Raw genomic sequence first — 72,089 nt, forward strand, 5'->3', positions numbered from 1 at the left:
TATGAACTCGACCTCTTTTGTTTCTGTAAATATGATGAGTCCCTCGTTCTTGATTCAGCTTATTATGAATAAACATGTTTGCAATTACAATTAGAGATCGTAGTTGCTTGTGCCATGCTTGATTAGCTATGAGTTATAATGATTTACCTTATGTGCCAACATGCTATTGAGATGGTTATGATGTGGTATGATGGGGTGGTATCCTCCTTTGAATGATTTAAGTGACTTGACTTGGCACATGTTCACGCATGTAGTGGAAACAAATCAACATAGCCTTCACGATATTTATGTTGATGGTGGATTATATCCTACTCATGCTTGCATCCAATGTTTATTAATTTTAATGCATGTACATGGCTGTTGTCGCTCTCTAGTTGGTCACTTCCCAGTCTTTTGCTAGCCTTCACTTGTACAAAGCGGGAATACTGCTTGTGCATCCAATCCCTTAAACCCCAAAGTTATTCCAGATGAGTCCACTATACCTTCCTATATGCGGTATCTACCTGCCGTTCCAAGTAAATTTGTATGTGTCAAACTCTAAACCTTGAAATAAACATTCTGTTTTGTATGCTCGAATAGCTCATGTATCAACCAAGGCTGTCCTTATTTTCCGTGTTAGGCGGGTTATTCTCAAGAGGAGTGAACTCCGCTCCTCACTCACGAGAAATGGCTGGTCACCGGGATGCCCAGTCCCATGCTTTAGGCAAACTAAATCAAAATTAATTGCAAACAAAACTCCCCCTGGGACCTGATGTATGTTGGAGGCACTCGTTGTTTCGAGCAAACCATGGATTGATGTTTGTTGCTGGAGGGGGAGTATAAACTTTACCATTCTGTTTGGGAACCGCCTATAATGTGTTTAGCATGGAAGATATCGCCATCTCTTAGTTGTTACGTTGACAATGAAAGTATACCTCTCAAAATACAATTTATCTCTATTGCAAAACCGAGCTCTCGCACCTCTACAAATCCCTGCTTCCCTCTGCGAAGGGCCTATCCATTTACTTTTATGTTGAGTCATCACCCTCTTATTAAAAAGCACTAGCTGGAGAGCACAGCTGTCATTTGCATTCATCACTATTAATCTATGTTGGGTGTGACTATGATTGGATCTCTTTTACCATGAATTACAATGTCTAGTCAGTCCTTGATCTTTAAAGGTGCTCTGCATTTATGTTTTGCGGTCTCAGAAAGGGCTAGCGAGATACCATCTTGTTATATCATATTATGATTGTTTTGACAAAGTGTTGTCATCCGAGATTTATTATTATGACTTGCTAGTTGATTATGCTATTGATATGAGTAATTATGAGACCTAAGAATTATTGCAAATGTGGTTAGTTATGATCTATGCTGAAAACTTGAATGCTGGCTTGACATAGTTACAACAACAAGAGCAAACAGAGTTTGTAAAAGTTATTCTTTCTTTCAGTTTGTCAACTGAATAGCTTGAGGACAAGCAAGGGTTTAAGCTTGGGGGAGTTGATACATCTCGTCGTATCTACTTTTCCAAACACTTTTGCCCTTGTTTTGGACTCTAACTTGTATGATTTGAATGGAACTAACCCGGACTGACGCTGTTTTCAGCAGAATTACCATGGTGTTGTTTTATGTGCAGATTGCACTTTCAATCTCCCCCTTTTTGGTAGTTGATGACAACATACATGCACTTCTTAATAAAAATAAAAAAAACTTTGAATATCAAAAGGATTTGTTGTGGAGCTCCCCCAAAACATGTGCATACATGAAATAATCATGAGAAGAGCTCCCCCTCCATTTTATACCATCAGAAACAAATCTCATAAACAAGATAACAAGATAACATAAAACCAAAATAGGCTCCATATAGGTTCATCACTCATAGCATAGAACATAAGTCGATAACAGACATAACATGAGTTCGGTACAAGCTAATATCATAGCATCACATAAATAAGTGCCTTCCCCCCTTGGCATCAAATACCCAAAAGGTGTCATAACATCATAAAAGAGCATCATCATCATCATCATGAGCACCACTGCCACCAGCCTCGTCAAAGAAGTCAGCCCCCTCAGGAACCGAGGGAAAACCAAAGTCAGAAGGTGGTTCGTCAGGGAGACGTTCATCGTCACTCACATCATAAAGTCTGGAGTCTCTCAGACGAGCATTCAGAGCATTCTTGGAAGTGACCATGCGAGTGAAAACCTCGTGATTTTGGGAGCAATGAAAGGTAAACACCTTCATCATAGGAGAGTGAGCCTTCCCAAGAAAGCGAGCAATGCACCCAAAGGATGCAGAACCGGAAGGAATAGAACAAGCAGTAGGTGGAGGAACACTAGTTGACGTGCAACGAGTAGGAGCAGAAGAGTCCTTGGGGACCCAATCATCCGCCATGTGAGGTGGAATGACCCACCTCTCATGCAAGTGAGTGCAGGCAATGGGAAATGGAGCAACACTCTTAATAAAAGCCTGAAGAAAGGGGGCATGAGGAAAGGCCCTCTTGTGCTGAAAACAAGCGAGACGGATCTCATGCCACAGAAAATGAGGAACATTTATCTTCCCCTTCAGAGATGCATAGAGGAGATGCATGAGATCAATGCAGTAGCTATTGCAAGACCCCTTGTCACCCATCTTGGGATAAATGGTGTGAATGACACACTGATAGATGATGTAGAAAGGTGAGCGCCAAATGGAGACTTGGTTCAGACCCTTTTGTTTCTCCTCATTTGTCATGTCTTCTATCGGTTTGAGAAGGTCAGCACAGACATCAATACCCTTGGGCCTATGGTTGGGGTCATCCTTATGGATTTTGAAACCGGTGTCAGGAAACCCAAGGGCAGCAACAAACTAAGAATAAGACGTCGTGAGCACGGTGTCGAAGGTCATTGAAGTGACGATGTTATTTGGACCAAAGTAACATGTGGCATAGAATTGATGAATGGCAGCTTGGTTAAAATCATGTTGAAATGCAAATGGAGCAGCAAGATTAGATGACTCAATGAGCTCAATAGCCCCTGGATATTTCGCTGGATGAGCACGAATATGCTCCAAGTCAATGCAAACATGGAGAGATAGACCCTTAGGAATGATGGTGGTAAAAATGTCTGGCTGGACATTAGTGCGAAAGCGAGCATCTTGTGAGTCGCTCACAACAGAGAATTTATCAATGTCATGACGAAGCTTAAGATAGGAAGCTATGGGAGCCCCGTTGAACCGTTTAATTTTGCGGCCAAGAGGAAGTGGAGGTTCAAGAGAGATGCGATGGGCATCACCTTGAGGTTGTACCGGAGGAGGAGGAGGCTTGAAGGTAGGCCGACGTGTTCCCGGCTTGGGTGCGGAGTGATACGTCTCCAACGTATCTATAATTTTGGATTGTTCCATGCTATATTATCTACTATTTTGGACTATATTGGGCTCTATTTTCCACTTTTATATTATTTTTGGGACTAACCTATTAACCGGAGGCCCAGCCCAGAATTGGTGTTTTTTGCCTATTCCAGTGTTTCGAAGAAACGGAATAACAAACAGAGTCCAAACAGAATAAAACCTTCGGGAACATGATTTTCTCACCGAACGTGATCCAGGAGACTTGGACCCTGCTCCAAGGAACAAAAGAGGCGGTCACGAGGGTGCGGGGCGCCCCCCCTAGGGCGCGCTCCCTGCCTCGTGGGCCCCTCGAAGCTCCACCGACGTACTCCTTCCTCCTATATATACCTACGTACCACAAACGATCGGAACAGGAGCCAAAAACCTAATTCTACCGCCGCAACTTTCTGTATCCATGAGATCCCATCTTGGGGCCTGTTCCGGAGCTCCGCCGAAAGAGGGCCGTCATCACGGAGGGCTTCCACATCATCATAGCCTCTCCGATGAAGTGTGAGTAGTTTACCTCATACCTTCGAGTCCATAGTTAGTAGCTAGATGGCTTCTTCTCTCTCTTTGAATCTCAATACAAAGTTCTCCCCCTCTCTCGTGGAGATCTATTCGATGTAATCTTCTTTTTGCGGTGTGTTTGTTGAGATCGATGAATTGTGGGTTTATGTTCAAATCTATCTATGAATAATATTTGAATCTTCTCTGAATTCTTTTATGTATGATTGGTTATCTTTGCAAGTCTCTTCGAATTATCCATTTGGTTTGCCCGACTAGATTGGTTGTTCTTGCCATGGGAGAAGTGCTTAGCTTTGGGTTCGATCTTGCGGTGTCCTTTCCCAGTGATAGAAGGGGCAGCAAGGCACGTATTGCATCATTGCCATCGAGGATAACAAGATGGGGTTTATTTCATGTTGCATGAATTTATCTCTCTACATCATGTCATCTTGCTTAAGGCGTTACTCTGTTTTTAACTTAATACTCTAGATGCATGCTGGATAGCGGTCGATGAGTGGAGTAATAGTAGTAGCTGCAGAATCGTTTCGGTCTACTTGTCACGGACGTGATGCCTATATACATGATCATTCCTAGATATTCTCATAACTATGCTCAATTCTGCCAATTGCTCAACCGTAATTTGTTCACCCACCGTAGAATACTTATGCTCTTGAGAGAAGCCACTAGTGAAACCTATGGCCCCCGGGTCTATTTTCATCATATTAATCTCCATCACTTTAATCTTGCTTTGCTTTTTTACTTTACCTTTACTTTTTACTTTGCATCTTTATACCAAAAATAAAATTTCCATATGAAACTATCATGAGAGCCACTTATGGATTGCCTACCAAAGATGGCAATACCTAGATCTATCCTCGCTTTTATGCCTAGCTAGGGGCGTTAAACGATAGCGCTTGTTGGGAGGCAACCCAATTTTATTTTTATTCCTTGCTTTTCGCTCCAGTTTAGTAATAAATAAATTATCTATCCTATGTTTTGGTTGTGTTTTTTGTGTTTAATTAGTGTTTGTGCCAAGTAGAACCGTTGGGAAGACTTGGGGAAAGTCTTGTTGAACTTGCTGTAAAAAAACAGAAACTTTAGCGCTCACGAGAACTGCTGTCGTTTTTATTTGGAGAGTGCTATTTAGTTAATTCTTTTTGAAGATGATTAATAGATAAATTCTTCAAGTCCAGAAATTTATTTTAGAATTTTTGGGGTTCCAGATCTTGCGCTAGCTACATATTACTATAGACTGTTCTGTTTTTTACAGATTCTGTTTTTTCGTGTGTTGTTTGCTTATTTTGATGAATCTATGGCTAGTAATAGAGTTTATGAACCATAGAAAAGTTGGAACACAGTAGGTTAAACACCAATATAAATAAAGAATGGGTCCATTACATTACCTTCAAGTGGTGGTTTGTTTTCTTTTACTAACGGAGCTCACGAAGATTTTCTTTTACGTATTGTGTTGTGAAGTTTGTCTCCAACGTATCTATAATTTTTGATTGCTCCATGCTATATTATCTACTGTTTTGGACTATATTGGGCTTTATTTTCCACTTTTATATTATTTTTTGGGACTAACCTATTAACCGGAGGCCCAGCCCAGAATTGCTATTTTTTGCCTATTTCAGTGTTTCAAAGAAACGGAATATCAAACGGAGTCCAAACAGAATAAAACCTTTGGGAACGTGATTTTCTCACGGAACGTGATCCAGGAGACTTGGACCCTGCTCCAAGGAACAAAAGAGGCGGTCACGAGGGTGCGGGGCGCCCCCCCTAGGGCGCGCTCCCTGCCTCGTGGGCCCCTCGAAGCTCCACCGACGTACTCCTTCCTCCTATATATACCTACGTACCACAGACGATCAGAACAGGAGCCAAAAACCTAATTCTACCGCCGCAAATTTCTGTATCCATGAGATCCCATCTTGGGGCCTGTTCCGGAGCTCCGCCGAAAGAGGGCCGTCATCACGGAGGGCTTCCACATCATCATAGCCTCTCCGATGAAGTGTGAGTAGTTTACCTCAGACCTTCGAGTCCATAGTTAGTAGCTAGATGGCTTCTTCTCTCTCTTTGAATCTCAATACAAAGTTCTCCCCCTCTCTCGTGGAGATCTATTCGATGTAATATTCTTTTTGTGGTGTGTTTGTTGAGACCGATGAATTGTGGGTTTATGTTCAAATCTATCTATGAATAATATTTGAATCTTCTCTGAATTCTTTTATGTATGATTGGTTATCTTTGCAAGTCTCTTCGAATTATCCATTTGGTTTTTCCTACTAGATTGGTTTTTCTTGCCATGGGAGAAGTGCTTAGCTTTGGGTTCGATCTTGCGGTGTCCTTTCCCAGTGACAGAAGGGGCAGCAAGGCACGTATTGCATCGTTGCCATTGAGGATAACAAGATGGGGTTTATTTCATATTGCATGAATTTATCTCTCTACATCATGTCATCTTGCTAAAGGCGTTACTCTGTTTTTAACTTAATACTCTAGATGCATGCTGGATAGCGGTCGATGAGTGGAGTAATAGTAGTAGATGCAGAATCGTTTCGGTCTACTTGTCACGGACGTGATGCTGTATACATGATCATGCCTAGATATTCTCATAACTATGCTCAATTCTGCCAATTGCTCAACAATAATTTGTTCACCCACCGTAGAATACTTATGCTCTTGAGAGAAGCCACTAGTGAAACCTATGGCCCCCGGGTCTATTTTCATCATATTAATCTCCATCACTTTAATCTTTCTTTGCTTTTTTTACTTTACCTTTACTTTTTACTTTGCATCTTTATACCAAAAATACCAAAAATATTATATCTATCAGATCTCACTCTCGTAAGTGACCGTGAAGGGATTGACAACCCCTAATCGCGTTGGTTGCAAGTAGCTATCGTTTTGTGCAGGTACGAGGGAGTTGAGCGTAGCCTCCTACTGGATTGATACCTTGGTTCTCAAAAATTGAGGGAAATACTTACGCTACTCTGCTGCATCATCCTTTCCTCTTCGGGGAAATCCAATGCAAGCTCAAGAGGTAGCAAGAAGAATTTCTAGCGCCGTTACCGGGGAGTCTACGCAAAAAGTCAACATACCAAGTACCCATCACAATCCCTATCTCTCGCATTACATTGTTTGCCATTTGCCTCTCATTTTCCTCTCCCCCACTTCACCCTTGCCGTTTTATTCGCCCTCTCTCTCTCTCTATCCTCCCTCTCTATTTGCCTCTTTTGCCTGTTTGCCCTTGTTTGCTCGTGTGCTAGTTTGTTTGCTTGTTTGTCGCGATGGCTCAAGATACTACCAAATTGTGTGACTTCACCAATACCAATAATAATGATTTCCTTAGCACTTCGATTGCTCCTCTTGCCAATACTGAATCTTGTGAAATCAATGCTGCTTTGTTGAATCTTGTTATGAAAGATCAATTCGCCGGCCTTCCTAGTGAAGATGCCGCTACTCATCTAAATAGCTTCGTTGATTTATGTGATATGCAAAAGCAAAAAGATGTCGATAATGATGTCGTTAAATTGAAGCTATTTCCTTTTTCGCTTAGAGATCGTCCTAAAGCTTGGTTTTCGTCTTTACCTAAAAATAGTATTGATTCTTGGAACAAGTGCAAAGATGCTTTTATCTCTAAGTATTTCCCTCCCGCTAAGATCGTCTCTCTTAGAAATGATATTATGAACTTTAAACAACTTGATCATGAACATGTTGCACAAGCTTGGGAGAGAATGAAATTAATGATACGTAATTGCCCTACTCATGGTTTGAAATTGTGGATGATTATACAAAATTTTTATGCCGGATTGAATTTTGCTTCTAGAAATCTTTTAGATTCGGCCGCGGGAGGCACTTTTATGGAAATCACTTTAGGAGATTCCACTAAACTCCTAGATAATATTATGGTTAATTATTCTCAATGGCATACTGAAAGAACTTCTAATAAAAAAGTGCATGCGATAGAAGAAATCAATGTGTTGAGTGGAAAGATGGATGAACTTATGAAATTATTTGCTGCTAAGAGTGTTTCTTCTGATCCTAATGATATGCCTTTGTCTACTTTGATTGAGAATAACAATGAATCTATGGATGTGAATTTTGTTGGTAGGAATAATTTTGGTAACAACGCTTATAGAGGGAATTTTAATCCTAGGCCATATCCTAGTAATCCTTCTAATAATTATGGGAATTCCTACAACAACTCTTATGGAAATTATAATAAGTTGCCCTCTGAATTTGAGGATAGTGTTAAAGAGTTTATGAATTCACAAAAGAATTTTAATGCTTTGCTTGAAGAGAAATTGCTTAAAGTTGATGATTTGGCTAGGAACGTTGATAGAATCTCTCTTGAGGTTGATTCTTTAAAGCTTAGATCTATTCCTCCTAAGCATGATATCAATGAGTCTCTCAAAGCCATGAGAATTTCCATTGATGAGTGCAAGGAAAGAACCGCTAGGATGCGTGCTTCCAAAGATGCCTTTATTAAAGCGTGTTCTTCCAATTCCTATGAAAATCAAGATGAAGATCTAAAAGTTATTGATGTGTCTCCTATTAAATCTTTGTTTTGCAATATGAATCTTGATGAAACTGAATATGATCTTCCTTTACCTAGAAGGCGTTCTAAAAATTCGGAGTATTTTGATCTTTATGATGAAATTGATGAAAGTGGGATTGAAAGAAATAAAATCTAGACGTTGCTAAACCCACTATATTGGATTTCAAGGAATTTAATTATGAAAGTTTCTCTTTAATTGATTGTATTTCCTTGGTGCAATCCGTGCTAAATTCTCCACATGCTTATAATCAAAATGAAGCCTTCACCGAACATATTGTTGATGCCTTGATGCAATCTTATGAAGAAAAACTTGAGTTGAAAGTTTCTATCCCTAGAAAACTCTATGATGAGTGGGAACCAACTATTAAAATTAAAATTAAAGAACATGAGTTTTATGCTTTGTGTGATTTGGGTGCTAGTGTCTCCACTATCCCCAAAACTTTGTGTGATTTGCTAGATTTCCATAATTTTGATGATTGCTCTCTAAACTTGCATCTTGCGGATTCTACTATTAAGAAACCTATGGGAAGAATTAATGATGTTCTTATTTTTGCAAATATAAATTATGTGCCCGTAGATTTCATTGTTCTTGATATAGATTGCAATCCTTCTTGCCCTATTATTCTTGGTAGACCTTTCCTTAGAACGGTTGGTGCGATTATTGATATGAAGGAAGGGAATATTAGATTTCAATTTCCATTAAAAAAGGGCATGGAACACTTCCCAAGAAAGAAAATAAAATTTCCATATGAAACTATCCTGAGAGCCACTTATGGATTGCCTACCAAAGATGGCAATACCTAGATCTATCCTCGCTTTTATGCCTAGCTAGGGGCGTTAAACGATAGCGCTTGTTGGGAGGCAACCCAATTTTATTTTTATTCCTTGCTTTTCGCTCCTGTTTAGTAATAAATAAATTATCTAGCCTATGTTTTGGTTGTGTTTTTTGTGTTTAATTAGTGTTTGTGCCAAGTAGAACCGTTGGGAAGACTTGGGGAAAGTCTTGTTGAACTTGCTGTAAAAAAACAGAAACTTTAGCGCTCACGAGAACTGCTGTCATTTTTATTTGGAGAGTGCTATTTAGTTAATTATTTTTGAAGATGATTAATAGATAAATTCCTCAAGTCCAGAAATTTATTTTAGAATTTTTGGGGTTCCAGATCTTGCTCTAGCTACATATTACTACAAACTGTTCTGTTTTTTACAGGTTCTGTTTTTTCGTGTGTTGTTTGCTTATTTTGATGAATCTATGGCTAGTAATAGAGTTTATGAACCATAAAAAATTTGGAACACAGTAGGTTAAACACCAATATAAATAAAGAATGGGTCCATTACATTACCTTGAAGTGGTGGTTTGTTTTCTTTTACTAACGGAGCTCACGAAGATTTTCTTTTACGTATTGTGTTGTGAAGTTTGTCTCCAACGTATCTATAATTTTTGATTGCTCCATGCTATATTATCTACTGTTTTGGACTATATTGGGATTTATTTTCCACTTTTATATTATTTTTGGGACTAACCTATTAACCGGAGGCCCAGCCCAGAATTGCTATTTTTTGCCTATTTCAGTGTTTCAAAGAAACGGAATATCAAACGGAGTCCAAACGGAATAAAACCTTCGGGAACGTGATTTTCTCACCGAACGTGATCCAGGAGACTTGGACCCTGCTCCAAGGAACAAAAGAGGCGGTCACGAGGGTGCGGGGCGCCCCCCCTACGGCGCGCCCCCTGCCTCGTGGGCCCCTCGGAGCTCCACCGACGTACTCCTTCCTCCTATATATACCTACGTACCACAAACGATCAGAACAGGAGCCAAAAACCTAATTCCACCGCCGCAACTTTCTGTATCCATGACATCCCATCTTGGGGCTTGTCCCGGAGCTCCGTCGGAAGAGGGCCGTCATCACAGAGGGCTTCTACATCATCATAGCCTCTCTGATGAAGTGTGAGTAGTTTAGCTCAGACCTTCGGGTCCATAGTTAGTAGCTAGATGGCTTCTTCTCTCTCTTTGAATCTCAATACAAAGTTCTCCCCCTCTCTCGTGGAGATCTATTCGATGTAATCTTTTTGCGGTGTGTTTGTTGAGACCGATGAATTGTGGGTTTATGTTCAAGTCTATCTATGAATAATATTTGAATCTTCTCTGAATTCTTTTATGTATGATTGGTTATCTTTGCAAGTCTCTTCGAATTATCCGTTTGGTTTGGCCGACTAGATTGGTTGTTCTTGCCATGGGAGAAGTGCTTAGCTTTGGGTTCGATCTTGCGGTGTCCTTTCCCAGTGATAGAAGGGGCAGCAAGGCACGTATTGCATCATTGCCATCGAGGATAACAAGATGGGGTTTATTTCATGTTGCATGAATTTATCTCTCTACATCATGTCATCTTTCTTAAGGCGTTACTCTGTTTTTAACTTAATACTCTAGATGCATGCTGGATAGCGGTCGATGAGTGGAGTAATAGTAGTAGCTGCAGAATCGTTTCGGTCTACTTGTCACGAACGTGATGCCTATATACATGATCATTCCTAGATATTCTCATAACTATGCTCAATTCTGTGAATTGCTCAACAGTAATTTGTTCACCCACCGTAGAATACTTATGCTCTTGAGAGAAGCCACTAGTGAAACCTATGGCCCCCGGGTCTATTCTCATCATATTAATCTCCATCACTTTAATCTTTCTTTGCTTTTTTACTTAGCCTTTACTTTTTACTTTGCATCTTTATACCAAAAATACCAAAATTATTATATCTATCAGATATCACTCTCGTAAGTGACCGTGAAGGGATTGACAACCCCTAATCGTGTTGGTAGCTATCATTTTCTGCAGGTACGAGGGACTTGAGCGTAGCCTCCTACTAGATTGATACCTTGGTTCTCAAAAACTGAGGGAAATACTTACGCTACTCTGCTGCATCATCCTTTCCTCTTCGGGGAAATCCAACGCAAGCTCAAGAGGTAGCACGGAGGTGCGAACAACAACGAACTTGGGCTTCTCCAAATCTTCCAGCTCGTCCTCATAATCGGATTCCTCCGATGAGGAGTTGCTAGCCGAGCTGTCAGGGAGGGCGACACGGTTCCGAGGACGAGCCCACTCCTGTGAATCATTGGAGGCACCATGACAAGACAGGCGAGATGGCCCTCCGGTGACCTTCTTGCGCATGGAGTGCTTGGTCTTTGGCATCTCGACCTAGAGGAGAAGGAAGACCCAAATCACCTATCCACCTGCATAGATCGAAGAAGTTTGATGGATGAGGGAGAATAAGAGGAGGTGCTACCTTAGGATGATAAGCGGACGAGGAGGAGATGCGACAGGGACGAGCTGGGCCCTGACGGCAGCCGGGACGAGACGAGGACGAACGGAGCCCCGACGGCGGCCGGGACGATCCCACCCACACAAAGACGGTGAGGAGCATGGCCGGTGCGCACCCCCAGCGAGGAGAGTGAGCAGCGACGGTAGAGAAGGGATGAGGAACAGGAAGATTTAGGTTTACGAACTGCTCAATCACGCACTCCGCTATATATACGCAGGCCAGGAATTGACCGGATGACCGGTGTGGAACGGACATCCGGGACCTAAGAAAACCGACCAGAGCGCCAGATAGTAGACGACCAGAAACACCGGACATCCGACGGGACGTGATAGGGCAGAAATTAACGGAAATGCGGTCTTACCGGACGTCCGGTATGAGGGCAACAAAAAGGATTTTATGGACGTCCAGTACATAGCGGACGTCCGAAAGCATATAGGAATTTTTTAGAAGAGTAGGGTGCAATTATTGGTGCTAATAACAATGATGGGGAGATGATGATTAAATTACGTAGTAAGATGCAAAGACATAATATGTTAAGCAATGAGTATCCTATGCCAACAATAATAAGACACATACCGCTCAGATATTGTTCTAAATGACAAGAGCGGTGGCCAAAACCACCATGTATGAGTATACGTGACATGGCTCCGCAAAGTTTGGAACATTGGGTGCATAATCACTAATCCATCATTGAAAGCACCATAGTTAGAATAACATGGTAGCTTTGAGAGTGTTTGTTCTTTTTATGCATTTCATAGGGTGAGAGTACTCATGAGTTGAGTGTCTCCCCCTAAATATATGCCTACATCGAGACAAGACATTATGACAATGCATGCATGGGTACTAGTTTTCACATAATGTTGTCAAGTTCCAAGATACCAAGTTCACGCCTAAGTTGACAAAACCTTGCTTCATCCAATGGCTTCATAAAATATCAGCAAGTTGCATATCTGTGCCAACATGAGCAATGTCAATATCACCCTTCTCCACATGATCTCTCAAGAAGTGATACCTAATATCAATGTGCTTGGTGCGGGTATGATCTTTGGGGTTCTCAGCAATATTGATGGCACTTTCATTATCACATAGAAGAGGCACATGTCTATAGATGATACCATAATCCTTCAAAGTTTACCCCATCCATAGTAATTGAGTTGCACAACTGGCGGTTGCAATGTATTCAGCTTCTGCGGTGGAGAGGGCAACACAATTTTGTTTCTTCGAGGACCAACTAACCAAGGAGCATCCAAGAAATTGACATGCACCGGAGGTGGACTTACAATCCACTTTGCCTCCAGCCCAATCCGCATCCGTATACCCAATGAGATCAAACTTAACATCCTTGGGGTACCATAGACCCAACTTTGGGGTGTGCACAAGGTATCTAAGAATATGCTTAACCGCCTTATGATGACTTTGCCTAGGGACAACTTGAAATCTAGCACACATTGATACGTCTTCGTCGTATCTACTTTTCCAAACACTTTGGCCCTTGTTTTGGACTCTAACTTGTATGATTTGAATGGAACTAACCCGGACTGACGCTGTTTTCAGCAGAATTACCATGGTGTTGTTTTATGTGCAGAAACCAAATATTCTCGGAATGACCTAAAACTCCACGGAACAACTTAGAAAAAATAATAAAAAATCCTCGCCAAAGATGAAGACCAGGGGGGCCACACCCTTCTCACGAGGGTGCCCCACCCGAGGGCGCGCCCCCCTACCTCGTGGGCCCCCTGGAAACCCTCTGACGCCAACTCCAACTCTATATATTCGCTTTTGGAGAGAAAAAAATAAGAGAGAAGAAATCATCGCGTTTTACGATACGGAGCCGCTGCCAAGCCCTAAAACCTCTCGGGAGGGCTGATCTGGAGTCCGTTCGGGGCTCCGGAGAGGGGGATTCGTCGCCGTCGTCATCATCAACCATCCTCCGTCACCAATTTCATGATGCTCACCGCCGTGCGTGAGTAATTCCATCGTAGGCTTGCTGGACGGTGATGGGTTGGATGAGATTTATCATATAATCGAGTTAGTTTTGTTAAGGTTTGATCCCTAGTATCCATTATGTTCTGAGATTGATGTTGCTATGACTTTGCTATGCTTAATGCTTGTTACTAGGGCCCGAGTGCCATGATTTTAGATCTGAACCTATCATGTTTTCATGAATATATGTGAGTTCTTGATCCTATCTTGCAAGTCTATAGTCACCTACTATGTGTTATGATCCGGCAACCCCGAAGTGACAATAATCGGGACCACTCCCGGTGATGACCGTGGTTTGAGGAGTTCATGTATTCACTATGTGCTAATGCTTTGTTCCGGTTCTCTATTAAAAGGAGGCCTTAATATCCCTAAGTTTCCAATAGGACCCCGCTGCCATGGGAGGGTAGGACAAAAGATGTCATGCAAATTCTTTTCTATAAGCACGTATGACTTATACGGAATACATGCCTACATTACATTGATGAATTGGAGCTAGTTCTGTGTCACCCTATGTTATGACTGTTAAATGATGAACCGCATCCGGCATAATTATCCATCACTGATCCGGTGCCTACGAGTTTTCCATATACTGGTTTACGCTTATTTACTTTCCCGCTGCTACTGTTACAATCACTATAAAATACCAAAAACATTACTTTTGTTGTCTTTACTTTTGTTGCCGCTACCACCACTATCATATTACTTTGCTACTAAACACTTTGCTGCAGATACTAAGTTTCCAGGTGTGGTTGAATTGACAACTCAGCTGCTAATACTTGAGAATATTCTTTGGCTCCCCTTGTGTCGAATCAATAAATTTGGGTTGAATACTCTACCCTCGAAAGCTGTTGCGATCCCCTATACTTGTGGGTTACCACGCATGGGTACCAAGACAAGGCTCCACCTCCACGATGGGCTCTAGTGACCACGGCGGGTTGCCGCGCCTTCACCCCCGAGCCACGTAGCGTTGTCTGGCCTGGCAAGTTCAAGCCCGACCTACCTCCGTGCTACGACGGCGCCCCCGACCCTGCTGAATTCTTGCAGCTCTACGAGCTGAGCATCAAGACGGCCAATAGCAACCAGAAAGTTATGGCGAACTGGTTTCCCATGGCTCTCAAAGATGGTGCGCACTCGTGGCTCTTGAACCTGCCCGCGGGATCGGTCTCCTCCTGGGGAGAGATGCGCGAGCGCTTCGTCACCAACTTCCAAGGCAGTCGTGACCGCCCGCCTGCCGCTGGTGACCTGTGGTGCATCAAGCAGCAGCCGGGGGAGTGTAACGCCCACGATGCGGCTATATCTCCCACGTGTCGAAGCACGACTTAGAGGCATAACCACATTGTAAGCAATGTCGCAAGTGAGGTAATCTTCACAACAACCCATGTAATGAATAAGGGAAAAGAGATACATAGTTGGCTTACACTCGCCATGTCACACAATAGCATAAATGTCATTACATTCATCCAGTTACACTCAAGGTCCGACTACGGAACCAAAATAAAGAACAACCCCAAAAGCGACACAAGTCCCCGATCGCCCCAACTGGGCACCACTACTAATCGTCTGGAAAGGGAACGTAGTATCGTCCTGAGTCCTCATCGAACTCTCACTTGAGCTCAGTCGAATCACCTGGAGCGGTATCATCGGTCCCTGCATCTGGGTTTGGAAGTAATCTGTGAGTCACGGGGACTCAGCAATCTCACACCCTCGCGATCAAGACTATTTAAGCTTATAGGAAGGGTAAAAGGTATGAGGTGGAGCTATAGCAAGCAACTAGCATATATGGTGGCTAACATACGCAAAAGAGAGCGAGAAGAGAAGGCAAAGGCACGAACGAGAAACTATGATCAAGAAGTGATCCTAGCACAACCTACGTTCAAGCATAACACGAGACCGCGTTGTCTTCCCGGACTCCGCCGAAAAGAGACCATCATGGCCACACACTGTGTTGATTCATTTTAATTAAGTTAAGTTTCAGGTTATCTACAACCGGACATTAACAAATTCCCATCTGCCCATAACCGCGGGCACGGCTTTCGAAAGATCAAATCCCTGCAGGGGTGTCCCAACTTAGCTCATCACAAGCTCTCATGGTCAACGAAGGATATTCCTTCTCCCAAGACAATCCGATCAGACTCGGAATCCCGATTACAAGACATCTCGACAATGGTAAAACTAAACCAGCAAAGCCACCCGAATGTGCCGACAAATCCCGATAGGAGCTGCACATATCTCGTTCTCAGGGCACAACGGATGAGCAAGACGTCGGGTAGGCTAGGCCAAAGTTGCCCCTAGTAGCCCCGGACATCGCTCAGGTTGGACCAACACTTAGAGAAGCACTGGCCTGGGGGGGCTAAAATAAAGATGACCCTTGAGTCCGCGAAACCCAAGGGAAAAAGGCTAGGTGGCGAATGGTAAAACCAATGTTGGGCATTGCTGGAAGAGTTTTATGCAAGGCGAACTGTCAAGGGGTTCCCATTATAACCCAACCGTGTAAGGAATGCAAAATCAAGGAAGATAACACCGGTATGACGGAAACTAGGGCGGCAAGAGTGGAACAAAACACCAGGCATAAGGCCAAGCCTTCCACCCTTTACAAAGTATATAGGTGCATTAAAATAGAAGATATAATAATGATATCCCAACAATAAACATGTTCCAACAAGGAACAAACTCCAATCTTCACCTGCAACTAGCAACGCTATAAGAGGGGCTGAGCAAAGCGGTAACATAGCCAAACAACGGTTTGCTAGGACAAGGTGGGTTAGAGGTTTGACATGGCAATATGGGAGGCATGATAAGCAAGTGGTAGGTATCGTATCATAGGCATAGCAATAGAGAGAGCATCTAGCAAGCAAAGATAGAAGTGATTTCGAGGGTATGGTCATCTTGCCTGCAAAGTTCTCCGAATTGACGTTAGCTTGATCCTCGTAAACGTACTCAACGGGCTCCTCGATCACGTACTCGTCTCCCGGCTCTACCCAAGCAAGAACAAAAAGCAAAGGGAGACACAATCAACCACGTGCAATGCACAAACAACATGATGCTAAACATGGTGTGATATGCGGGATGTGATATGCGATGCATATGCATGTTTCGGAAAGGAAAGATTGAACCTGGCCTCAACTTGGAAAACAGTGCCACTGGAAAGAGGAGTCGATTTTGGTCGAAATCGATATAAAGATCACCGGGATCGTATGCATGGTTTGCAAATGGCAAGCAAAACAATTATGGCACCGATCTGCGATTAACAGCACGAGACCTCATAAATGCATCAAGAACAACATGCTACATCACTCTAACATGACAACCGAATACATGGCAGGGATCCACTCAAGATGCTTGAAAAAATATGAACACTGAGCTACGGCTAATTCACTCAATAGCAGGTTCAAACAAGCATGGCAAAAGTGCAAAAGATAATAGATTACAGACTTGGTGAAAATAACATCAAGTCAGGAATTTAACATCAGGAAGCAATGTTCAAAGCAAGATAACTACATGCTACAGGAACATATCATGGAAAAGTAAGGCATGGAATGAAGCTACTCAAAGCATACAACAAAAGTCCCTTACTGACCATAAGCCAAAAGGGATAAGAAAATACAATGGCAACCATGTGAACATAGCAATTATCGTTAACAGATTCAGACTTTGTAGAAAACTGGAACATGGCAAAACAGATATTGAGTAGGCATGTTTACGAACTCGATGCACTCACCACAAGGCATTGCATGATAAACTAAGCATACACCCAGCAAGTAGACATGGCATAGAAGCTAAACATGGCAAGAACAACAACATAGCATGCAAGGATCAACTACAACAACCTCGGCAAAAATGCTTAACATGTAAACATTCTGCTAGGAACATTTTATAGCAAAAGCAGAGCTCGATTGACTCAAGCTAGGGTGCTCCATAATTGCAAACAAATACATGGATGGATAGAGCACCACAATATCTACAAAACATCCTTACTGATCATGCTCAAAAGAGACATGGATCACTCTGTAGCAACAAGAACACATGGCATAAAAATATTGACAGGACAAAGATAGAATATTTCTAAGTCCCTGAAATCAACAACATTAAGAGGGCTACTTCGGATGCTTGTGCTAGTCACCACAGAGATCACAAAAATACATGGCATGCACCCCTATAAAGATGGCATGGAATACTTCAAAACTCATGTAGGGCTCAAGATCATAGGAGGCACACATCAATCATGGCAAAAATGACAAATGTCCAATTGCTGATATGAATCTGAAACTAACAGAAACTAGCACTCTTCCAACAGCATTTAGGGCATCAAGATGAGCTCAAATGAACATGATGCAATGATATGAAATGAAGTACTCGTTGAGACGAACATTTCGATATGCTACACGCACGAAACGGAGCTATGGATGCATAGTTATGACATGATGAAGTATGCAAATAATTACTGAAACTGGGCAAATTAGGTCAACCGTTAGGTCTCCAGATCCAGATCCAGATCGAGGTCACTGTAGTGGCGCGTAACCCGAGGTTCTTGCCAGAGTGTCTTGCCGGAACAGGGACGCGGTGGACGGCCGGGAGGACACGGAGGAGGAAGGAGAGACCGGCCGGGCTTCGGAGGAGGCGCGGCATCGGCGGCGCGGAAGCCGGGGCGTCCGGCAGGGCGCTTGCTGGCAAAGAGCAAGGCGGCGGGCTCACCGGCGTGGACCGAGGCGGCGGCGCACAGCGGAACGAGGCGGCGCGGGGCGGCGGTCGCCGGAGCGGCGAAGGACGAGGAAGGGCGCGGGCGGCGCGGTGGCAACGGGCCGCGGGGGCCTCCCGTGCGCCGAGCGGGCCGGGCGGCGGCGCGGCGAAGTGGGGCTCCCGCGGTGCCACGTGTAGAGCCGGGATAGGCTGAGGTGGCGGCCGGACGCGTCCGGTCCGCTCCAGACGTGTCCCGCGGCGCGGGGAGCGGATTTTTGCTAGGGTTAGGGGTGGAATGACCCGAAAATTTAGGTGGAGGTCTATATTTATAGGTGGGAGGAGCTAGGAGGCTCCAAATTGAGCATGGTTTTCGTCCACATGATCGTGATCGAACGGCCTAGATGATGGAAGGGGTTTTGGTGGGTTTTGGGCCAGTTTGGAGGGGTGTTGGGCTGTAACACACACGAGGCCTTCTCGGTCCCTCAGTTAACCGTTGGAGTATCAAACGAAGTCCAAATGGCACGAAACTTGACAGGCGGTCTACCGGTAGTAAACCAAGGCCACATGACAAGTCTCGGTACAATCCGAAAACTATTAACACCCGCACACGAAAAGAGGTAGAAAGGGACACCGGAGGACATAGGAGCGCCGGAATGCAAAATGGACAACGGGGAAAATGCTCGGATGCATGAGACGAACACGTATGCAAATGCGATGCACATGATGACATGATATGAGATGCATGCCAAATACAAAAGCACACGAAGGAAAAAAACCCGACAACGAGGAAATAACATAACTTAGTGCCGGAAACGGCAAGAGTTGTAATACAAATATGGCAAGTTACATACGGGGTGTTACAGGGAGACCCTGCAGAAGTACATCCAGCGTTTCAACAACGTTTTCCTCAAGATCCCCAAGGTGACGGATGAGGCCATCGTCTTAGCATTTTCCGATTTATGTCTGTGATGTCAAGATGAAGGAGGAGCTCGCCATACACGAGGACTTGTGCACAACTGTAAAGATGTTCAACATGGCGACCAAGTGTGCGAGAGCTGCGGACAGACGCATCTCCCTTCTCGAGCTTCCAGCCGCCGACCCAGAAGACAAGAAGGCCAAGACTAAGGACGTGAAGCGCAAGGGGGCTGCCGTGCTCGCGGCGGAGCCGGAGATGAAGCGCGGCTGCAACCATGCTAAGTCATCCAAGGCCAGCCACCCGTTCTGCGCCTTCCATGACGTGCACAGCCACAACACCAACAACTGTTAGGAGCTCAGAGACATCCACGACGGGCGCTTTGGTCTACGCCCTGAGTGCAACGACCGAGGCTACAGCCGTGGAGGAGGCCAAAGTGGAGGATGCTGGGACGACCGCGGCCCCTGCCAGGAGTGGCACGACCGGCCTCGCAAGGATCGCTGGTAGGACCAGCCTCGCGAGGGCACCTGGAGAGACCAGCCTCGTGAGGACCGTTCGTAGGGCAAGGCTGGGCTCCCTCTGCTACCACCACCACCGGGGAGGAACAACGACCATCACTAGGACGAGGGGGCTGGGCATTTCCAGGAACCGCGCGCCATCACTTGCATCTTGGGTGGCGCTCAGTCTATCTTCAAGTTGTTTGCTCGCGAGGTGAACGCGGTCCTCCTCAGGCTCGAGGCCACGTGCCCGCTCAGGTGGTCCAAGTACACCATTACCTTCAGCTCATCCGACCAGCTCATGTGCGTGGCAAGTGCCGACGCCCTCCCGATGCTCTGCTCGCCCATCATCAGCAACGTCCTCGTCACCAAGACCCTCATCGACGACGGCGTAAGGCTCAATGTCCTTTCTGTCGAAACATTAGACCGCCTCCAAGTGCCGTATGATCAGCTGCAGCCAACCAAGCCCTTATCAGGGGTGACCGACGGCTCCACCACCCCGATAGGGCAAGTCCGCCTCCCTCTCACCTTTGACAAGCGCGACAACTACCGCACCAAGCTCATCGACTTCGATGTCGCCCACATCCGCCTGCGATACAATGCCATCCTTGGGTATCCATCCCTGGCCAAATTTATGGCAGTGACTCATCACGGCTACAATGTCCTCAAGATGCCAGGAAGCTGCAATGTCATCACGATCGCCTGCGAGGAAAGGGACGCGGTGTGCTCTCTCGAGCGCGATTACCAGGCTGCAGTGGCCGAAGACCCAGATAACGAAGGCGCTGTCTACCCTCCTGAGGCTATCCCCAAGAAGAAGAAGAAGCTGCTCTGCCAAGGGCTTCGGGAGGGCGGAGTCTCTAGTGGCACCGCCTTAGGGCCCGTGCCCATGGATGGGGCGCCTCCCTCTCTCGCATTGGAAGGCGCGCCTGGCACCTTCCTCAGGCTGGGATCGGGGGCTCTTTTCTGGAGGGCCTCTGACCAGGCCAATGTCACGAGGAAGGCGCTCGGGCACCACGTGGAGGCATGCTTCGACGCGTGCTTCCCTCACAAGGGCACAAGGCGTGGAGTTCATCACTAAGGCGATCGAGAAGGTTCAAGAAGCGAGAATCATGCGCGGCGACCGCCGCCCACCACCTCGTCGAGCGTTTCGCGTCTGCGTTGACATCCCAGGACTCAAGAGGGCGGCATCAGGAGCATTTCTGGCCTTCGCACGTTGGTAGGTGCGAGGGTCCACCCCACAGCTATGTTCGCATGCCATTCGTCTTGCCGAACATGGCCGTCACCTCCCAGTGCCACCTACGGAGTGTTCTAGCGGCTCAGGAGGCCCGGCATCACACAGTTGTGGCAGAGATGGCGATGGTTCTTCATGAGCCGCCCAGGCCCCCGATGCCTCCCAAGGCTCAGGACCCAAGCGACTCGTTTCAGCATGCGTCTCTAGCCACTTCAACACATGTCCAGTAGCGATACCAGGTGACTCTTTTCGATTCATTCAGTTGGGGGCGCCCCTCGGGCAGCATTATCCCCAAGACGCATAGGCATGTCTTTACGACGCGTATCCCTTTTGCATCTCTAGCTTACTTTGTTGGGGGAGGCCCTTCGGCTGCATTATCCCCAGGCCGCATGGGTCCGTCCCTGCGACATGTATCATCCTTGCATTTATCTGAACTAGCTTGCCTCGTTGCATGCGTTACCTTATCATTATCACCTGCTTGCCTATTGCCCTTCGCGGCCACCCGCGTTGCTGACCGGCCTCCTGCTCATCCCGCAACGGGGGCAACACATGCTGGCACGACGCTTGTGCTCGGGTCCATCCCTGCAACACTGACAAACCTGAGTGGTCGAGCTCTGGCTCGTGGCACGCCCCACGCACGTCACCTCACCAGACTCTAAGTGCCTCCATTTTCTTGCGGAAAGACCAGCGGTAGGGCAGCAAGCGTGATTACAAGTTGTATTCTCACCGCAGGGATCTACGGGGCTCGGCTACGGGTGGCCTCGCCGGCCGCCCTCCTTTCGCGTGATTTGCTTGCGCGTTAAAGGGGGGGCTCCTGAGCATCGCGCATCAGGGGCTCCTACTGACTCTCCAGCCCTCACCCCCTGTCCTTGACCACGTCACCGTGACCTAGCATACCAGCAGCGGCTGAGCTTGCTCGGAGGTCAGGACCCGAGGACGTAGAGCATTTAGATGAGCAAGGAAGGGGGGAGTCGATGTGAGCCTTGCCCAGTAACACCGCCGCTGAAGCGCAAACCAGACGCCATACAAGGGACCACCTCGGACTCAAAAAGATAAGTCTCATACTCACGTAGCACAAGGCCGCAATTGGAATTTTTTTAGTTCGGGCAGCCTTGCTCTGGCAGTGGCGCCTTCCTTTTCTACCTTCGGGACGCTGCTTGCGCACCAATGGGGATCTCTCGAGCATCGCGCCTCGGGAGCTCTTGCCGAACCTCAGGCCGCTCACCTCCTAGCCTTGACCACGACATTGCGACCTGGCATACCAGCAATGGCTGAAGCCTGCTTGGGGACTGGGACCTGCCAGCGTAGAGCGCTAAGCTACCGCGAGAACGAAAAGGGGGACAGTGCCGAAGCAAGTCGTGCAACCACAAATCTCATAGTAGGGGCAATAAGCATTGGAGCAAAAGCATTACAAATTCCTTACACACACAGCACGGGGTTCGTTCCGATTCCTCGCAGGGAACAAAGGAAGAAAAAACTTCAAGGGGTCCTAACTACAAGTGTTGCCATCAATGCTATCATCAGCAGTGGGCCACAAGGGGCCGACACCGACCCCATCCAGATCATCGGCGCAGCAATCAGACGCCACTGCCGCGCACCGGGCACGACGAGAGCTTGATGGTACGTAGCTGTCATCGCTCGTCTCTGGAGATTCGTCAAGCTCGGGAGATTCGCTGGACTCCCACGAGCCGTCGCTGCTACTGGTGGAACTGCCAGCAAGCCCGGGGGCGGGCTCGATGCCCGGTGCCACGCCATCCTGGCGGCCCCCTCCAGGGCAGCACTCCAGGCGGCGGCCTCCCTCATCGAAGACTTTGAAGAACATCATGGAGGCACCGTCATACTCAAAGTGGATGGCGAGGGGCCCCTCCGTAGGCAAGAGTAGGTGACTTCCCCACGTCCACGAGTCATGAAGATCTTGCCCGAGGAGACGACCTCGACCTCCTCCCCCGTCGCCGGGTTGCTACACTCAGCATGCTGCAACCACAGCTAGAGCGGCCCTCTCGGTGGCATCTCTTCAGCGAAGAACTATGGGAATCAGATCCATGTGCGTGGTCGCATCGCCGCGGACACCATGAGCTCGCGTGAGGCGCCCCCAGCATGAGTTCGTGGGCCAGCGGCACGTGCCACCATAGCCTGGCCACCACGGCCGTGATGGGAGCAGCGCGGAGTGCTGCCTACTCCTCCGGAGCCTTGCACATGGGCATGCGAGGGTTGATGCATTTTAATTAAGTCAAGTGTCAAGTTCTCTACAACCGTACATTAACAAATTCCCATCTGCCCATAACCGCAGGCACGGCTTATGAAAGTTCAAAATCCTGCAGGGGTGTCCCAACCTAGCCCATCACGAGCTCTCACGGTCAAAGAAGTATATTCCTTCTCCTAGGAAGACCCAATCAGACTCGGAATCCTGGTTACAAGACATTTCGACAATGGTAAAACAAGACCAGCAAGATCTCCCGATGCGCCGACATCTCGATAGGAGCTGCACATATCTCGTTCTCAGGGAAACACTGGATGAGCACTACGTACAGCTAAAACCAACCCTCAAGTTTCCCCAAGGTGGCGCCGCAAGTGGCTCTTGTTCGGACCAACACTTAGAGAAGCACTGGCCCGGGGGGGTTAAAATAAGATGACCCTCGGGTCTGAAGAACAAGGGAAAGTGATAGGTTGTTAGGCAAATGTAAAACCAAGGTTGGGCCTTGCTGGAGGAGTTTTATTCAAAGCTAACTGTCAAGGGGTTCCCATAACACCCAACCGCGTAAGGGACACAAAATCAAGGAACATAACACCGGTATGACGGAAACTAGGGCGGCAACAGTGGAACAAAACACCAGGCATAAGCCGAGCCTTCCACCCTTTACCAAGTATATAGATGCATTAATTAACATAATAGATATAGTGATATCCCAACAATATCCATGTTCCAACATGGAACAAACTTTAGCCTCACCTGCAACTAACAATGCTATAAGAGGGGCTGAGCAAAAGCGGTAACTTAGCCAAACAACGGTATGCTAGGAAGGTGGGTTAGAGGCTTGACATGGCAATATGGGAGGCATGATATAACAAGTGGTAGGTAGCGCGACATAGTGGTAGAGCAAACAACTAGCAAGCAAAGATAGAAGTGATTTCGAGGGTATGGTCATCTTGCCTGAGATCCCGCAAGGAAGAAGAACGAGTCCATGAAGAAGACAAACGGACGTAGTCGAACGAATCCTCACAACTCCGGAACAAAACCGAAGCTAACGAGAGAAGCAACCCGAAAAGAAGCAAGCAACATAGTAAACACACAAGCATAAACATGGCATGATGCACAACCAAGGATGATGCATGTCCGGTTTAAATATGCATGGTATGGCAAAGTGCACAAACAAAACTACAAGTTAAGTGAACACCACATTCGGTTATTTAGTTCGATCTTGTTTAAGTATCCAACAATATTAAATGTTGATTAACATGGCAAGAGGAGAGGCATATGAAAACCACCTATCTAGGCAAGTTTAAATGAGGCTGGAACAACAAACAACAATTCCAGAAAATCCCCATGTGCATATTATGGATTTGGTGCTGTTCTACCCTAAACCATATTTTAGACTTGTTAAACATGCAAGAAGAATGCACCATGTTAAACTAGGCATTTTCTACCCCGTTTACGTATAAAGTTTGTTAAGTTTGGAGCTAAGGTTATTTTGTTATGAAATAAATCATTTTAACATGGCATTATGCAAAATAAACACAAACAACATTTTAAACATTTTAAGCATGGATGAAAGTTGCATATTGTGAAACTAGAAGAAAGTTGTTGGCAGGATGGGGCATGGATTCTTTTGAACTAGCCCCACGGCGGACAGGGTTTCCTTCTGCAACAGAGAAGACACTGACCTGCACCGGCGGGCAACGGTGAAACGGCAGGGTCCAGGAGGCAGCGGCGGGTGTGCGGGATAGGCTGGTGCAAGGCTCAGCCACGAGGGGGTGTAGAGGCGCGCGAGCTCGAGCGTTGCTCGGCTCGGGGCCATGGCATGGCGCGGCAAGACAGGGAGGTAACCACACATGAGGTGAGGCAAGGCAGGAAGCAAAGGCGAGGAACCGGGGGTGTGCACGTGAGAGATGCGGATACGGCGATGCGCCAACCGAGGTGGTGAAGGGGGTTGTGCTCGAGCGCGAGCGTGGCTCAGCTCGGGCGTGCGGCTGCGGCGATGCGTGCGAGGGCAGGAAAGATCATGTGTGGGCGGCTGCGGCATGCGGGTGCGGCGGAGGAAAACATCCTCTGTTGTGCACATGGTAGGAGGGAAGCAGGAGCGCCATGAGTTTGCGCTAGGCGCGGGCATGAGAGCATAGGGAACATAGCCCCGACATGATGCGAAGAATCAATGACGGGAACAAGCTGGGACACGAGATTGCTCACCATGGTCTCGAGGAGCAAGACGAAGGGACCGGAGGCACGATGCATAGGGCGAAGCGAGGCGCTGATCATGGTGGCGTGCGGCTCCGGCTCCGGCTTCGCAAAGAAGATGAAACAGGGGAGGTAGCGATGTAGAGGAGGACGACCGCATCGGCCTCGGACCATCTGGCTCCCGTACTTGCCAGAAAACAAAGGAGACGACGTGGGGACGCGTCGATCGGGGCGACGTCCAGATTCGCGAAGCAGAGGAAGTAGGGGTGGAAGACGAGGGTGCAGGTGACACCACCTTGACGTCCCGAGGTGCCGCAGTGGTCGGAGTCGACGAAGGCGACATCAGGGAAGAAGTTGGACATGACGGAGCAGACCGTGGTGTCCTCCAACCATGCAAACAATGACCAATCTCTTGGTGGTTCTCCCAGGTCTCTGTTCTTGAAGAAGGGAAAACAGAGGGGAGGAAGAGAGATGACGGCGCGAGGAGGGAATGAAGAGGATGGGGGAACCCTAGGGCGGAGGTTGCGGGGTGCATAAGGAAGGGTGCGAGCATCGTGGCTTGCCACCAAGGCCATGTGCCCCTACTCGCAGGTTTTACCATGAGGGGGATGTAGCGAGAGGAGGTAGAAAAAGGCAAGGGGAACGGTCGCTGCAGGTGGGGTCGCGCGGTGTCCAGCGTGGATTAACACGGGAGAGAGGAGAGGGGGCTGTGGCCCGCGGCGCTAGTGGGCTATAAGGGGTGATACAGGAAGCTGGCGCTAGTGGGCTACGGCCAGGTAAGGGCCCTTCTCCTTCTTTTAAAACCTCTGATTATACAAATAAACAGCTAGAAGAAGGGAAATACCAGGATGTTTGGAAAAGAATCTTAGAGATATAAGAATACCCCTAAGCTCGTGGGTTTATGTACAATTTGATAAAATTGGACTGGACATTTTTAGAGGTAGAAAAATAAACCAAGTTTGAATTAATTTCAAACTTGAGCCATTTTTGAAGCCAACCAAAAAAACTCCAAATGGGATGAAACCTAACAGATAGGGTGTATGCATCATTTTGGATTTATAGGGACAGGTTGAACATTTTCTGAACAGGAAAAATGTCACAAGAAAAATAAATGGAATAAAGAAGAAAGGAGAAGTTTGGATGGGATAGAAACTTGGGTGAATCCAAGTTGAAGTTGATCAATAAGTAAAAGAGAAAGTATCGAGGACAAGAAGAATGAGTTGCAATGCACATGAACAAGTAAAAGAAAACAGGCACAAAAATCATACGCAGCGAATGCATGATGCAAAATAATAATAAAAATAATAAAACAAGCATCACAAGCAAGCAAGCAATCATGAACATGATGGATGCAAATGCACATGGCAACCAACATGAAGATGGAATGCACAAAGTGAGAATAAAAGATAACACAAGCATGATGATGCAACAATTTATTATGACAATCATGGCAATCCATACATGGCAACAACAAAATAAATGGAAGGCAACTAGAGCATCGGTCTCGGGGCGTCACAGTTCCCCAACACTAATATGTTTCGATCCTCTTTTTAGGTCTTATAGTCTTGTTTTCCCTCAAAAGTGGCGATATCATAACGAAGTCTCATGCATTACCTGATTTGTCTAACTTTCGCACCTCATTCTAGTAAGTTCTTTTAATGTAATTTTTTTGTAGTGGTCCATCCATGCTTGTACCTATCTCAATCATTTTTGGTAAAATATCTTCTGTTGAGTGCCTGCACATATGGAGTGAGAAGTATAATAATTATTTCATGAATAGACATGAGTTATGATTCATTAATTGATAAATAATACGTAATAGATAATGTTCCACACCTGTGAATAACTTCTCGGGTTTAAGGTACATCTGGATCTGTATATATTCGTGTGGCACCGGTTGACTTTGGCACCACCCTATTTGATGTGAGAAATCTATGAGAGTTTTTTGTTGTTGTTGTGAACAACAAAATAGTTTGCGACATTATTGGACTTGTCGTTTAACTTTTGAATGACTATTGAGGTCACAATAATAACACTTTGGTTGTTGATTACATCCTCATTAAGAAAATAAGCACGCTTTCCCCATAATAGTAACTATGATTTTATGACCCCTAAAGGGCATAAGATGGTAATGATAAACGCGGTGTTAGAAGTCTGAATTTAGGAATGGGTTTGCATTAGAATTTCAATCTGGCTGAAATATGAAGGTTGCAAGTTCTTTCTTGTTTGATCTAATTCTTCCACATGGTAGCATGAATTGCTCAGCCCTATCAAACAATTAAAAATATACTTTGCCAGTCTTGTTTAAAATGGTAGGACGATCTGCAATTAAATATGTAATTCATAAACCTTTTCGTCCATCAAGATCATACCAAGGATCATAAGTGCATTATTTGTAAGATTGATTATCACATTCTCATTAATTTCACTTGAATGCTCCAGTTTTGTCCTCTTGTTATTAAGTATGTAAGCTTCCTGTAGGCCATAGTCTTCTTGCTATAGAAATGTTAGAAAATTGTTAGTCCATTATAATTTCCGTATGCAAATTTGTTTGTATTCTTGCAACACTACTTGACTTTAGGCACAACCCTATTTAAATAATGACCAATCTATTAGACTTATTTTTCTAAACAAAAGAAGAGCTTGTAAAATTACTGGACTTACCTTACCTTTGAACTTATGCACTATTGTTGAGGATACAATAAGGACAATTTTGTTACTGATCACACCCTTTTTAATTATATGTAAACTTCCCATAGCATAACTCTGATTTTATCATCCCTAAAGAGTACAGGCAGAAAAGGTTAATGCTAACCGCAATGGTGGATGTCTAATTAATTTTTTTACTGCTCGTTGTGTTATACTTCATCGATTCAACAACTTCTAAGTTCTTATATGAAAAAATAGATTTCTTATTTATCTTTGATCTATTTGTGTCTATCAAATTCTTCTAGATAGTAGCATGAATTGTTTGACCATGTAAAAAAACTTAGTAACTATTGTTTTAATAGAACAATCTACAATTAAATATGCAAAGAATTAACCTTCTCATATATGAAGATCATATCGAGGCTCATAAGCTCGTTGGCCATAGGATTTTGTCTTCCTGTTATTAAGTAGCTAAGATTTTTGTATGACATAGTGGTTTTGTTGCAAGAAGATCAGGAAATTGTTAACCAACTAATAATTACCTATGAAGATTCAGGTGAGAGGCAACTCAAAAGGGTCGTTCGCCGTCAAGCATGGAGATGTCCGACATGTTGTAGTTTTCACCGATTCTCCTGCGTCGTAGAATCGGTATACTTTGATTGGACGGGGAGAAGATTGGGCTGGCTTGGCAGAGTATGTGTGTGCTGGTTCTGTCCGGCTAGTCTTTTTCTCCGTGCTTGAGCTGGCCAAATACTTTTGGAGTATTTTTTTTGAGTCCATGTTCAACACGTCTGGACTTCTTTTGGTTGCGTTGGAGATTTGGAAGCGGGTGCATGTTGAGTCCATGCTCAATGCGGCTGGAGTTCTTTTGGTTGATCTGGGTGCACGTGACATTTTATATATGGTTAATTGTGTCTTGGTGTCTTAGGTCCTTGTGCTTCTCTCGAATGTCTCTGATGAAAAGAGATATCTGCAAGCGTAACATGTCTATTATTACTTGTACCTCAAAAAGGTTATACGTAACTTTTGTGTCTATTAAATCCCAGCCGTTGTTATCTAATATTAATGGTGATGATTAATTAGCCTATGTGGATCAACATGATGGCTTGTTTAACTTCTATCTTAATTATATAATAGATAGATTATGATCTCTATTCGTCTTTTGCACCACACAATCCTCTTATCTTTGACTAGCGCTAACTTTATCTTGTGCATGCACATGCCCACCTCCCTCTCACCCCCTCAACATTCACTTGCTCCATCACGCACATTCATCTTTTCACTTTAGGTCGTTCATCCACGGTGTGTGTAGCCCCCCAACTCCTTCTTTCCGGCACACACCGATTGATATGCATCTCTAGCCAGGTGTGCCTACCACAAACATAAGCCTTCCCACTTATCTTCTCACTATCTGTGCCTCACTCCCGCCCCTCTTTTCATCAATCTCGTACTCGCACACTCCTTCCCGCTTGATATAGTATGCCTCTCGCAGCACCTCCTAGCTGCATCCCTCTCTCTCTATCCTTCTCTTCGAGCCTTATTTACTTGTAACACATACATGCATGTATACCGATTGATCTCCCTACATATACCTAGGTCGACTATAACTCTTTTTCCCCATGCATCGATCGACGTACCTCACAAGTTATGTCTCTCCCTTCCTCCAACAAAGGATGATTGATCTTCCTGTGTAGTTACGTCAGCTTACCACAGCTATATCGCCCCCTCATCATTCGTGCATGCCTCCTGACCCGTCTCTCACACACATGCGCATAGGCAGGCAGACATCCCCTCTCTTATTGATATTGCCCTCCATTTGTATAGCAGGCCTCTCCCACCATTTGTGAGAATCAACTCCACCACCAACCCCTCCGACACTCTAGCTCTGTCTCTCTCCCAACCTTATTCCTCTCCTACACATATGCATGTGTCGTGGGAAACGGCGACCACCTAAGGGCCCCTTGCTGGTTCGGCAGGGGGACGTCGCGTTGCGCAAAGAGAATACGAGCGTGGGGCAGCATGGCAAAGATCAAACATGCAATTTTACCCAGGTTCGGGCCGTCGTGAGGCGTAAAACCCTACTCCTGCTTTGGTGGATTGATGGTGGAAGTGTGGCGGTGGAGCATAGTACACTTGCCCGGCAGGGGCGGCAGTGGCTACACGCGTATGGGTGTGTGATTATCCAACCTTCCAACCCTTTCTACGGTTGCTATGGGCCCCCTTTTATAGATTAAGGGGTTACTACAATGGCAAAGTAGTCATTATGCACTGATAAGATAGCGAACAGTGCTATCATACCTAACTCTGCAGGCTGATAGGGTGCATTAAATGCACTGCTTAACGTCACGTCATTGGGTGCCCGGCAAGCCTTGCCGGGCTATCTTGCCAGCTCCATGTCTGCTCACTTGACACGATACAGGACGGGTGTCACATGTAGACGTTTCTCATAGAAAGAAGCTGCCATGTGGTGAATGGCTGCCAATTAGTCACTTTGCAGCTTGACACCGCACTGATTGACGATGTGGGTCAAGGCGGAGTGGTTGAGTGAGGTGGTTTTGCCTTTGCAAGTCCCGGTAGGCCCTGCTGGGACGTCTTCTTTCGGGGGTGGCCTCGTCCTTGTCGAGCTCGCTTTCCCGGCAAGGGAGGCTTTTCTCCTGGTGGTGTCTTGCTCTTTTGGCTCGATCTTTGTCTTCTCGATCTGCATGTTGGTCCTTCAAAGCTCTTGGTGTCTGTACTCTGACTTAGGTTGGTGCCTCAATCCTCTTCCCATGCCCGTGCACAGTCTGGGCAACAGACCCAGGGTTTGTTGCACCGACAACATGGATGTCGATTGATCTCCCTCAATACATAAGGTAGGTCTCTCTCCTCCTCCACACATATACCAGCTATTCACTACAGGAATCAGGCATTTTGTTGTCTGCCATGGCGAACGGCAACGGCACGCCTGGCAGACGGCAAAGGCCTTTGCCGTCCACCAGCAGACGGCAACATGTCCGGCTAAATAAGCTATGGCAAAGGGCTCTTTGTCGTCTGCTGGCGGACAGCAAAGATGAAATGGTCTTTGTCGTCCGCCGGCGGACGGCAAAGAGCCTGGCCAGCACACGCGACAGGTCCGTTAGGGGGTTAATGGTGTCCTTTGCCATCTGCTGGCAGACGACAAAGACCTTTGCATCTTTGCCGTCCACTAGCAGATGAAAAAATGCACAAATATACCAGCCCAGACACCCCCAGGTAGCTACCACGTGGCAAGCTATACCATTTGCTGGCAGACGGCAAAGATGCCAAGGTCTTTGTCGTCCGCCAAAAGACGGCAAAGCTGCCAAATAGGCAAACCCCGTGCATCCTAGATTGCACAGGTAGCTGCCACATGGTAGCTTTCCCGTCTCCTGGCTGATGGCAAAGCTCTTTGTCGTCTGCTAGCAGACGACAAAGAGCATGTACATCCCCTGTTTTTTCTATTTTTTCTTAAATTGATTCAATTTCACAGAATTTCACAGATATATATACACATTTGAAAATACTTTCAACAAGCATAACAACACATATACATACCAAATCATATCCCAGCCATATGGATATGTTCATCCAACACATATACATACGAAATCAAAAGTCCATATGAAACATATATAGCTAGCCAACATATCCAACAACAATCATACAATGGTTTCATCCATACATACATATATAGGTAGCAAGTTTCACATTGTTCATCCTACAAAATCAAAACAAAAAGGAAGCACAAGGAGAAGAGTAGACTCCATCAACGCAAGCTTCCACATCAAAAGAAAATCTGCAAATTGGGAAAGGAGAAAGTTAAGAAGAAGAAGAAGACTAGAAGAAGAAGCCTAGATAGAAGAAGAAGAATTTTTCTTCTCTTTCTTTTTCTCCTCTCCTCTTCTTTATCTTCTTCATCTTCTAACTAAGGTATGTAAAAATGCAATTTTGTAGCTAAGCTAGGTAAATAGGTCATTTTGGAGCTTAGTAAGGTTATTATGTCATTTTCGTGGAAAATAAGCTAAGTCTATGTCATTTTGGAGGTAACAAAGATTATCATGCCATTTTTGACCTAAGTATGCTAAGTATGTCGTAAATGAACTAAAGAAGCTAAGTATAGGTCATTTTTGAGTTAACCTAGGTAGTTATGCCATTTTTGACCTAAGTAAGCTAATTATGTCATAAATGAACTAGGTAAGCTAAATATAGATCATTATTGATCTATCGTAGGTAGTTATGCCATTTTTAGCTAACTAAGCATATTAAGTCATTAAGGAGGAAAAATTGCTAAGTATAGGTCATTTTATAGCTATCCTAGGTAAAGTGTAGGTCAACTAAGCTTATTATGTCAATTTGGAGAAAAATAAGGTAAGTTAAGGTCATTTTTGTGGTAACCTAGGTGATGATGCCATTTTTGAGCTAACTTACATAAGTGTAGCTGATTTTTTATCTAACTTAGGTCATTATGCCATTTAGGAGGAAAATAAGCTAAGTATGCATTTGTTAAGCAAAACACTAGTGAAAACTTAGCCTCATCACAACAAATGCAATGAAGATCACTGTCGGTGTCAAAACCGGCAGATCTCGGGTAGGGGGTCCCGAACTGTGAGTCTAAGAATCAATGGTAATAGGAGACAAGGGACACGATGTTTACCCAGGTTCGGGCCCTCTTGATGGAGGTAATACCCTACGTCCTTCTTGATTGACTTTAATGAGTATAAGGGTTACAAGAGTTGATCTACCACGAGATTGTAATGGCTAAACCCTAGATGTCTAGCCTGTATGATTATGATTGTCGACGGACTAAGACCCTCCGGTTTATATAGACACAGAAGGGGACTAGGGTTTGTACAGAGTCGGTTTACAGAGGAAGGAATCTTCATATCCGCACGCTAAGCTTGCCTTCCACGCCAAGGAGAGTCCCATCCGGACATGGGGAAAGTCCTTAGTCTTGTATCTTCATGGCCCATCTGTCTGACCCACATCACAGAGCCCGGACGCTCGAGGACCCCATAATCTAGGACTCCCTAAGTGGCCCCAAAACCAGTCTTCAATGACGATGTGTCCGGAGCGCAAATTGTCTTTGGCATTGCAAAGCAGGTTTCTCCCCCAAATACTTCAAAGTAGTCCTCGAACACAGAAAACGTGTCCGGCTCTGCAAAACAGGCACCACACGCAGTCGCAAAGAGTATAATATTTCACAAGTCCCATCTACAGACAACTTTTGTAGCGTGACGTTACATCCCTACTCGGTCATTATTTTGAACCATTTTTAGCTTCACTCTCCATGTTTCGAGGTGTAGTTTTCATTGGCACGTCTTGTCGAAGCAGAGATCATGTCCCCTTATCGCGGGATTCTCATCAATACGAGTGTGGGTAATCCAACCGCGTTGTCCACACGACCCTTGGGGAATAGGCAAGTTTTAAGGCGAGTCGGGGCGCTTGATATTCACTGCCTTTATAAGAGGATAAAGATCCACTCTTTCACCCACGCCTTCTTCCTCTCTGCCCATCCGTTCTCGAGCTCCAGTGCCCAAGCTTCCATCCTTTCCGCCCCCAAAAAGCACTCCGACCATGTCCGGATCTGGAGCGCAGGTCAAGTGGATGGCTTCCTCCGCCATGGAGAAAAACATCAACGAACTCCGGGAAGCGGGGTATCTGGCCAAAGAGATCGCCCACCGGCTCCCGGCCAAAAAACAGGTCATCCCTGTCGGTGTCAAAACTGGTGGATCTCGGGTAGGGGATCGCGAAATGTGCGTCTAAGGTTGATGGTAACAGGAGACAGGGGACACGATGTTTACCCAGGTTCGGGCCCTCTCTATGGAGGTAATACCCTAGTTCCCGCTCGATTGATCTTGATGAATATGAGTATTACAAGAGTTGATCTACCATGAGATCGTAATGGCTAAACCCTAGTAGTCTAGCGTGTATGACTATGGTATTGAGTATATCCCTTCTGGACTACACCCTTCGGTTTATATAGACACCGGGGGAATCTAGGGTTACATAGAGTTGGTTACATAAGATGGAATCTTCATAGTTTTTCACCAAGCTTACCTTCCACGCCAAGGAGAGCCTTATCCGGACATGGGAACAGTCTTCGGTGTTCATATCTTCACAGCCCATCAGTCCGGCCCATAGATAACAGGCCGGACGCCCGAGGACCCCTTAGTCCAGGACTCCCTCAGTAGCCCCTGAACCTGGCTTCAATGACAAGGTATCCGGTGCGTAGTGCTGTCTTCGGCATTGCAAGGCGGGTTCCTCCTTCCGAACTCCCAAATAGTCTCCAGACAAATTGATCGTGTCCGGACCTATAACACACACCACACACAACCGCAGAGAGAATATAATAACACACGAGTCCAATATGCTGACAACTTTAATAGTGTGACGTCACGCCTATCCGGTCATAATTCTGAACTATTTTTCGCCCCACATTTCGAGACGCGGTTTTCATTGGCATGCCTTGTCAAAACAGAGATCGTGTCCCCTTATTACGTGATTTTCATATATACGAACGTGGGTAACCCAACCGTCCTGCGAGAAAGCTTCCTTAGGAATAGGTAGGTTCTTAGGCCTAGGAGGAGACGTTCAATACCGGAGGTGTATATAAAGGAACCAAGGGCCGTCTTTTTATGCCAAACCTCTCCTAAGCCTCCCCAACCCCGAGTTCCAGCACCCAAGGTTCGACTCCATTGCTTTGAGTCTTCCCATCATGTGCGGGTCCAGCTCCCAAGGCCGATGGGTGGCTTCCTCCATTACAGAGGAGGATATCACAAAGCTTTAGGCGGCCAGATATCTGACCGCAGAGATCCACCGCCGGCTTCCTGCTCAAGGACAAGTTATCCCGACCCCCAGATCATGCGAGAGGGTGGTATTCGTCTCCCACTTCCTCTGGGGGTTAGGGTTTTCTCTTCACCCCTTTGTCCAAGGGCTAATGTTTATACGGACTAGATTTTCACGATCTTGCCCCGGACTCTATCCTCCATGTCTCGGCGTTTATCATTACATGCGAGGCCTTCCTTCGAATCCCCCCACACTTCGTCTTATGGATCAAAACCTTTAGTGTGAAGCCGAAGGTAGTTGATGGGGAACAGGCGGAGTGCGGCGGTGCTACAATCAGCCAACTCGCCAACACTCCCTGGCCGAAAGGTTCTTTTTCCGAGGCTTCCAATTACTGGCAGCGGGAGTGGTTTTATATTACAAAGCCCCGCAGTGCTAAGTGGGTAGCTTCCCCCACCTTCCATCCCGGCCCAGCATTACGGCTTGCGTCATGGGTCAACAAAGGGCTAGACTGGGGATTAGTGGATGAAGTGCGGACCTTACAAAGCCGCATATGAACCCTCCTTGAGAGAGATATTGATCTCGTTAGTGTGATCCAAGTGATGTTAGTTCGCCGAATCCTGCCCTGCCATCGCTGGCCTCGCCGCATGTGGGAGTTTAATCCAGAAGGACCACAAACCCTCCAACACTTCTTCGGCGCCACACACGAAGGGATGTGGAAGTTATTTTTCGGGAAGCAGAAACATTAGCCGGATACCGCTGAGGACGCTGGCCTTAACTGTAATCGTCCGGATACCCCAGTAAGCACTTGGCTTTCGAATGCTTTGTGGTCATGCATACAGTAATATGGTACTGAGCAAGCTATCTTTTTCTAGGGTTGGATAAAGAAGGCGGAATTGATTATGTGTTCGGCCCCTCTGCCCAAGGGTCCAACAAATCCTGTCCTAACAAGGATGCTAGCCCCAGCACCATACCGGATGCCGTAGAAGGAGGACAAGGCGGAGGGCAAGAGGACCAAGGATGGCCTCTATTCCCAGGGAACCTCGGACTTTGTGTCCGGAGGAATAAATATATCCTCATCCGAAGACAAAAGTGAAGGGGGGGCCACTATCTCCTTCCCTCCCAGGAAGAAGAGGGTCGCCTCCAAAGATTGGGAGAAGCAGGCTCCTAAGCGAGGCAAGATGCCTCTGGGAGGCTGATGTCTACTACACAGCCTTCTTCTTGTAGACGTTGTTGGGCCTCCAAGTGTAGAGGTTTGTAGGACAGTAGCAAATTTCCCTCAAGTGGATGACCTGAGGTTTATCAATCCATGGGAGGTGTAGGATGAAGATGGTCTCTCTCAAGCAGCCTTGCAACCAAATAACAAAGAGTCTCTTGTGTCCCCAACACACCCAATGCAATGTTAAATTGTATTGGTGCACTAGTTCGGCGAAGAGATGGTGATACAAGTGCAATATGGATGGTAGATATAGGTTTTTGTAATCTGAAAAAAATAAAAATAGCAAGATAACTAATGATAAAAGTGAGCGAAAACAGTATTGCAATGCGTGGAAACAAGACCTAGGGTTCATACTTTCACTAGTGTGAGTCCTCTCAACAATAATAACATAATTGGATCATATAACTATCCCTCAACATGCAACAAAGAGTCACTCCAAGGTCACTAATAGTGGAGAACAAACGAAGAGATTATGGTAGGGTCAGAAACCACCTCAAAGTTATTCTTTCTAATCGATCTATTCAAGAGTCCATACTAGAATCACACCTTAAGACACAAATCAACCAAAACCCTAATGTCACCTAGATACTCCAATGTCACCTCAAGTATCCGTGGGTATGATTATACGATATGCATCACACAATCTCAGATTCATCTATTCAACCAACACGAAGAACTTCAAAGAGTGCCTGTCGGTGTCAAAACCGGCGGATCTCGGGTAGGGGGTCCCGAACTGTGTGTCTAAGGCGGATGGCAACAGGGGACATGATGTTTTACCCAGGTTCAGGCCCTCTTGATGGAGGTAAAACCCTACGTCCTGCTTGATTTATTCTTGATGATACGAGTATTACAAGAGTTGATCTACCACGAGATCGGAGAGGCTAAACCCTAGAAGCTAGCCAATGGTATGATTGTATGTTGTCCTACAGACTAAAACCCTCCGGTTTATATAGACACCGGAGGGGGCTAGGGTTACACAAGGTCGGTTACAAAGGAGGAGATATCCATATCCATATTGCCTAGCTTGCCTTCCACGCCAAGTAGAGACCCATCCGGACACGAGACGAAGTCTTCAATCTTGTATCTTCATAGTCCAACAGTCCGGCCAAAGGATATAGTCCGGCTGTCCGGAGACCCCCTAATCTAGGACTCCTTTAGTAGCCCCTGAACCAGGCTTCAATGACGATGAGTCTGGCGCGCAGTGTTGTCTTCAGCATTGCAAGGCGGGTTCCTCCTCCGAATACACCACGGAAGAATTTGAATACAAGGATAGTGTCCGACCCTGCAAAATAAGTTCCACATACCACCGTAGAGAGAATAATATTTCCAAAAATCTAATTTGCTGACATGTTTCCGCAACACAACGTCATGCCGTGGCCCGGTAATTATTCGAACCGTTTCTTTTAACTAGACCCGCACATAACGCGTGGCAGTTTCTTGGCACGTCTTGTCAAAGCAGAGATCGTGTCCCCCTTATTACAGGATTCTCATCAATACAGGCGTGGGTAACCCAACCACGCCATCAATTATGGCGCTTGGGGGATAAGCGAGTTTTACCAGGCTAGTGGGGGCGCATAGTTTCGATCGCCCTTATAAAGGGATAAGGTTTATCCTTTTTCTACCCACGCCTTCTTCCTCCTTGCTCATCCATTTTCGCACACTTGAGCTCCAAAGCCCAAGTACACATCCTTCTCCTCAACCTTCTCCAAACATGTCCGGAGTGGGAGGCAAGTGGATGGCTTCCTCCGTCACGGAGGGACACATCAAAAAGCTGTGCGGAGCTAGATACTTATCCGTGAATATCGTGCATCGGCTGCCCGCTGCGGGGCAGATCGTCCCCACCCCGTAACCTCACGAGAGGGTAGTCTTCCTCCACCATTTCCTCCGCGGACTGGGGTTTCCCCTCCATCCATTCGTCCATGGTCTCATGTTCTACTACAGGATGGACTTTCATGATCTAGCCCCGAACTTCATCCTCAACATTTCGGTGTTCATCGTCGTGTGTGAGGCTTTCCTCTGCATCTGGCCCCACTTCGGCCTGTGGCTGAAGACCTTCAATATCAAGCCGAAGGTGGTGGGAGGCCAACAAGCAGAATGCGGCGGAGCCATGGTGTGCAAGATGCCCAATGTTATATGGCTTGAAGGCTCCTTCGTGGAGACCATAAAGGGGTGGCAATCGGCGTGGTTCTACATCACCGAGCTGCGCGACACCAACTGGGTGGCGGCCCCCAAGTTTCGATCCAGAATCGCCACACGGCTCTCCTCCTGGAAAGAGAAGGGCCTATCCTGGGGTTCATCGGTGGAGCTGGACGGACTCCAGAAATGTATCCGGAATATGGCAAGCAAGAAGCTCAAGCTTGTCAACATAGTCCAGGTCATGCTCATCCGCCGGATCCTCCCATGTCAACAACGGGATTTCAACTTGTGGGAGTTCGTGAAGGAAATATGCCCTAGAGGCAATAATAAAGTTATTATTTATTTCCTTATACCATGATAAAGGTTTATTATTCATGCTAGAATTGTATTAACCGGAAACATAATACATGTGTGAATACATAGACAAACAAAGTGTCACTAGTATGCCTCTACTTGACTAGCTCATTAATCAAAGATGGTTATGTTTCCTAACCATGAACAAAGAGTTGTTATTTGATTAATGGGATCACATCATTAGGTGAATGATCTGATTGACATGACCCATTTCCATTAGCTTAGCACCCGATCGTTTAGTATGTTGCTATTGCTTTCTTCAGGACTTATACATGTTCCTATGACTATGAGATTATGCAACTCCCGTTTGCCGGAGGAACACTTTGTGTGCAACCAAACGTCACAACGTAAATGGGTGATTATAAAGGTGCTCTACAGGTGTCTCCAAAGGTAGATATTGGGTTGGCGTATTTCGAGATTAGGATTTGTCACTCCGATTGTCGGAGAGGTATCTCTGGGCCCTCTCGGTAATGCACATCACATAAGCCTTGCAAGCATTACAACTAATAAGTTAGCTATGAGATGATGTATTACGGAATGAGTAAAGAGACTTGCCGGTAACGAGATTGAACTAGGTATTGGATACCGACGATCGAATCTCGGGCAAGTAACATACCGATGACAAAGGGAACAACGTATGTTGTTATGCGGTCTGACCGATAAAGATCTTCGTAGAATATGTAGGAGCCAATATGGGCATCCAGGTCCCGCTATTGGTTATTGACCGGAGATTTGTCTCAGTCATGTCTACATTGTTCTCGAACCGTAGGGTCCGCACGCTTAACGTTACGATGACAATTATTATGAGTTTATGCATTTTGATGTACCAAAGTTAGTTCGGAGTCCCGGATGTGATCACGGACATGACGAGGAGTCTCGAAATGGTCGAGACATAAAGATTGATATATTGGACGACTATATTCGGACACCGGAAGGGTTCCGGGGAAGTTTCGGATAAAACCGGAGCACCGGGGGGTTACCGGAACCCCCCGGGGGGTTAATGGGCCTTATGGGCCTAATGTGGAGAAGAGGAAGGGGCTGCCAGGGCAGGCCGCGCGCCCCCTCTCCCCCTAGTCCTAATTGGACAAGGAGGGAGGGGCGGCGCCCCCCCCCTTTCCTTCTCTCCCTCCCCCTCTCCTAGTTGGACAAGGAACGGGAGGGGAGTCCTACTCCCGGTAGTAGTAGGACTCCTCCTGCGCGCCTCCTCTAGGCCGGCCGCACCCCCCCCCCTTGGATCCTTTATATACGGAGGCAGGGGGCACCCTAGAACACACAAGTTGATCTTCGTGATCATTCCTCAGCCGTGTGCGGTGCCCCCTTCCACCATATTCCACCTCGGTCATATCGTAGTAGTGCTTAGGCGAAGCCCTGCGTCGGTAGAGCATCATCATCGTCACCACGCCGTTGTGCTGACCAAACTCATCCCCGAAGCTTTGCTGGATCGGAGCCCGGGGAGCGTCATCGAGCTATACGTGTGCCAAGAACTTGGAGGTGCTGGAGTAACGGTGCTTGGATCGGTCGGATCGGAAGACGTACGACTACTTCCTCTACGTTGCGTCAACGCTTCCGTTGCGGTCTACAAGGGTATGTAGACAACACTCTCCCCTCTCGTTTCTATGCATCATCATGATCTTGCGTGTGCGTAGGAAATTTTTTGAAATTACTACGAATCCCAACAGTGGCATCCGAGCCTAGGTTTTATATGTTGATGTTATATGCACGAGTAGAACACAAGTGAGTTGTGGGCGATATAAGTCATACTGCTTACTAGCATGTCATACTTTGGTTCGGTGGTATTGTTGGACGAAGCGGCCCGGAACGACATTACGCGTACGCTTACGCGAGACCGGTTCTCCCGACGTGCTTTGCACATAGGTGGCTTGCGGGTGACAGTTTCTCCAACTTTAGTTGAATCGAGTGTGGCTACGCCCGCTCCTTGCGAAGGTTAAAACAGCACCAACTTGACAAACTATCGTTGTGGTTTTGATGCGTAGGTAAGATTGGTTCTTGCTTAAGCCCGTAGCAGCCACGTAAAAACTTGCAACAACAAAGTAGAGGACGTCTAACTTGTTTTTGCAGGGCATGTTGTGATGTGATATGGTCAAGACATGATGCTAAATTTTATTGTATGAGATGATCATGTTTTGTAACCGAGTTATCGGCAACTGGCAGGAGCCATATGGTTGTCGCTTTATTGTATGCAATGCAATCGCGCTGTAATGCTTTACTTTATCACTAAACGGTAGCGATAGTCGTGGAAGCACAAGCTCGGCAAGACGACAACGATGCTACGATGGAGATCAAGGTGTCGCGCCGGTGACGATGGTGATCACGACGGTGCTTCAGAGATGGAGATCACAAGCACAAGATGATGATGGCCATATCATATCACTTTTATTGATTGCATGTGATGTTTATCTTTTATGCATCTTATCTTGCTTTGATTAACGGTAGCATTATAAGATGATCTCTCACTAAATTATCAAGTAGTGTTCTCCCTGAGTATGCACCGTTGCGAAAGTTCTTCGTGCTGAGACACCACGTGATGATCGGGTGTGATAGGCTCTACGTTCAAATACAACGGGTGCAAAACAGTTGCACACGCGGAATACTCAGGTTAAACTTGACGAGCCAAGCATATACAGATATGGCCTCGGAACACGGAGACCGAAAGGTCGAGCGTGAATCATATAGTAGATATGATCAACATAAAGATGTTCACCAATGAAACTACTCCATCTCACGTGATGATCGGACATGGTTTAGTTGATTTGGATCACGTAATCACTTAGAGGATTAGAGGGATGTCTATCTAAGTGGGAGTTCTTTAAATAAATTAACTGAACTTAAATTTATCATGAAACTTAGTACCTGATTAGTATCTTGCTTGTTTATGTTTGATTGTAGATAGATGGCTCGTGCTGTTGTTCCGTTGAATTTTAATGCGTTCCTTGAGAAAGCAAAGTTGAAAGATGATGGTAGCAATTACACGGACTGGGTCCGTAACTTGAGGATTATCCTCATTGCTGCACAGAAGAATTACGTCCTGGAAGCACCGCTGGGTGCCAGGCCTTCTGCAGGAGCAACGCCGGATGTTATGAACGTCTGGTAGAGCAAAGCTGATGACTACTCAATAGTTCAGTGTGCCATGCTTTACGGCTTAGAATCGGGACTTCAACGACGTTTTAAACGTCATGGAGCATATGAGATGTTCCAGGAGTTGAAGTTAATATTTCAAGCAAATGCCCGGATTGAGAGATACGAAGTCTCCAATAAGTTCTATAGCTGCAAGATGGAGGAGAACAGTTCTGTCAGTGAGCATATACTCAAAATGTCTGGGTATAATAATCACTTGATTCAGTTGGGAGTTAATCTTCCAGATGACTGCGTCATTGACAGAATTCTCCAATCACTGCCACCAAGCTACAAGAGCTTCGTGATGAACTATAATATGCAAGGGATGAATAAGACTATTCCCGAGCTCTTCGCGATGCTGAAAGCTGCGGAGGTAGAAATCAAGAAGGAGCATCAAGTGTTGATGGTCAACAAGACCACTAGTTTCAAGAAAAAGGGCAAAGGGAAGAAGAAGGGGAACTTCAAAAAGAACGGCAAGCAAGTTGCTACTCAAGAGAAGAAACCCAAACCTGGACCTAAGCCTGAAACTGAGTGCTTCTATTGCAAGCAGACTGGTCACTGGAAGCGGAACTGCCCCAAGTATTTGGCGGATAAGAAGGATGGCAAGGTGAACAAAGGTATATGTGATATACATGTTATTGATGTGTACCTTACTAATGCTCGCAGTAGCACCTGGCTATTTGATACTGGTTCTGTTGCTAATATTTGCAACTCGAAATAGGGACTACGGATTAAGCGAAGATTGGCTAAGGACGAGGTGACGATGCGCGTGGGAAACGGTTCCAAAGTCGATGTGATTGCAGTCGGCACGCTACCTCTACATATACCTTCGGGATTAATATTAGACCTGAATAATTGTTATTTGGTGCCAGCGTTAAGCATGAACATTATATCTGGATCTTGTTTGATGCGAGACGGTTATTCATTTAAATCAGAGAATAATGGTTGTTCTATTTATATGAGTAATATCTTTTATGGTCATGCACCCTTGAAGAGTGGTCTATTCTTGTTAAATCTTGATAGTAGTAATACACATATTCATAATGTTGAAGCCAAAAGATGCAGAGTTGATAATGATAGTGCAACTTATTTGTGGCACTGCCGTTTAGGTCATATCGGTGTAAAGCGCATGAAGAAACTCCATATTGATGGACTTTTGGAACCACTTGATTATGAATCACTTGGTACTTGCGAACCGTGCCTCATGGGCAAGATGACTAAAACGCCGTTCTCCGGTACTATGGAGAGAGCAACAGATTTGTTGGAAATCATACATACAGATGTATGTGGTCCGATGAATATTGAGGCTCGTGGCGGATATCGTTATTTTCTCACCTTCACAGATGATTTAAGCAGATATGGGTATATCTACTTAATGAAACATAAGTCTGAAACCTTTGAAAAGTTCAAGGAATTTCAGAGTGAAGTTGAAAATCATCGTAACAAGAAAATAAAGTTTCTACGATCTGATCGTGGAGGAGAATATTTTAGTTATGAGTTTGGTGTACATTTGAAAAATTGTGGAATAGTTTCGCAACTCACGCCACCCGGAACACCACAGCGTAATAGTGTGTCGGAACGTCGTAATCGTACTTTACTAGATATGGTGCGATCTATGATGTCTCTTACTGATTTACCGCTATCGTTTTGGGGATACGCTCTAGAGACGACCGCATTCACGTTAAATAGGGCACCATCAAAATCCGTTGAGACGACGCCTCTTGAACTGTGGTTTGGCAAGAAACCAAAGTTGTCGTTTCTGAAAGTTTGGGGCTGCGATTCTTATGTGAAAAAGCTTCAACCTGATAAGCTCGAACCCAAATCGGAGAAATGTGTCTTCATAGGATATCCAAAGGAGACTATTGGATACACCTTCTATCACAGATCCGAAGGCAAGACTTTTGTTGCTAAATTCGGAAACTTTCTGGAGAAGGAGTTTCTCTCGAAAGAAGTGAGTGGGAGGAAAGTAGAACTTGACGAGGTAACTGTACCTGCTCCCTTATTGGAAAGTAGTGCATCACAGAAAACTGTTTCTGTGACACCTACACCAGTTAGTGAGGAAGCTAATGATGATGATCATGAAACTTCAGAACAAGATACTACTGAACCTCGTAGATCAACCAGAGTAAGATCTGCACCAGAGTGGTACGGTAATCCCGTTCTGGAAGTCATGCTACTAGATCATGATGAACCTACGAACTATGAAGAAGCGATGGTGAGCCCAGATTCCGCAAAGTGGCTTGAAGCCATGAAATCTGAGATGGGATCCATGTATGAGAACAAAGTATGGAATTTGGTTGAATTGCCCGATGATCGGCAAGCAATTGAGAATAAATGGATCTTCAAGAAGAAGACTGACGCTGACGGTAATATTACTGTCTACAAAGCTCGACTTGTCGCAAAAGGTTTTCGGCAAGTTCCAGGGATTGACTACGATGAGACCTTCTCACCCGTAGCGATGCTTAAGTCTGTCAGAATCATGTTAGCAATTGCCGCATTTTATGATTATGAAATTTGGCAGATGGATGTCAAAACTGCATTCCTGAATGGATTTCTGGAAGAAGAGTTGTATATGATGCAACCAGAAGGTTTTGTCGATCCAAAGGGAGCTAACAAAGTGTGCAAGCTCCAGCGATCCATTTATGGACTGGTGCAAGCCTCTCGGAGTTGGAATAAACGCTTTGATATTGTGATCAAAGCATTTGGTTTTATACAGACTTTTGGAGAAGCCTGTATTTACAAGAAAGTGAGTGGGAGCTCTGTAGCATTTCTAATATTATATGTAGATGACATATTACTAATTGGAAATGATATAGAATTTCTGGATAGCATAAAGGGATACTTGAATAAGAGTTTTTCAATGAAAGACCTCGGTGAAGCTGCTTACATATTAGGCATTAAGATCTATAGAGATAGATCAAAACGCTTAATTGGACTTTCACAAACCACATACCTTGACAAAGTTTTGAAGAAGTTCAAAATGGATCAAGCAAAGAAAGGGTTCTTGCCTGTGTTACAAGGTGTGAAGTTGAGTAAGACTCAATGCCCGACCACTGCAGAAGATAGAGAGAATATGAAAGATGTTCCCTATGCATTAGCCATAGGATCTATCATGTATGCAATGCTGTGTAACAGACCTGATGTGTGCCTTGCTATAAGTCTAGCAGGGAGGTACCAAAGTAATCCAGGAGTGGATCACTGGACAGCGGTCAAGAACATCCTGAAATACCTGAAAAGGACTAAGGATATGTTTCTCATATATGGAGGTGACAAAGAGCTCATCGTAAAAGGTTACGTTGATGCAAGCTTTGACACTGATCCGGACGATTCTAAATCGCAAACCGGATACGTGTTTACATTAAACGGTGGAGCTGTCAGTTGGTGCAGTTCTAAACAAAGCGTTGTAGCGGGATCTACATGTGAAGCGGAGTACATAGCTGCTTCGGAAGCAGCAAATGAAGGAGTCTGGATGAAGGGGTTCATATCCGATCTAGGTGTCATACCTAGTGCATCGGGTCCAATGAAAATCTTTTGTGATAATATTGGTGCAATTACCTTGGCAAAGGAATCCAGATTTCACAAGAGAACCAAGCACATCAAGAGACGCTTCAATTCCATCCGGGATCTAGTCCAGGTGGGAGATATAGAAATTTGCAATATACATACGGATCTGAATGTTGCAGACCCGTTGACTAAGCCTCTTCCACGAGCAAAACATGATCAGCACCAAGGCTCCATGGGTGTTAGAATCGTTACTGTGTAATCTAGATTATTGATTCTAGTGCAAGTGGGAGACTGAAGGAAATATGCCCTATAGGCAATAATAAAGTTATTATTTATTTCCTTATATCATGATAAATGTTTATTATTCATGCTAAAATTGTATTAACCGGAAACATAATACATGTGTGAATACATAGACAAACAAAGTGTCACTAGTATGCCTCTACTTGACTAGCTCATTAATCAAAGATGGTTATGTTTCCTAACCATGAACAAAGAGTTGTTATTTGATTAATGGGATCACATCATTAGGTGAATGATCTGATTGACATGACCCATTTCCATTACCTTAGCACCCGATCGTTTAGTATGTTGCTATTGCTTTCTTCATGACTTATACATGTTCCTATGACTATGAGATTATGCAACTCCCGTTTGCCGGAGGAACACTTTGTGTGCAACCAAACGTCACAACATAAATGGGTGATTATAAAGGTGCTCTACAGGTGTCTCCAAAGGTAGATGTTGGGTTGGCGTATTTCGAGATTAGGATTTGTCACTCTGATTGTCGGAGAGGTATCTCTGGGCCCTCTCGGTAATGCACATCACATAAGCCGTGCAAGCATTACAACTAATAAGTTAGCTGTGAGATGATGTATTATGGAACGAGTAAAGAGACTTGCCGGTAACGAGATTGAACTAGGTATTGGATACCGACGATCGAATCTCGGGCAAGTAACATACCGATGACAAAGGGAACAACGTATGTTGTTATGCGGTCTGACCGATAAAGATCTTCGTAGAATATGTAGGAGCCAATATGGGCATCCAGGTCCCGCTATTGGTTATTGACTAGAGATTTGTCTCAGTCATGTCTACATTGTTCTCGAACCGTAGGGTCCGCACGCTTAATGTTATGATGATAGTTATTATGAGTTTATGCATTTTGATGTACCGAAGTTAGTTCGGCGTCCCGGATGTGATCACATACATGACGAGGAGTCTCGAAATGGTCGAGACATAAAGATTGATATATTGGACGACTATATTCGGACACCGGAAGGGTTCCGGGGAAGTTCCGGATAAAACCGGAGCACCGGGGGGTTACCGGAACCCCCCGGGGGGTTAATGGGCCTTATGGGACTAATGTGGAGAAGAGGAAGGGGCTGCCAGGGCAGGCCGCGCGCCCCCTCTCCCCCTAGTCCGAATTGGACAAGGAGGGAGGGGCGGCGCCCCCCCTTTCCTTCTCTCCCTCCACCTCTCCTAGTTGGACTCCTCCTGCACGCCTCCTCTAGGCCGGCCGCACCCCCCCCTTGGTTCCTTTATATACGGAGGCAGGGGGCACCCTGGAACACACAAGTTGATCTTCGTGATCGTTCCTCAGCCGTGTGCGGTGCCCCCTTCCACCATATTCCACCTCGGTCATATCGTAGTAGTGCTTAGGCGAAGCCCTGCGTCGGTAGAGCATCATCATCGTCACCACGCCGTTGTGCTGACGAAAATCATCCCCGAAGCTTTGCTGGATCGGAGCCCGGGGAGCGTCATCGAGCTGTACGTGTGCCAAGAACTCGGAGGTGCCGGAGTAACGGTGCTTAGATCGGTCGGATCAGAAGACGTATGACTACTTCCTCTACGTTGCTTCAACGCTTCCGTTGCGGTCTACAAGGGTACGTAGACAACACTCTCCCCTCTCGTTGCTATGCATCATCATGATCTTGCGTGTGCGTAGGAAATTTTTTGAAATTACTACGAAACCCAACAGTTCGACCCGGCCCAGCCCCAGACTCTGAGCGAGCTCTTCGACACGACGCACAAGGACGTCTGGAGGGTGCTGTTCAAGGGCGCCGAGGTCCCTCCCTCTCTCACCGAGGACCGCGGGCTAAAAGCGAAGCGCCTAGCGCATTCGGTGAGTTCTATACATCTGGTAGGATATTTATTTCCCCTAGCTTAATCATGTGCGGGGTCTGAGCTCCATGCCTTTGACAGGACTGGGTGGAGACGTCGGGGCAGGTTAACTGTCCGGCCCCTCTGCCCGAAGACACTACGGACGCTCTCCTGATGGAGATGCTGACTCTGGCTCCTTACAAGGTGCCGGAGAAGACCAAGAAGGCCAAGGGAACCTGAAAGAGTTCCCGACGCCAGGTGGTATCGGACTCATCGTCTGATAACTCCGCGACGCACTCCTCCCCTGAAGACGAGGAGGAAGATGAAGATGCTCCCCCTTCAGTCAGGGGAGACAAGAAAAGGAAGGCCGCCCCGACCGGGGGGGCCGAAGGGTCCAAGAAGGAGAGGACCCTTCTTCCGGACTACTCCACCACCACCGCCGAAGGCGAAGACGAGTGTTTGCTCAGGGCCAAGCCCCTGGCGAAGTCATAAGTATTCGGATACCAGAATAACTCATAGCATAACTTTGTTGCACTGCTTCTCCTAACGCTGAATATGATTATGCAGACTGCCCCAAGCCCGTATCGACGTATCTTCGTCGGGCAGCTCCTTGGACTCGTCGGACATGGATAGTGATCCACTTCCGACCGCCACCTCCCCTTGCCCTACGGACAATGCCGAGGTATTGTCTCAAGAGGCACCGGGTCGAGGGGAGACAATCCCGGAGGCGCCTCAAGGCGACCTTCCGGACTCCAGGAGCAAAGGGAGTAAGGCTCCCGAGGGCTCCGAGTTCGGCCCTCAGCCGAACACCGCGCTGGAACCTCCAGTGGTTCCGGACTCGGGCAGGCGGCCTCCTTCCAAAAGGGATAAGATGCCTGTGCCGGTGACCTCTGCCCATCCAGGGGCACTGGACAATCTGCTGGGAGCGCTTCGCAGTGCTTCCATCGACGAAGAGCACCACACTATTATGAGTGCGGTGATCCAGAAGGTTCAGTCCGCCAAGAGCGGACTGACTGAAGCCTGTGCCAGCCTTCTAATAGGCTTTGAGGTAAGTATTTGAAATATAGGAAAAATATTACCGCATAGACAATATCCCCCGATGCTCTGTTCGGTGTTCAGAAAGAAAAGCCGAATAGAGGATCAAACAATATCGCAGAAGTCTAGTATAAGTATGTCTATATGCGTATGCAGGCTTCGCTGCTGGCCTCTGCCGCACTGATTGCGGAGGTTGCCGCACTGAAGCAGGACCTCGAAGGGTCCAAGAAAGAGCTCGGCCTTGCCAAGAGGCAGCTCGAGGAAAACAAAGGTAAGTAATACCTAGTACGTAGATATGTATATATATATATAAGGGATGCGATTGCAAAATGACAGGATTATCTGTGATTTGCCAGGGGCCATGACCAAAGTGGCAACCCTTAAGCAAGCGCTATCCGAGGCCGAAAACAAAGCGGCAAAGGAGCGCACCAAGCGGGAAAAACAAGAGGCACGGGTGGGCGAGGAGCAGCAAGATCTCCACGCTCTTGTGACGAAGCATGAGGCGTTGGAGCTTGACTTGAAGACACGAGAGTCCGAGCTTGCCGCGGCCCTTGAGAGTGCAAAGAGTGCCAAGGTCGAAGCCCAAAAGGCCCTCCAGGAGATTGATGCGATGAAGAAGATAGCGGTGGGTAAGGCATTCCATATGCAAAGCAAGCATGTGAAAGTAAATTACTTGTTACTTACCCGAATCCGGAGCTCTCCAGGAGCATTCGCAGATTTGCCCCACAGCGTGTCGGATGCCGCACAGTTTTACCAGGCCGAGGAGGGAAGCTCAACGGAGAAGCTGTTCTGGTCTCAGTATACTGGGACTGAACACCCGATGCCTCTGAGCGACCAGCTGAAGCAGCTGGTCGAGATGCACAAGGCGGCCGAACAGGCCATGAAGGGCTTTATAGTCCGGATGTGGCCTGGCGATGCCCTTCCCAACAGCTACTTTGGCTTGGTGAGGCGGCTTGTGGATGCCTGCCCACGGCTGGAAGTCATCAAGCGGTTCGTCTGCATCGAAGGTGCACGCCGGGCTTTCGCCTGTGCGAAGGTGCACTGGGCTAAGATGGACGTCGTGAAGCTAGTGATGGAGGGGCCGGCGTAGGGCAAGGAGCATCGCCACCCCGAGATGGACTATGAGGGTGTCCTGAAGGGTGCCCGGCTCGTAGTGGACGAGTGTACGAAAGATGTAATATTTGAGTAAACTTGCTTGTGTAATCCTGTAGTATGAAAACTTGTTCATATGCGCTATGAAACGCTTGTCTGAATTTAAAATATTACCTTCTGTTCGGCTGTTTATCAAATCTGAGAGATGGCTAGTCGTTGGCTTCTGCCCCCACGCCACGAGTGCTGGGGTGTTCGGGATAAACCTGAGCACTCTTGTTCCCATTTTTGGGTCCTTCGAGGGAGGTGCTCAGCACAACGAACAAGGCAATCGTACTATAATGCGTTATCACTCTCACTTAGCCATAGAATTTTATAATTTTAAATTTCGGCGAAGCCCCTAGTATTCGGAAGGCCAAATTCGGGGCGCTATACACGCCTTAACCCGAACAGGGCCGACTCCTCGCTCTAAGCGGCATAAGTCTTTAGGGACTCAAAACCTCTCGAACAGCGACCAGTCTCTATCCTTATCATGACAATCAGTTTTAGATTTCTCTACTGAGGTGCTTAGCCAGCAGAACTAGGGCACAATCACAGTAGTTCTCCCAGTGCTACCTTAGCCGATATAGCGGAACGTAAGGTACCAAAACATGGGAGCCGGGCAAACCCAACTATTGACCCAAGACATGATTCGGAGCTAATGCATATAATGCTATAAGTTCGGGGTGCCGCACTGTCGAAAGTGTTCGGACTTCTCAGGCCGCATTATGGGGTATGCTTAAGCCCCTGGCGTATTGGCCGTACCAGAGTGTACGGGTGCTAGATGTCATGAATGAACATATATATATATATATAAAGGAAGAATGCAATAATCTTAATGCTATGCATTGTTTATTCAAGAAGGTGCGTTAAAGCAAAATGATACAAGTAGTACGATAAGCAAAAAGTTGGACTGTTTGACATGTCCCTTCCAAGGGCAAGCTGAGGAATAGTATTAAAGCAAATATTTCACTCGTTATCGTAATCCACCTATGAGTTCCGTGGTGCGACGTAGCTTTCTGCCTCCTTGGTTGATGCATCATGTGTTCGGCAATCATGCTGCCGGACAGGGTTTCCAGAGATTAATGTCCTGAAAGAGAAAAATAACAAAGCGGGAAGCCCCTGGTGCGGTTTAAGCCACGTCTTGGGGCGTGCCGTAGTTGTGCCCCCCTCCCCACCTGTGCACATGGTATTTTCAATGCGTAATTATGTACGCATGGCACGGATTTCGCCATTTGGCTGGGATCGGGGTGGGGGGCATCTTGCTATGCGAGCTCGGAATGTGCCAGGCGGTCCAGGTGCCGATTACTCCGGGCGCGCTTGAAGGTGTCCGGGTCCTTAATCGCCGAACTAGTGGATTGCCTTGAGAGGCTGCTTTGCGCTTCTGCTCCGAGGGCTGCAATGTGCTCCTCCGTGCGGAGAGAGCGCTCTGTGTTTCCATTGATTGTTATGACCCCCCGAGGTCCTGGCATCTTGAGCTTGAGATATGCATAATGCGGTACCGCATTGAATCTCGCAAATGCGGTTCGCCCGAGCAGTGCATGGTAGCCACTGCGGAACGGGACTATGTCAAAGATTAACTCTTCGTTTCGGAAGTTATCCGGAGATCCGAAGACCACTTCCAGTGTTACTGAGCCTGTGCAATGGGCCTCTACACTTGGTATGACGCCTTTAAAGGTCGTTTTAGTGGGTTTGATCCTTGAGGTGTCTATACCCATTTTGCGCACTGTGTCCTGATAAAGCCGGTTCAGGCTGCTTCCGCCATCCATAAGGACTCGAGTGAGGTGAAATCTGTCAATGATTGGGTCTAGGACCAATGCGGCGAATCCGCCATGACGGATACTACTAGGGTGGTCCCTGCGGTCGAAAGTGATCGGGCAGGAAGACCATGGGTTGAACTTTGGGGCGACTCGCTCCAATGCATATACGTCCCTAAGCGCACGCTTCCACTCCCTCTTGGGGATGTGGGTTGCGTATATCATGTTCACCGTCCGCACTTGTGGGGGGAACCTCTTCTATCCTCCAGTGTTCGGCTGCCGGGGCTCCTCCTCGTCATCGCTATGTGACCTCTTATCTTTGTTTTCAGCATTTATCTTGCCGGCCTGCTTGAACACCCAACAATCCCTGTTGGTGTGGTTGGCTGGCTTGTCGGGGGTGCCGTGTATTTGGCACGAGCGATCAAATATACGGTCCAAACTGGACGGGCCCGGAGTGCTTCTTTTGAATGGCTTTTTCCGCTGACCGGGTTTAGAGCCTTTGAATCCGGCATTGACTGCCGTATCCTCGGTATTGTCGCTATTAATGCGGCGCTTATGTTTGTTGCGACGTGACCTGCCATTGCCATCCATGGTATCCGAAGTACCATGGTTCTTTGATATGTTATTTCTGCGAGCTAGCCAGCTGTCTTCTCCCGCACAAAAGCGGGTCATGAGTGTCGTGAGGGCTACCATAGATTTCGGCTTTTCCTGACCAAGGTGCCGGGCGAGCCACTCGTCGCGGATGTTGTGCTTAAATGCTACTAGGGCCTCTGCATCCAGACAGTCGATGATTTGATTTTTCTTTGTTAGGAACCGAGTCCAAAATTGCCTAGCCGATTCCTCTGGCATCTGAATTATGTGGCTCAAGTAATCGGCATCTGGTGGTCGCACGTAAGTGCCCTGGAAGTTGTCGAGGAATGCGGCTTACAGATCCTCCCAACAGCCAATGGACTCTGCTGGCAAGCTATTGAGCCAATGGCGAGCTGGTCCTTTGAGCTTGAGTGGGAGGTATTTAATGGTGTGTAGATCATCACCACGGGCTATGTGGATATGCAGGAGGAAATCCTCAATCCATACCGCATGATCTGTTGTGTCGTCGTATGATTCTATATTTACGGGTTTGAAACCCTCTGGGATTTGATGATCCATTACTTCGTCTGTGAAGCATAGGGGGTGTGCGGCGCCTCTGTACTAGGCTATGTCACGACGCAGCTCGAATGAGTCCTACCCGCTGTGTTCGGCCCGGCCGGACTTACTTTTACTGTATCCGGCGTGACGATTATCATCTCGCATAGTGGCGCGCCCTCGTGATCCGTATATCGATCTTGCATGTTTTGCTTTGTCCTCCAATATGTCTCGCAGCTCTGGCGTATTTCCCCATGCCTTTTTATTTGAATGGCGTCGGGGTGCGGGCTGAGTTTGTGGCTTGAGTGCCTCTCTGTCGCGACCATGAGGTGGCCGATTAGCCGTGTCATACGCCGGGGATGTAGGTTTCGGTGCTTCCTCCTCCAACCGCAGTAGAAACCTGCACTTTGGGTAACTCTTGGAGGGGCGTTCGAGTTTATATTCCTCGGCCGCCGGGACTTCAGTCCATCTATCAGCTAGCAAATCTTGATCAGCTTGATGCTGCTGCTGCTTTTTCTTAAGGCTATTTGCCGTGGCTATAAGCCGGCGCTTGAAGCACTCTTGTTCGATGGGATCCTCAGGCACGACGAATTCGTCATTGTCGAGGCTTGCCTCATCTTTGGAGGGAGGCATTTAATTATCATCCTCCGCCTCTCCATCTACCGCTCTCTCTGGAGGGCTGGCTTCTCCATCCTCCTGCCCTAAATCTTGCTGGAGGGGATTGTTGCCGTCTTCGGCACTGTCCGGAGTGTTATTATCTCCTGTGCCGGTATCACCACTTTTGCCTTGGCAGGACTTAGAGCGGCACCGCTGACGCCAGCGCTTGGGTTGCTTCTTGGAGGGGTCATCCTCCGTTGTCTAATCGTCATTGCCTTCTTTGGGTGTGTCCACCATGTATATATATTGTATGATGAGGTGGTTGTCCAGTGCCCTGTGGGCAGTGGTTCCTCTTCGTCTCCCGCATCGTCGTCCATACCGTCGATGTCTTCGGAGTCGAAGTCGAGCATGTCGGTTAAGTCATCGACAGTGGCTACTAAGTGGGTGGTGGGTGGGCGACAAATTTCTTTGTCATCCGCATCCCAATCCTGCCGGACATAGTTCGGCCAGGATCCTCTGACAAGGAGAGAGACCTTAATGAGTTCAGTATGTCGCCAAAGGGCGAGTGCTGAAAAATATCCGCGGAAGTAAACTCCATGATCGGCACCCAATCGGATTCGATAGGAACGGGCGCAGGCGGTTCGGAGTCCGTGGCCGGAGAAGGATCCGACAGTTTGGCAACACGGCTCTCGTGAAGGGTAAGGTCGATATTCGGCTCGATCACCGTTGAGGATACGGCCTCTGTGGCGGGGTCTATCCGCCCGTCCATGGATGGCGCAACTGGCTCTGAATTGAGGGTCGAGGCGGCTGCCGGTGCGATTTCTCGAACACTGTCCGATGGTAGAGCTAAATCGTACTCATGGTGACCGCGTGGCGCACAAGGCAAGGGCTCGAATCCGTTGAAGATCAAGTCTCCGCGGATATCGGCCGTGTAGTTTAAGCTTCCAAACCTGACCTGGTGGCCAGGGGCGTAACTTTCGATCTGCTCCGGATGGCCAAGCGAGTTGGCCCGCAGTGTGAAGCCGCCGAACACAAAGATCTGTCCGGGGAGAAAATTCTCAACCTGGACTGTATCGCTATTGATGATAGTAGGAGCCATCAAGCCTAACGGCGACGACACAGAGGAACTCCCAATGAAAGCACCAATGTTGGTGTCAAAACCGGCGGATCTCGGGTAGGGGGTCCCGAACTGTGCATCTAAGGCGGATGGCAACAGGAGGCAGGGGACACGATGTTTTACCCAGGTTCGGTCCCTCATGATGGAGGTAAAACCCTACGTCCTACTTGATTTATTCTTGATGATATGAGTATTACAAGAGTTGATCTACCACGAGATGGGAGAGGCTAAACCCTAGAAGCTAGCCTATGGTATGATTGTATGTTGTCCTACGGACTAAAACCCTCCGGTTTATATAGATACCGGAGGGGGCTAGGGTTACACAAGGTCGGTTACAAAGGAGGAGATCTCCATATCCGTATTGCCTAGCGTGCCTTCCATGCCAAGTAGAGTCCCATCCGGACACGAGACGAAGTCTTCAATCTTGTATCTTCATAGTCCAACAGTCCGGCCAAAGGGTATAGTCCGGCTGTCCGGAGACCCCCTAATCCAGGACTCCCTCAGTGCCCCAAAGTTTCTGAGTCAAGACAAAAACTTGTGCCAACCCTTATGCATAAGTTCATGAGGTCACGGAACTCGCAAGTTGATCACCAAAACATACATCAAGTGGATCAGGTGATATCCCATTGTCACCACAGATAAGCACATGCAAGACATACATCAAGTGTTCTCATATCCTTAAAGACTCAATCCGATAAGATAACTTCAAAGGGAAAACTCAATTCATCACAAAAGAGTAGAGGGGGAGAAACATCATAAGATCCAAATATAATAGTAAAGCTCGCGATACATCAAGATCATGCCACCTCAAGAACACGAGAGAGAGAGAGAGAGATCAACCACATAGCTACTGGTACATACCCTCAGCCCTGAGGGTGAACTACTCCCTCCTCGTCATGCAGAGCACCTAGATGATGAAGACGGCCACCAGAGAGGGATTCCTCCCTCTGGCATGGTGCCGGAATGGGTCTAGATTGGTTTTCAGTGGCTACAGAGGCTTTTGGCGATGGAACTCCTGATCTATTCTTCTCCTAGATGTTTGGGGGGTATATGGATATATATAGGAGGAAGAAGTACGTCGGTAGAGCAATGAGGGGGCCACGAGAGTGGAGGGCACGCCCCCTGCCTCATGGCCGCCTCGTTGATTTCCTGACGTATACTCCAAGTCTCCTGGATTGCTTCCATTCCAAAAATAACTCTCTCGAAGGTTTCATTCCATTTGGACTCTGTTTGATATTCATTTTCTTCGAAACACTGAAATAGGCAAGAATACAACAATTTGCGTTGGGCTTCCGGTTAATAGGTTAGTCCTAAAAATAATATAAAAGTGTAAAAATAAGCCCAATAACATCGAAAATAGATAATATAATAGCATGGAGCAATGAAAAATTATAGATACGTTGGAGACGTATCAAGCATCCCCAAGCTTAATTCCTGCTCGTCCTCTAGTAGGTAAATGGTAAAAACAAATTTTTTGATGTGGAATGCTACCTAACATATTTATCAATGTAATCTTCTCTATTGTGGCAAGAATACTCTGATCCATAAGATTCAAGACAAATGTTTAATATTGACATAAAAATAATAATACTTCAAGCATACTAACAAAGTAACCATGTCTTCTCAAAATAACATGACCAAAGAAAGTTATCCCTACAAAATCATATAATCTGGCTATGCTCTATCTTCATCACACAAAATATTAAATCATGCACAACCCCGATGACAAGCCAAGCAATTGTTTCATAATTTTGATGTTCCCAAACTTCTTCAACTTTCACGCAATACATGAGCATGAGCCATGGACATAGCACTATGGGTGGAATAGAATGGTGGTTGTGGAGAAGACAAAAAGGAGAAGATAGTCTCACATCAACTAGGCGTATCAATGGGCTATGGAGATGCCCATCAATAGATATCAATGTGAGTGAGTAGGGATTGTCATGCAACGGATGCACTAGAGCTATAAGTGTATGAAAGCTTAAAAAGAAACTAAGTGGGTGTGCATCCAACTCGCTTGCTCACGAAGACCTAGGGCATTTTGAGGAAGCCCATCATTGGAATATACAATCCAAGTTCTATAATGAAAGATTCCCACTAGTATATGAAAGTGCAACATAGGAGACTCTCTATCATGAAGATCATGGTGCTATTTTGAAGCACAAGTGTGGTAAAAGGATAGTAGCATTGCCCCTTCTCTCTTTTTCTCTCATTTTTTTTGTTTCTTTGGGGCCTTCTCTTTTTTATGGCCTCTTTTTCTCTTATTTTTATTTTTCATCTAGAGTCTCATCCCGACTTATGGGGGAATGATAGTCTCCATCATCCTTTCCTCACATGGGAGAATGTTCTAATAATGATGATCATCACACTTTTATCTACTTACAACTCAAGAATTACAACTCGATACTTAGAACAAAATATGACTCTATATGAACGCCTCCGGCGGTGTACCGGGATGTGCAATGACTCATGAGTGACATGTATGAAATAATTATGAACGGTGGCTTTGCCACAAATACGATGTCAACTACATGATCATGCAAAGCAATATGACAATGATGGAGTGTATCATAATAAACGGAATGGTGGAAAGTTGCATGGCAATATATCTCGGAATGGCTATCGAAGTGCCATAATAGGTAGGTATGGTGGCTATTTTGAGGAAGATATATGGTGGGTTTATGGTACCAGCGAAAGTTGCGCGGTACTAGCGAGGCTAGAAAATGATGGAAGGGTGAGAGTGCATATAATCCATGGACTGAACATTAGTTAAAGAACTCACATACTAATTGCAAAAATCTATTAGTTATCAAAACAAAGTACTACGCGCATGCTCCTAGGGGGATAGATTGGTAGGAAAAGACCATCGCTCGTCCCCGACCGCCACTCATAAGGAAGGCAATCAATAAATAAATCATCCTCCGACTTCATCACATAACGGTTCACCATACGTGCATGCTACGGGAATCACAAACTTCAACACAAGTATTTCTCAAATTCACAACTACTCAACTAGAATGACTCTAATATCACCATCTCCATATCTCAAAACAATCATCAAGTATCGAACCTCTCTTAGTATTCAATGCACTTATATGGAAGTTTTTATTATTGCCATGTTGTTCTAAAGGACTCTCAAAATATTATAAGTGAAGCATGAGAGATCAATTATTTCTAAACATAGAACCATCGCCGTGCTCTAAAAGATATAAGTGAAGCACTAGAGCAAAAATTATATAGCTCAAAAGATATAAGTGAAGCACATAGAGAGGAAACTTGATATTATTGCAATTCCTACAAGCATATGTTCCTCCCTCATAATAATTTTCAGTAGCATCATGAATGAATTCAACAATATAACCATCGCATAAAGCATTCTTTTCATGATCTACAAGCATAGAAAATTTACTACTCTCCACATAAGCAAAATTCTTCTTATTCAGAATAGTGGGAGTATCATAAGAAACTCGAATACTATAAATTGTTTCCACATTAAAAGAGTAATGTTCAGAAAAAGGGTAATCATAATCATGACAAGTTTTAATATAATCATCACTACTTTTTATAGCGTAAGTGTCATCACAATAATCATCATAAGTAGCAACTTTGTTCTCATCATAATCGATTGAAACCTCTTCCAAGATAGTGGAATCATTACTAAATAATGTCATGACATCTCCAAATCCACTATCATAATTATCACAATAAGATTCAACATCCTCCAAAATAGTGGGATCATTACTTCCTAAAGTTGACACTCTTCCAAACCCACTTTCATCAATATAATCATCATAAGTAGGAGGCATGCTATCATCATAATAAATTTGCATATCAAAACTTGGGAGACTACAAATATCATGTTCATTAAACATAGCATCCCCAAGCTTGGGACTTTTCATATCATAAGCATAATCACTCTCATCATTAATAGTATGGATAGCACCAATAGTATAACAATTATCATCATCGCAATGAGTAATAGGAGCAACATCATTTGGGAGGGATACATTTTTACCTTTGCTTCTCCGTCTTTTATTTTTCTTATTCACATCATGTGTGGGTTTAATCCTCTTTTCGGAGCTCCTTATTGATGAGATTGGTTTAATAGAAGGCTCCTCCTCATTACCTGATTCATCATAAGAAATAATAGGAGGATATTGGGAAGCCTCTTACCTTTCATTAGTATTCTCTTCATCCTCTATTTGTTTTATTTTCTTTATGTAATTGGCAATATAAGGATTTTCAATGCAATTCACCGCACAATACATAAGAATTTCTTCTAGATCAATATCGAGGAATTTCCCAAGGTTATATTCTGGAATGTTAGTTATACGTCTCATTTCTTCATAACCCAAGAGCAATCTAAGTTCGTTATGATCTGCAAGGGAAATCAAATCATCACAATTTTTGGACATGATACGATCATGAAACAATTTGCATTTGAGATTTAAATGACCATGTTCATTGCAAAGTTCACAAGTATGGTGAAGAAATTTTAAATTTTCAGCACAAACATCTAGCCTCTCTTGCAACCATTTAATTTCCAAATACTTATGCCTCTTGCAAAATCTATTTTCCCTAATTGGTGTGTACTTGCAATCTCTATGCACTCCACAAAAATTGACATGCGTTCGCTTTACCTAGAACAAGTATGAAACTAGAAGTACTTTGTAGGTGTTTTTGGATTGGTTTGCAAGATAATAAAGAGCATAAAAAGTAGGGGATGTTTAGATGAAGACACAACTAAGTTAGTTTTAGTAAAGAGCTTTTGGTTACGAGAAAGTTATTTGTCCCTAGGCAATCGATAACTAGACCGGTAATCATTATTGCAATTTTACATGAGGGAGAGGCATAAGCTAACATACTTTCTCTACTTGGATCATATGCACTCACGATTGGAACTCTAGAAAGCATCCGCAACTACTAAAGATCATTAAGGTAAAACCCAACCATAGCATTAAAGTATCAAGTCCTCTTTATCCCATACGCAAACAACCTACTTACTCGGGTATGTGTTTCTATCACTCACGCCACCCACCATAAGCAAATCATGAACATATTGCAAACCCTACAGTGGGAATCCCTTACGCTTGCGTGAAACAAAGAGCACCATAGGACAACACCAATAATAAAACATGCAACTCAAACCAATCACGATCATCAATTAACCCATAGGAAAAAACGGATCTACTCAAACATCATAGGATAGCCATATATCATTGGGAAATAATATATAGAGTTGAGCACCATGTTTAAGTAGAGAGTACAACGGGTAAAAGAGGGGTTACACCGCTGCATAGAGGGGGGAAGAGTTGGTGATGATGGTGGTGAAGTTGTTGGTGAAGATTGTGGTGATGATGATGGCCCCCGGTGGCACTCCGGCGCCACCGAAAGCGAGGGGGAGAGAGCCCCCCTCCTTCTTCTTCTTCCTTGACCTCCTCCCTAGATGGGAGAAGGGTTCCCTCTGGTCCTTGGTCTCCATGGTGTGGGAGGGGCGGGAGCCCCTCCGAGATTGGATCTGTCTCTCTGTCTCTCTTTGTTTCTGCGTTCTATCTTTCTACCCTTTCACCGTTTCTTATATTCCCGGAGATCCGTAACTCCGATTGCGCTGAAATTTTAACACGATATCTATCCGGATATTAGCTTTCTTGCGGCGAAAGAAGGGCACCAACCGCCTTACGGGGTGACCACGAGGGTCAGGGGCGCACCCAGGGGGTGGGGCGCGCCCCCTTGCCTCATGCCTCCCTCGGGCACCGTCTCACATGGATGTTTCTTCCCATATTCTCCGAATATTCCAAAAATAATCTCCGTCCGTTTTTATCCCGTTTGGACTCCGTTTGATATGGATATTCTGTGACACAAGAAACATGCAACAAACAGGAACTGGCACTGTGCACTGGATCAATATGTTAGTCCCAAAAATAGTATAAAAAGTTGCCAAAAGTATATGAAAGTTGTAGAATATTGGCATGGAATAATCAAAAATTATAGATACGACGGAGACGTATCACCTTCCAAGAGGGAGACCTTGTGCTCTGGCTGATCCAGTGAACAGCCGGCCAGCACAAGCTCTCGGCCCCATGGGAAGGCCCCTTCGTCATCAGCAAAGCATTGGGCAATGATTCCTACTACTTGATTGATGCACAGAAGCCCAGAGCACGCAAGAGAGACGACTCTGGCAAGGAATCGGAGCGTCCATGGAATGCAAACCTCCTTCGAAGATTTTACAGTTGCTGCAGTATGTACCACGCTACCTTTTGTATTAAGCACTAAGACATCGGGTCCCTCGAGGAGCAGTCGTGGGCTACCCTTTTTATCTATATGATAAATCATGTACCTATGAATGTGTCATTTTTATTTTCCCGGCATCGGGACCGACGAGTCGGCCCGGGGGCTTGCCACCTGGTACTATGTCAATGCCACCTGCAGTCAGACAAGTAGTGTGACGGCACCTAAGCCCTCTCTTGCCATCAGCCGGAGCTCGCAGAGCGACTGTCCGACTGGCAAGAGCTAAAGGCAAGAAATGGTGCCCACATGAAAAATGGCTAAGGACCAAGGCATTTGCATAGGCCAGGCCGGCTCCTCGCCTCACCTACCAGCTATTGAGCAGCCGGCCAGCCGGTTTCTGAAACCTAACTTCCTATGCTCTACAAACGGCTAAGTACTTGCCTTCCCAAAACGGCCATGTATTTGACCCAGGCATAGACCGCAGAGCGGCTGTCCGGCTGGCAAGACAACAGCTAAGGGAAGGCGGCAAAGGAAAAACACCAAATGAGCAGAAGGAGAAAGACAAGTCGGGAATCGGCAAAAATAATTTACTTGAAGGCTCATGGCCGACATTCAACGAACTTTGAATACACCCCCAGCGGGTGGAACTGCGCAAGCTTAACAATTTTGTTCAAAAGATTAAAAAGAAGGACAAGAAAAGTATAGCTTGGCCGCCTAGGCCAAAGGAGCAGCAGCCGGATTGGAGGGGTCGGCGGAGGTCGAAGCTCTGGGTGGTGGAGCGGCTGCCTGGGTGGTCTCGGCCTGATCGGCTCCAGCGGCAAGGCTCGTTGGTGTGCTGCCCGTTGGTCGAAACCAGGTCAGGCTGAGGCCGGCGCTTGTCTTCACCATCCGGCGCATCGTCTTCGTCGTCCTCATCCTCCTCCTCCTTGCCTTCATCACTGGAGGCGATCACCTCCACCGACTACTCGCCCTCCTCCGGGTTCAGCCCGAACCAGTTGGGCGACGCCTCCTCGCCCTCCTCGGTCAGCTCCAAGAGGAAGGCGTCGGTGTTTGTGTACTCACCTATCGCCGCAACGCGGCGATAGAGGTCGGGCGCCACCATCGCCAGCTCCTTGGCAGCCTCAGCACGGAGGGTAGCAAGCTGGTCTAAGTTCAGACCAGGGTACCACCCCTTGACAAATTCCAGGGCCCATCATGCACCTGCCCGGGCTGCAGAGCCTTTCCACGCCTCAAGGTGGCCGAAGGCCACCTCCAACCAGTCGAAGGTCCGACTGGGGGTGCACAGAGCTGGAGTGCCTGGCCAGAGGGTAGAGACCACCTAGACTCCGGCGCTGCAGAAGGCAAAGTGCCCAATGTGCCGGCTAGAGACGAGCTTGGATGCCGAAAAGCTGCTCAGCAAGGGCCACGGGGCATTGGGTGCAATTTCGGCACCAGCCAGCCTTCGCTCCTCGCGGCGAGCCTCGATGGCCTGGCCTACGGTGACGGCATGACTAGGAAAATACCCTGCACAAGAAGAAAAAACAAGCATGAAGTCAGAGGCCAGCTTGTAGGACAAGTCGGTAGACAGGAGAAGGGAAAGATTGACTTACCATTGAGCATGTCCTTGATCTCATCGTAGCCGTCGGTCAGAGCCTTCTCCTTGTCCGCCCACTTCGAGCACTCAGTCTCAAATTCGTCCTCAAGGGCCTGCTCCGCCTCCTTGAGCTTTTCGAGCTCTGCCTTGTGCTTGTCCGCCTGGTCAGAAAGCTTTTTGGCCAGGCGGTCGCGCTCCAGCTCCGCCTTGCTGCACTGCTCCTCCTTGGCGCGCAGCGCGGTCTGGGCCTCACCCAGCTGGTGCTGCAAGGCGGCGTTGGCTCCTACGGAAGGCAAAGAAGAGAATACGGTTAGAAAGACAACAAAGGAAAAATGTAACTACTGGAAGATCCCGCCCGACTGCTCAGCAGTCGGCCCGAATCTTGGGGGCTACACCCCGTGGGTGCGCTAGCGCGCCCCCGCGTGAATAAGGAATGAAGTACTTACTCTGGTTCTCGGCCAACTCAGTGTTCCGCTTGGCCAGCTCCCAGACTTGGCAGTTGTGGGTGGCTGCACAGATGTTGTGATAGTCCTGCAATGAAAGCAAAAAGAAAAAAGAAAAAGGGTTAGCACTCGGAACTTGCCTTTAAGTTCCGAGCCGCCTGCTCAGCAGCTGGCACGGAACACAGGGGCTACACCCAGTGGGTGTGCTAGCGCGCCCCCACGGAAGATTTTCAAAGAAAGATTGCATGAATGAAAGCAAACAGTAGAGACACGTACCTGGATAGCTACGCGTGTCGACACGAATGCCTTCGTGTACTGCTGAAGGGCTTCGCTCTGGGCATGGAGCTAGGCCTGGATGTCTTGCAATGCCCTGTTCAGCACGCCCGATCCACCTCCAAGCGTCCACTTTGGCGGAACGATGCTGGTGGCCTCTGCTTCTGGGGCCGACGAGCTCGCGGCCTCGATCCCCTACACCCGTGGCACCGACATCACCTTCACCACGCGCCGGCGTGTCGGGGTACGGGCTGCGGGGGTGGCTCTCACCACCATCTCGCCGCCGGCTGGCGGCACCTGCGGCGCGTCCGACCGGAGGCCGTGCGCCAGAGCAGTCGGCACAGGTTGGGGTTCCTCCGCCCTCAGCACGACGTCGCCACCATCTCCGCACCCAGGTGTTAGCTGGTCATCGCCGGCTCCTCCAGCTGGCACCTGGACCTCTGGCACCGATGGAGCGACGCGCAGAGGGATGACAAGTTGTGGTGTCTGGACGAGCGTGGCCTTCTCTGCCCATGCCTTGGCGATCGCGTCCGCCCGCTCATTGGCTGCAGCGTCAGCCTGGGCCTTGGCGGCCGCATCGACCTCTTCTTGAGCCGCCTTGCCACATGCCGCCTTTTGCCGCTCCGCCTCCTCCTACTCCTTGCGCGCCTCCCGCACGTTCTTCTCCGTTTCCTCCCACAGGTCGGCGAGCGGGTCTATGCGACAGGTGTTGGCAGAGCCCTCCGTCCCCCCGATGATGGAGGTGGAAGCCGATCGCTCAAGAGAAAGCGGGGCTCTGCTCAAGCAAGAAAAACTTAGAAGAAGTTTGGCAAAACAAACGAAGGAAAACACAAGGAAAACGACCCTTATGTGGACACCACCGGCGGCTTCTTCGGGGCCCTCTGGAACCGAGCCGCCTTCGCGGTGGCTTTCTCCCGCCTAGTTGTTGTGGCCGAGCCTTGCCGGCTCGGCTCTTTGGCGCGCCGCCTGGCACAGTCAGCGCTGCTGAGGAACTCTCCCCCGTGCTGTTAGCAGTCAGCGGGCGGCGCTGCACGTGCTCCTCCTCGTCATCATCTGGCCAGTCCTCGAGACCGCCGCCTCCTCCAGATCCGCCTACTCCGTCACCACTGCCTGTGGAGTCATCTTCCTCCATGGTGGCCCCCAAGTCGGGGTCGTCCACATCACTTACTGCCCGATCCGGCAGGTACTTCTGGACCTATGTCAGGGCGTCAGCGGCCTGCTGGGTCGTGAGGAGCTGCGACATGACCGGCTGATCAGTCAGTGAAACAGAACCCGGCAAACAAGAAAACAACAAGAGCTAAGAAGCTTACCGCAGGCAGCGGGAGTGCGCGTGCATACGGTCGCTTGCCGAACTGCCACTCTGATTCCACGAGTTTGCAGTTCGCGATCTCGTTCACCAGGCGGGCCACCTCCGTGGCTGGCATCTCCCTGGTGGACATTCGGCACGGGTCCCGGTGCCCGGTCATCCGGTTGATCAGATGAGGCCAACTTTGAAGAGGGAGAACCCGGAGCTCCACAAAGGCGGTCAGCAGGTCGGAGGCTTGGAGGACCTCCGAGTCCATCATCTCCTGGAGCCGGCGATGGCGGCTGCGGAGGTAGCCGACAGTGTCTTCGGCTTCAAAGTCCAGTTGGTGTGGGGTTCAGCCGGCAGGCCGGCTTCATAGGTCGGCAGGTTGATGAAGTCGATCGCCGGGTCGACGTTCTTGACGTAGAAATATGATTTTTGCCACAACTTGACCGATTGGGTCAAGGTGATGGACGGGAAGTAGTTCCCGGCAGCACCCGGGAGACGCACCGTGATGAAAGCGCCGCACTGAGCCGCCTCTTTCGCGGCGGAGACGCTGAGCTTGGTGTAGAAGCATTCTCCCCAGAGCTCGAGGGTGGGGACAATGCCAACGTAGCCTTCGCACAGCATGACGAAGGCCGACAACAGCACCACCATGTTCGCCGTGAGGTGGTGCGGCTGGAGGTGGTAAACTGGAGGAAGGAGCGGAGGAAGCCGCTCACCGGCTGGCCGAAGCCCCGGAGGAAGTGCGGCCGAAAGATGACGCTCTCGCCTTCCTCCGACGCCGGCGAAATCTCCTTTGCGGGCAGAACGCGCGCCCGGACGTGTCCTTCGCCGGGCAGCTGTCGCGTGTTGCAGAGGAAGGCGATGTGATCTTCGATGACATTCAAGCCATCGCAGTCGCCGGCTCACTTTCGCGCCATGGAGGCTCAGGTCCGATGAGGCGTCGGCGCGGCGGAGAGGCTGGGGTTGGCGACGATGGGCCGCAGAAGCACTTCGGCAAGTTGTGGGAGTGCGGCGGGGGCAGAAAGGAAGAGGAGGAAGAAGATGGCGAGGGAGAGGAGGGCACGTGTGCTAGTGTAATTCCCCTCCTCCCCCCTACTTATAGCCCCTCGCTACGAAGCCGAGAGGATGGGGCATGGGGATCGTGGGATTAACTGTGCCCACGTTCCCACGACCCCACGTTAAATGTGCAGTAATGGCGCAAAAAGTTACTGCACCGCGGAATCCCAATCGTTTGCCTCGGCCGTAGTGGATCCGCGCGCGTGCCAAGTCCCGGTAGTGGTGGGCCCTGGCCTACTGTAATGTCCCATCACGCGTGTGGGCTAGCTGGCGGCCCGGCCAGCTGATGCCACATGGCACGTGGATGGCTGCCGGCGAGCCTGGCACTCGGCTGGCTCGCCACCCAACTCCCGCCGCGACATTTCAAAAACCACTAGGCGACTTGCCTGCCCGTGTACGGTTCCTGACAGACGGCGCATTGGAAGACGGACGAAGCAAGATTAGTGGACCACTCGGAGTAGGAAGCTGCCGGGGCCCCTCGCCATTTTTCAGCCGTGGCGCCGCACCAGCTTCGGGGACTACTATCATAGTAAATGACCACGGGTAGCCTCATCAGCCTCCCATGGTGTTTCAAGACATTGGGGCCAGCTGCGCCCCTCAAGAATCAAAGACCCAAGCGCCGCTTTCTTTGCGGCCGGGTGGTCCAAGCGGCCGGCCGCCAGAAGACGGCAAGGCTCAAAAGACAGCCCCGCGGTGGACCGACTCCTAGAAGACGGCCTCCAGAGAGGTCGGCTCCTAGCAGGTGGCCCCAATCGCCCTCAAAGTTTGCACCACATTATGACGACGAGACGGGGTGTGGCTACAGCGACGCCTGCCACCCCCGAATCCAAGGCAGAGCATGGCTACAATGCGGCATACTAGGCGAACATCCCTCGCCCGACACAGCATTGTTGCCACGCAGCCCATGACATCGCCCATGGCAGAGAAGGCCATGCTCCCACTACGAGCTGTCGGTATGGCCCCAGGAGGTAGGCCCTACTTGTCAGTGAGAAGCCAGAAGGGGGCGGGATCCGCCAGCCGGCAGATGGGAGCCCGACTCCCAGCAGCCGGCCTTCCCCCTTCCCTCAGAGTTTGTGCGCCATTAATCAGAAGAGACGGGGAGTGGCTACAGTGAATGCCCGCCAGGCGGCGGGTACTGTAGCCACGCTCCCCCTGACAAAGCACACATCATCAGCAGCATTGCCACAGTAATGAGCAGCTAGCGAGACCCGCGAGCGGCGGGCACGGCCTGTCGGCTAAGTATGAGGCAGCCGGCGGGACCCACCAGGCGGCGGGACCCAGCGGTCGGTGGAGAAGCCGGCACCTACAGACACTGACAGCCGGGTCCTACACCCGGTCGGATTACCATTGTACCCCTGGGGGTAGGCCTATATAAACCCCCCAGGGCACCCATGCAAAGATTTCAGCGTCATTGGAAACCTTAGCACACCCACACACATATAGAGGGAGTAAGCTAGGGCTAGCCTTGTCCTTCTTCCCCCTCTAGAGAAACAGCTCAAGGAGCAAACTTGTAGCCACCATTGTTGCTCGAGTGATCATGCGAAGACCCCGCAGAGCGGGAGTAGGGGTGTTATCTCCTAGGAGAGCCCCGAACCTGGGTAAGATTCGCTGGCGGGCATGTTTGCGCCTTATCCCGTTTCCTGGCACCGGCGACGTATTATTAGCCCCCTCCATGATAAGCCGTCCGTTGCCATATGTCGCACGACACCCCCAACAAACATTCTGAACACTTCCCAATGTACGAATGAAACATGTAGAGAGAGCTTGCGAAGATGGAGCAAATAGGGCAAGAAATATTGTATGTATGTGGGCGAGAGAGTAGGAGACAAACCTAACAAGAGAGAGAGAGAGAGAGAAGTTAGCTCTATGAGAAAGATGGAGACATCTAATATACATGAGATGCGTGTGCGTTCGGATTTTGTACGTGTGGAAGGAGAAGAGACAACGGGTTTGATGAGAGAGCTAGAAAAACGTAGACAAGAGGGGAAGGATCTCATGTGTTGAGGGATTGATAATTTTGTGCGGGAGAGATAGAGGGGAGGAGTTAGTCAGCCATTGTCACATCATCCTGCTTCCAAATGGCCCCGCATTCTCTAGTGCAGTGTGCTCGCCGTCTTCGATCTCCGATGCCCTCTTTGAAGATTGAGGTGGTGTGCATGCTGGGGTACAGAGAAGAACAAGCGAGAGTGGTCGCCGCATAACCTTGGATGGGGATGAATTGTGTGCTCGGGGCAGGGGGAGTATGTGTGCAGTGTGTGTGTTAGATATTGAGAGAAATCAAACCTATGGAGAGAATGTGTGTGTATGTGACGAAAAGCTACATGCTAAATAGGGTTTTCACGAAGAGATTGTGTGTGCGAGATAGAGAGCGATGTGCGGGCCTTGAGGTGGGCAGGGGCCGGGTGAGGGTGTCAAAATGTGTGCGTTGAAGCATGTCTTACATGCAGTAGTGCGAGGGACGGACGAATCGAGAGAGATGGTTGTTGTGTTATGGATGCTCCTCTCTCTCTCGCACACACACACACACAAGTACTAATAGAAGACTGTTCTCTCATGTATACACAACATATCGGCATCTCTCTATGTCTCACTCATGCATGATCATTTGCACATTCACACCTCTCTATGTCTCTAGCAGACGCACACCGTCTCCACATTGCCCTTCCGCCACAACACACATATGGACACATAGACGCATTCTCTTTCAGTCACACACACAGAATGAGTATTAAAAAATGTCTAGGGCGCACCTAAAACGTCCAAATCCAAATAAGCATCAACTGAAGCTAAATTCAAATATATGGAAATAGTGTAGCGTGAAGAACTTTTCCAGGAAAAAAATAGAGTAATATTCGGGGATTGTTTTCACACACACAACAAGGTTCGGTGGATGCCCTTCGAGCGCAACACGGTGATGCACCATTCGATCGACCGCGCAGCCGCGGTGCATGCGCTTGCACAGGATCCATATTGATGTTGTGCTAACTAATGTGGTAGTATAAGAGTTTCATCAGTCTAATGTTTACGTGTACTAGTACGGTGTTCTTTTAAGTTTGATCAACCCTATATAAAACTAAACTAAGTTCCCGTACGCGCACTCATCAATATGCCGCTGCCGCCATTGCGCATGCCAGTGCCCGCCTGCTCCGGCCGACCATTTCTCGCCCATCACCACTGTGTACCCGACATCCTTGTGCCATGAAGCCGAAGGCTCACCCGCTCATGTCGTCTACAGTCCCTCCTCATGATGTCGCCGCGCTGCGAAGCACGCGAGCAGGTGGAGCCGCATCTATGCCCGCAGCGTACAAAGAGGAGGATGAGCTAGTGTGTCACTATCGTCTCCGCCCATGCAGAGGAGGTGCGCATGGTCGCTATCACGGCGGAAGCTAGTCGCTCCCACGCCGAGCCCGCAAATCGGGTGCGGACGTGGAATCTACCTTTGAGACCTTGAATACCACGTGGATCCTACAATCTGAAGGAACAATTTGGGTCAGTTGACTCTTGTGAGCCGTTGGATGTAACATGGATGGCCAGAAGGGCTTCTTAAACCTCCAAATTGATGCACTGTTCATCTTCTCTCTTAGGCATCGAGCCGCCAGCCCGCCACAGGCCTAACCGCCAGCCGCCACCACCCCGCCCTCCCCTGAACCGCCTGCCACCGCCATGCTCCCCCACCCCCGCCATCCGTTTAACCCCAGGCACGATCCATTTTTTCTGGCGAACTTCATTCCACACACAACAATCATAAGATAGATCATGGGCACCCTGCCACCCTAATATAGATACTGGAGTAGCTTCTCTCTCATCTTCTTCGTTCACTCCGTCGAACTTCTTTCACAAATTGCTGGCCCAAGTTATACTACTAGTACATATTAAGTACAGTAGGAACACGAAGGTACGAGTAGTAGTGCCAACTACAAGAAGAATAGTGTAAGACATACTAGTACTATAGTATATACTAAAGAGTTCAAATAACGAGAAAGAACATAAACATAGTTCTGCTGGGGGCTCAGCACAAAACACCCCTGAAATAAAACTAAGCAACTAGTCCTCTTGACACTTCGGTAGAACCAGCAAGAGCAACGGCACTATCACCTTACTCGGAGTCCGAGTCCATGTCCTCGACTTCGTCCTCATCCCTCTTCCTCTTCCTCTTCACCGACACTTCCTTGCTTGAACCGGACACTGGGCTCTGCTTCTTTATCCAACCCTTGTAGATATTTAAACAAAGGTAGGCATCCGTTGCTGCGTACACGATGTGATCTTCATCTATTATCTTTTTTACCCCTGATCATCTATTGTCTTCGACTCCCATGCATGATGAAACTCTGGGTGAGGTTTCTTCAGTTGAGTGTACGAAGGATCAATCATGGTTGCTACTAGGGTTAGCATTGAAGGCTGAGAGGAGGACACCAGGATTTCCTTCTGGAGATCGAAGGGCTGGCCTACAACGAGGCCTATCCAACCCAGGACTCTCCTATCGTTCGTAGAGTCTACAATAAAGAATTTCACTCTTTTATCCTTGAGGAAGAACTCAAAATCCTGGCACCTAACGTCGGCATGGCATATGTGGTAGACCGAGCACACGTTATGTATGCAAACCTAGATTAGGGAGGGCTTCTTCTTCTCGGACTCATTTAGAAGCTTCTCCCTTTCTAGGACTATGGTGTACTCAACATCTAGCCCAACAACCCACTCATCCTCTGAACTTTTGAACATGTGTAGGAAGCGACCAAGGCATGCTTCCACCGTCGCCGATCTATGGCTGTAGATGACGATGAACTCATCGCAGGTGATGGTTCTAACCTTGTACTCACCACCGATCATGGAGATTTGGGAGGCCATGGATTTTGGAGGCAAGTTAGGAGAATTGGAACTAGTGTAATGTGAAAGGACGGGATGACTATGAGCGAACGGTTGTAACATACTCCCTCCATTCTGAATTACTTGTCGTGGGTATGGATGTATCTAGATGTATTTTAGTTCTAGATAAATCCATTTCTGCGACGAGTAATTTGGAACAGAGGGAGTAGAAGACGGGGACGAGTAGGGCATGCGAACGACGTGGGGTGGTGGCTTGCCTAGTGGATAAACGGCTGCATGCCCCCAAAGAGTTCTCGAGTACTATGCGGGACACACTAGATGTCATGTCTACTAGACCCATATCGTAGGTTTGATGATATAGCTTCTGCGTGTTCGCACGCCATGCGGGCGCATGCATATAACTTCACTTAATTTTTTCAACCGTCGCGCCTCCCATGACCTTCGCGTCCCTCGCGCGATCGCGCCCTTTGAGACTTCGGATGGCTATAGATGAGCAATTTTTTGCCTACTCCACATGTATGATACTCCCTCTTATCCTTTTTACTCCGCGTAAGATTTGTGGCAAGTCAAAGTTGGCAAAGTTTGACCAAATTTATACTAAAAATATCAATATCTACAATACCAAATACATATTTTATGAAACTACATTTCATAATGAGTATAAAAATATTGATTTGACATTGTGAATGTTGATACATTTTTCTATAAGTTTGGTCAAAGTAGAGGTACATTTGACTTCAGACAGAACTTATATGCACAATGCAGACTAGTTCCTCCGTCCAGGTGCGTGCCATGTCCTATCTAGTCATCACAACAAGGTTAGCTATTAGAGTAATATTACCTCCCTTCTAGTTTAAAGGGATCGATTCAAAAATTTCACCTACTGTTACCAAGATAGAGGCGGTGGAATAGTTTTTGTAGTCTACAAAAGTACTCAATTAATGCTCTCGTTCTTCACCAAAAAATGTGTTTACCAATGCATTATCGCATTGCATGCATGCATGAACACTACTAAATGACAAAGATTTTTACATGCATTAGTCAATATTGTCTTTAGGCTACTCATAGTGGAAAGTATTATATACTAGTATCATGTGCATGATACTAGTGTATGATACGGGGCTACATTTATAGTGCCATGCATGACACAAAGTAGCATAGTATTTAACATGATACGGTATCTACCTATGTTACTCTAACCCCCCTCTCTTCTTTAATTCTTTGCCAAATCGGCATGTTTGCTATTCCCGTGTGCATGATACCAGCTAAGATACCACCACTATGGCCAGCCTTAATCATCGCATGAAATAATTTAGTGCACCTTGAAATATGAACACGTGTGGGGCGTGTATGTTTTTAATGACTTGACACTATACCTAGCTCGGCATGCAATGGTCAATTCATTGCATGTAAGATGACTTGTTATGCACCGTTCCCCATACCTGCAGGAAGCCCGTTCATCTCCAAATATTTTCCTCTCCATGTGTGAAAACAATTTGCCTACTTGACTCTCCTTCTCCCTCCAGCAGTCCCACCACTCCACCCCTTGTGGAAACAATATGCATGCATGACTCTCCTCCCCCTGCACTCATCCAATCCGTTGTGACTAGGACTATTTCCACCCCTTCCCTACCCTGTAATTTACTCCAACAAATATGCCCATGTAGCCATTAAGTTAATAACGCAACATATCTTACATAGGTGTGCCATTGCTTGCTATAAATACTACGCCTCCCATGGCATCCGAAAGAACTCTCACATTCATCGCTATCTCACCCCTCCCTCTCACATTGACCGCCACGGCATCGCCCCTCCCAAGCCCTAGGCGCCCCTCGCTGCACCGCATGGAGGGTCACACATCGCCATTCTATTCCTCGCCGCCACTAGTCAAGGAGGACACGTTGCTGTTCCGCTCCTCACCAGATGCATCGAGGTGGACACGTCGGCGTTCCTAGTCTCGCCAGCACACGCGTCAGAGGATGCGTCGGCTCCCTGCTACGAGGAGAACGTCGCGCCACCAGCCTAGGCCCCTAGCCTTGAGGAGCTTTGGAAAGAAATGGAGGTCTCCTTGTGGGATTCTTTGCCTCTGGCAGAGTGCGCCAAAATAGAGGCAGATAAGAAGGTCGAGGAAGAGAAGCGCGCCGCGAGGCATGCTACCTGTCAGGCCTATGTCGCATCTGAGAGAGTCAGGCAATTGAGTCTTTGGCAGAAGGCTCGTGCGAGGGCCGTGAGGGTGGTGGAGGACGCCCGTGCCAAAGCCCTTAGTGTAGTCGGGTCCAAGCGCCTCATCTATGCTTGGCAGTACATGGACCGGGTGCACGCTTCCAGTGAGTAGGAGTACCAGTTGGCG

Source organism: Triticum urartu, chromosome 5 (assembly GCF_003073215.2).
Source record: "Triticum urartu cultivar G1812 chromosome 5, Tu2.1, whole genome shotgun sequence".
NCBI classification, from domain to species: Eukaryota; Viridiplantae; Streptophyta; class Magnoliopsida; order Poales; family Poaceae; genus Triticum; species Triticum urartu.